This window comes from Amphibalanus amphitrite, unplaced genomic scaffold (assembly GCF_019059575.1).
Source record: "Amphibalanus amphitrite isolate SeventyFive unplaced genomic scaffold, NRLGWU_Aamphi_draft 001659F_arrow, whole genome shotgun sequence".
In the NCBI taxonomy this organism is placed as follows: domain Eukaryota; kingdom Metazoa; phylum Arthropoda; class Thecostraca; order Balanomorpha; family Balanidae; genus Amphibalanus; species Amphibalanus amphitrite.
In genome coordinates this window covers 1-71,496 of record NW_024883152.1, presented here as the reverse complement: position 1 = coordinate 71,496, position 71,496 = coordinate 1, and the positions used below count along the sequence as shown (strand labels likewise).

At 48.1% G+C, this 71,496-nt stretch overlaps 4 protein-coding genes and 2 long non-coding RNA genes across 6 annotated transcripts in view; 1 reads left to right on the top strand and 5 right to left on the bottom strand.

Annotated features, from left to right (window-relative positions):
• The window catches only part of LOC122374456 (tyrosine-protein phosphatase 99A-like), a 27,865-nt gene extending 3,263 nt beyond the window's left edge, over positions 1-24,602 (bottom strand). Inside the window, exons 1-9 of the mRNA XM_043353228.1 lie at positions 24,163-24,602; positions 22,968-23,173; positions 22,371-22,502; positions 21,737-21,906; positions 20,867-20,973; positions 18,910-19,091; positions 7,106-7,277; positions 1,967-2,085; positions 1,299-1,442 (exon numbers count right to left, since the gene is read on the bottom strand). Coding sequence (XP_043209163.1) covers positions 1,299-1,442; positions 1,967-2,085; positions 7,106-7,277; positions 18,910-19,091; positions 20,867-20,973; positions 21,737-21,906; positions 22,371-22,502; positions 22,968-23,168 — 1,227 coding nt within the window. The 5' untranslated portion in view covers positions 23,169-23,173; positions 24,163-24,602. The remainder of the gene's footprint in view (positions 1-1,298; positions 1,443-1,966; positions 2,086-7,105; positions 7,278-18,909; positions 19,092-20,866; positions 20,974-21,736; positions 21,907-22,370; positions 22,503-22,967; positions 23,174-24,162) is intronic.
• Positions 24,603-28,331: 3,729 nt separating this feature from the next.
• Positions 28,332-29,948, top strand: LOC122374459 (trypsin-1-like). Its single transcript, XM_043353231.1, has one exon. It carries the CDS (start codon positions 28,644-28,646, stop codon positions 29,574-29,576), a length of 933 nt encoding a protein of 310 aa, XP_043209166.1. The 5' UTR covers positions 28,332-28,643; the 3' UTR covers positions 29,577-29,948.
• An 8,225-nt stretch (positions 29,949-38,173) lies between these two features.
• Positions 38,174-41,966, bottom strand: LOC122374457. Its single transcript, XM_043353230.1, has 2 exons — positions 41,781-41,966; positions 38,174-39,863 (listed from the first exon to the last, which is right to left on the bottom strand). The coding sequence occupies exons 1-2, from the start codon at positions 41,784-41,786 to the stop codon at positions 38,628-38,630; spliced, it is 1,242 nt and encodes a 413-aa protein (XP_043209165.1). The 5' UTR covers positions 41,787-41,966; the 3' UTR covers positions 38,174-38,627.
• LOC122374458 lies at positions 38,174-42,642 on the bottom strand. The gene is made up of 2 exons (XR_006255225.1): positions 41,960-42,642; positions 38,174-38,624 (listed from the first exon to the last, which is right to left on the bottom strand). It is a non-coding gene; the product is annotated as an uncharacterized LOC122374458 (long non-coding RNA).
• A 5,107-nt stretch (positions 42,643-47,749) lies between these two features.
• On the bottom strand, positions 47,750-48,608 carry LOC122374455. Its single transcript, XR_006255224.1, has 2 exons — positions 48,331-48,608; positions 47,750-48,032 (listed from the first exon to the last, which is right to left on the bottom strand). It is a non-coding gene; the product is annotated as an uncharacterized LOC122374455 (long non-coding RNA).
• Positions 48,609-52,995: 4,387 nt separating this feature from the next.
• On the bottom strand, positions 52,996-70,748 carry LOC122374454 (tyrosine-protein phosphatase 99A-like; the record flags this gene model as incomplete). Its single annotated transcript, XM_043353227.1, has 9 exons — positions 52,996-53,148; positions 53,382-53,498; positions 53,759-53,855; positions 54,227-54,410; positions 57,961-58,152; positions 58,297-58,411; positions 59,920-60,113; positions 60,557-60,741; positions 70,625-70,748. Coding segments are annotated over 9 exons (1,361 nt in total), but the record flags the coding sequence as incomplete, so codon positions are not given.
• Positions 70,749-71,496: the final 748 nt, after the last annotated feature.

Here is a 71,496-nt window from a genome sequence, read left to right as displayed (position 1 = left end):
ACGGAGAATTGACCGCTGGGGGAGCCGGAGTCGGGTTTCTACGGTAATTGTCCCGTCTCACAATAGAGACGTCGGTCAAATGAGCCTGTCCAAACACCGTCACCCCTGGCTATACGCACGGCAATCATCACGGGCTGCTGGTCGATCTTAACCCTCGCCGGCCGAGGGGGGGGGGGGCGGGTGCCGCCCCCCCCCATAGGGTTTTTTCGCGATAGCTCCGAACACGCTGGCGATAGAAAGCTGAAACTTGGCATACCTGACCTTTGATCCAAGCCGCATCTTTTGACACCAACCGCATTTTTTGGTCAGGTCAGGTCACTGACCTATGACGTCATAAGTGAACCTCTGCACGGTCTTCAGATGTCGCAACTTCGCAACGCCCTCACTGCCAGAGGAGATGTCACAGGGAAATGAAACTTGCAGGATCTAGTATCCATTATGAGTCTCACAAATTGTATATCTCGGATTTTTCCTAAAGGTCATACGAGGTCAGGTCATTTTCGTGACCTCACCATTATAAGTCAATGGGGAAAAATGAAAACTGCTATTCTGGCGCCGGGAACGATCTCCAACTATCTCAAGCACACAGAATCGTGATTTGATGCACTCCTTGCAAGGTTAGATGCGTCACTTTTGCAATGTTGACCTTGCGTGACGTCATTTATGACGTCATCAAGGTCATTTTAGTTTTTCGTCAATAACTCTTGATCAAATTGAGCTAGCGAGTCGACAAAGCCACCAATGGACTCAGGAAGGCCTGCCGAATCGAATGATATGCGACATGACCTCTTTCGACCAACTTCGTGACCTTGGGGTGCTGACCTGACCTTGACCTGAGGTCAACACCCCAAGTTGACCTGACCCGGACAAAAAGTATATCATTCGACGCGCCTGGACGAGGCGAACACGATGCTGCCCAAATCGGCGCTCTGCGGCCATTTTTTGCGAAGTTATTCACCAAAAACTGAACCGTACCTTGGGGCACTTGACCTGACCTCAGAGGTCACCGGTTGACCTAGGACCTTAAAATCGGGTACCAATCTCTGCGTCTCGTAACGGCGCACACGCTCGTTTTTTCCGCGACGCGCTAGCTCCACCAGGGGCGAAACGGCGAGGGGGGGGTCGTACCCGCCCCCCCCCCCTCGGCCGGCGCGTATGTAGAAAACCAATAGGTCCGGCGAGGGTTAATGACCCTCGGACGTCCCCGCATTGAGTCGCCCTCACCGGCGCGGCGAGACTCTTAGCTGACAGCTAGCGCCACCCTGACGGTGCATGGAGCGACACCAGCGACACCTCACCACAGTGGACTGCAGCAGAAATGAGCGGATCACCCAGGACGTCTTGTAGGTGGCGCTGCAGTCGGCGCTCTCGGACATGTATCGCACGACGAAGTTGGACCCTCGGATGACCTCCTCTTCAGAAGGCCAGAACACGCCGCAGCCCTGGGGAGACATTTGAGACATGTGAGCGACCACAAACGAAAATGCCAACATAGCAAGGTTTGTACTGTGTAACCTACCAAGGCATTGGGGCTTTTGGTGTTCAATGTGTATAGGTAGAGCACAAACGGGTGATTACCTATCTTTTAAAATCTCCACCCCGTCATTTCCATCCTCAGGATAGTCAATCCTTCTCCTCCGCGCCTCCACCCCCTGGTCCGAGGGCAAATTTATCCCATGCGGATGGCTTCACATCTGGAGCAGACCCGTAGCCGGGCGCGGTGACTGTTAGGGGACTGGGTGCGGGGTGGCCCGTCCAGTGTCCACTGAATGGGCGCAGCCCCGACGACTGACTAGAGTGCTTGCCCAGACCAATGTCTCCCCCTCATTCCTAACATCCTTCCGGCTCTGAAATGGTCTTGTCAGACCGAAAGAGCCTAGCCCAACAACAACAAAAAATGATAATAAATACACAGATAAAATAAATACACATTATTTATATGCACCCTGTGACGCACCACACAGACCTCCGGAGAGAGGCAGGCCACGGTCGTGATTCGGTAGTGCCAGACCATCTGCCAGAAGTCGATCACAGTGCTCGGCAGCGGGTGCTGAGTTAGGATGTATTCCCGCATCACTCGGTATCCTGGAAACACACGGAAACTTTTGTTGGTAACTGAATCAGCCATACCAGCGGCGGGCACTTGGCGGTTGCACTTGTTGACAGTTTCACAGAAAGCGCAAAGTAGTGTCGTCTTGATGCGACAATGCATTGGCATAAGCCTGCGAAAAGATCGTTGGTGAAATATGCTTTTTGTCGCCACCAATGCAATGATATTCCGATTCAGACGCAGCTGGCCAGTATAGGAGACGATTGATTTGTCACGATTTTAATACGCGCAGTGGAAGGGTTGCGAGTACTACGCCCAGTGGAAGGGGGGGGGCGGATGTCGCCCCCCTAAGATCTCAGCTCCCACTGGAGCTAGAAAAACGAAATTTGGAGGGTAGGTGGGGGCCATGAGGAACTCTGTTGTGTGTGAATTTCATGACCCTAGGTCAATATCTTCAAGGTCAAATGAGGTCAAATGTGGTCAAATCTGCCATATGAGCGACTTTTTTGAGTTTACACGCCGCTAACTCAAAAAGTTACCGGCCGATTTTCTTTTTTCTTTCACTATACGAAAGGCCAAGCATTTGCGAGTATGTATGGTGAATTTCTAGTTACTCCAACAATCAATATGGCAGTTAGAAGCCTACTAAGGGTAAGATGTCGCCGGCTGAAGCGGCATCGGCTGACGCGGGAAACGCGGCAATCACAATTTTGTGTTTACACACTCATAACTCAAGTTGTTACCGGCCGATTTTCAAAATTCTTTGACCATATGATTGCCTGTACAATTCTCAGTCTTCTCACCAAATTTGACGCGAATCTAATGTAATCAGCAGTAAGGAGCGCGATGTAAAGACGGAACCGTCCCGCCCCGGCACAGTCTACAATTCAGGCGGCGCGTAACGGCTAGCGCCGGCCGCCGCGCCGCCGCGGCGCCGCGGCGGCAGGATGTTTGACTTTACACCGCCATTACTAGAAAAGTTGTGAACCGATTTTCTTATTTCTTGCACGAGAAGATCCGCAATTTAATTTTGGACAGGTAGCCAAAATTTCACATTAATATTATGTTTGCGGCGCGAGTTATTGGCGAAAAACAGGAGGGGTGGGCGAAATCCGCCCCCCTTCCACTGCGCGTGTTAAGCATTTACCGTGATGATCCAAGTCTTGCTAATCGCCAACCCTATTCACCATTCATAAAATAAGGGAATTTATAAAATACAACGAAAACATTCATGCGCGAAACGAATACAAACAAGGTTTGCATAGGCACTGTTAGCAGATTCTTGGCCAAATGCCTGACCCCGCATTTTTATCTGGTATGTTTAGCGGCAAGAGCTTTATAGCGAGCTGCATGGCCCGCTAACGGTGCTAAAAGCTCAGCTGATCCCTGCTGCTCAGAACACTATGGCCAGCACTTCCAACCGCATGTACAAACGGACGCTGAATTCATGAGGGGATAATGTGAGTGGTTACCATCGCACAATCCCCCTGAGTATTTGTACAACACACTTTGCTGTTAGCACGAGGTTCGTCGATGAATAGTTGAGCAGCGACTAAAAGCAAAATTTTCATAAGCTGCGATCTGTAGGGTTGTTTGAAGGCCCTGGGTGTTGCGAACTTCCGTATAGCACTTCTGCATGGATTCCATGGAACACAAGCGAGCGACGTCCCATGAGTATATCACTATCGACCACCGAGGCTACTTGCGGTTGAAAAACATTCGATGATTAACCCTCGCCCGTAAACGGCGATCTGCCACCTTCGCCCATGCAGGGGAGGGGTTGGTGCGACCCCCCCCTTGGCGTTTGAAAACGGAGCGTCGTAGAGCTTAGCAGAAAAGACCAACGGATTGCTCTCGCCGAGATCTCGCGATTGGTGGTATATTTTTTGGTCCTAGGTCAACATTTGACCTACTTTTGACCGGTCAAAGGTCAAATTTTCGGAAAAATAGACTTTTTTCAACTTTCCGCGGCGATTGCGGCAAAACGGTGGGAGATATCGACTTGAAACCTTCACTATCGTATTCCTTGATCAATTCTCTATCGTTTGGTATGTATTTCGTTTCCCTAGCTCTAAAAATGGCGCGTTGGGAGCGCCGGAAGTCGGCAAGGTCACAGTCGGCGGCAGAAATTCGAAAAATCAAAATTTAAATTTTTGAAATCTGATTGTATTTTTGGATTTGGAAGGTTCATTTGCTCCCTATAGAAGCTAATATTGCTGCATATTCCCATTGAGGTGACAAGAATTAGCAAAATAGTGGTTCGGGCGCTTTTCAAAAATAGTACCGGACGCTGTTCCTCTTGTGACGTCATAGCTCCGTGACCTGACCTGACCCGGTCAAGTTTCTTATACCATATGATAGCCAATACTTGCCCCAACATGCATGGGAAGTTTCATCACGATCCATCAACCGATGTCCGTACCACCGGCAGGAAACCTCGGGCGTTGGCACTCAGTTTGTGAAAATCCGGCCGGAGGCTGTTCCCTTTGTGACGTCATAACTCCGTGACCTGACATGACCCGGTCAAATTTTTTTTATCAAAAGATGCGCAAGGTTTGCCCCATAAGGTACCCAAAATTTGGCGGCGCTGCGCGCCGCCGTTTTTGCACTATTTACGAAAAACCTCAGGGGGGGGTTGCACCAACCCCCCCCCCCCCCTACATGGGCGAGGGTTAATCAAATCGTCGATGATAAAAAATGCACGTAATCTTGCGATTTACTTCGATTGCGTGATCTACCAGTTCTATCTTATCTGAAGACAGATCTGAAGACAGATCTGAAGACAGATAAGATGTTCTATCCTTCCGTAATCCCATTAGGTATTTATCCTTCTCGTAAGCCGAAATGGGAAGGAAAATGTTAAACCATTTTGAGGCTCGAGCAGTACCCCTCGTGGCACTAACCTTGACACTACCATGTTGTGTCTTTGATTACCAAAAGTGTGGCTGATCTAATTTTCTTTGCAAATTTGTGATTCTGTTTTCACTGTGACTCAGACGGGATCAGTGGCGGATCCAAGGGGGGGGGGTCACATGGGTCATGCCCCCCCCCCCCCCTTGAGGCCCGGGGGCCCAAAGACCTGCCAGGGGCACCACCGGCCTATCAGGGGTATCACAGTCCTGACAGGGGCACCACAGGACCGCCAGGGGCACCACAGGCCTAGCAGGGACACCACGGGCCTGGTGCCCCTGGGCCCTGACAGGACTGTAACGCCCCTGACAAGCCTGAAGTGTCCCCGGCAGGCACGTGGTGCCCCTGACAGGCCTGAGGCGCCCCTGCAAGGCCGGTGGTGCCCCTGGCAGGCCTGTGGTGTCCATGGCAGGCCTGTGGTGCCCTTGCTAGGCCTCTGGTGCCCCTGACAGGCTTGTAATGCCCCTGGAAGGACTGTGGTGCCCCATGGGCCCTGACAAGCCTGAGGTGCCCCTGACAGGCCAGTGGTGCCCTTGCTAGCGGCCTGTGGTGCCCCTGGCAGGCCTCTGGTGCCCCTGACAGGCTTGCGGTGCCCTTGGAAGGACTGTGGTGTCCCTGGGCCCTGACAAGCTTAAGGTGCCCCTGACAAGCCCGTGGTGCCCTTGTTAGGCCTGTGGTGCCCCTGGCAGGCCTCTGGTGCCCTTGCTAGGCCGCTGGTGCCCCTGGCAGGCCTCTGGTGCCCTTGCTAAGCCGCTGGTACCACTGCGCCCGGAGAGGACTGGTGCCCCTGAAAAGTCTGAAGTGCCCCTCGGCAGGCCTGTGGTGCCCCTGACAGGCCCAAGGTGCCCCTGCGAGGCCGGTGGTGCCCCTGGCAGACCTCTGGTGCCCCTGGCAGGTCTGTGGTGCCCCTGGCAGGTCTGTGGCGCCCCTGGCAGACCTGTGTTGACTGGTGCCCCTGCTAGGTCGCTGGTGCCCCTCACAGACCTGTGGTGCCCCTGGGCCTTGACAAGCCTGAGATGCCTGGCTATGACAGGCTCGTGGTGCCCCTGATAGACCAGTGGTGCCCTTGCTAGGCCTGTAGTGCCCCTGGCAGGCCTCTGGTGCCACTGCTACCCCTGCGCCCGGAGAGGACTATGGTGCCCCTGAAAAGCCTGAAGTACCTCTCGACAGGCCCGTGGTGCCCCTGGGCCCTGAGTCTGACAGGCCCAAGTTACCCCTGCGAGGTCGGTGGTGCTCCTGGCAGGCCTCTGGTGCCTCTGGCAGGTCTGTGGTGCCCCTGGCAGACCTGTGTTGACTGGTGCCCCTGCTAGGCCGCTGGTGCCCCTCACAGGCCTGCGGTGCCCCTGGAAGGACTGTGGTGCCCCTGCCCCTAGGGGTGCTCATGGGCCCAACAGGCCCGTTGTGCCCCTGACAGGCCTGTCGTGTATACTTGCTAGACCTGTGGTGCCCCTGCTTCATGGCAGGCCTGTGGTGCCCCTGGCGGGCCTGTGGCGCCCCTACAAGGCCGTAGGTGCCCCTGACAGGTTTGTGGTGTCCCTGGAAGGACTTTGGTGCCCCTGACAAGCCTGAAGTGTCAAGGACAGACCCTTTAGACGCCAGGGTCAAGTTCGTCGGACTGACAACGATTTGCTTACCTGATAACGTTCCTGGTAAGTACTCACTACTCAGCGTCCACAACATATATACACATAGCACATTCATATATACTTGCTTACAATTGTTAAATGTGGTTGTGGCTAAGAGTTAAGATACTGACTAAAAATAAAACATAAAAAAAACTGAAAATGGGGGCACCACCAAAATGAAGTGGACGAAATCCGTTGAGTTTTTAATTTTGGGTATAGGTAGGGGCACCACTTCGATTCATGACCCTCCCCTTGGAGTTTTCCTGGATCCGCCCCTGGACGGGATCCATTTCAGTGCTTGGAGAGCAACAAGTTTCCATCGCTCCCAATTCTCGACTCGGGCTCCTGTTGCTTCAAAAAACTACACATACACATAGTTGTGAGTCGACAACTAACAAATACCTACGTGTAGCACGTATATTGACCGTTTCTGAAGACAGAATACCCCATCCAGCGCTGTGTGGCACAAGTCCACGTCTACCAGTCCTATAGGACGACCCCATCTCGCCGACATGCTCACCTGGCAGCCAGGAGGCGTTGATGTAGCTGGCGCCCTCCAGCGCAGCGTCCCCCGGCAGCAGCACCCGTGACGGCTCCATCGGGATGAAGCTGAGACTGCGGTTCTTGGCCTCGTTACACGGCTTGGCGGCAGAGACGACCGTGAAGTGACGCGCGCCCAGCGCTATCACGCTCTGGAGGGAATACAAATAAGGAGTTTAACCCGCGACCGCCTGGGGGGGGGGGGTCGGATCCGACCCTCCCCCTCCGTTTTTCTTGAATAACTCATGAACCACTTTCGCTATCTACTTGAAACTTGGCATACCTTCTCCCCCATCAATTTGACGTCTCCTGTGCAATTTTTAAGAAAAAATTTCCAAAAATTTTTGAGATATATCGATTTTAGTGATGTAACTACATGGCGTGTATAGTCAAAAAGTGGTAAATGTTTAAAAAAAATCGCCAAAAATCAGGGTTTAAAGCAAATTGCAAATTAAGAACATGAAAAGACGCAGCTCAACGAGTTCTTTAAAATGGCTATCTCGGATTTTCCATAAAATGCGTTTTTCACCCCTAAAAATTCAAAAAACTATATTTTTTGGAAAACAGCTAATAAAATCCAAAATTTTGGGAATTTCCAAAAACCCGGAGTATATGTTGTAGAGCTTTATTAGAACATTAGATGCCCCAAATTTCAACTTTCTATCTTGATTTTTGACCCCCAAATTGTAAAAAATAGCTCCAACATGTATAGGGCATGGTGACGTCATAAGCATTTTCGTGAATTAGAGGTACTTCTGAACATTGCATGTGAAAACAAATGGCACCACTAGATTCCTGGGACAAAGCTCGTCTAGAGAAGTGCATTTTTATGTCAAAAATAAAAAGTTGAAAAATTGACCTTTTTTCTTAGCCCTCGTATAGTATAAACGATTTTTTATGCTTTCAATGCACACTTATCACCAGCACAGTGACTTGGTGTCACATATAACCATTACCATCGGATTCGGCGTGAAAAATAAGCCATAAAACATGTGTCGCACGCCCATGTAGCAGAAATTGAAAACCGTGACCTTTCGTGACCTGACCTGACCTTGACCCGTACTTAGTATGACCCCTATACACACATGGTACCTTCACTAGGCCTTTGAGGTCATTTTTGGTGAGTTTCGAGCAGCAGCTATCGATTCCGCTGTCCGTAAGCCTAATCATGCAAAACCCCTGAATTTGACCTTTGACCTGACCTTGACCCGAAAGTTGACCTCAATCTTAAAATCTTAAGAGTGCTTTGGGAAGGTCTCGTAGAGACCTTTCGAACGCCGCCTCGCGGGGCTCGATACGACCATTGGTTCTCGAGATAACAGGGGGGGGTCGGATCCGACCCCCCCCCCCCAGGCTGTCGTGGGTACGGAAATAGCCCAGGCGGTGCCGGGTTAAACACTCAACGAGGCGCGCTGGTGGACCTATAGGAAAGGTGTCTTGGGGAGGTATAGGTCCACGCAGTGTCCGAAATTCCTCTGAAGTGTGCAGAATTTACGTAAGAAAAATTACATATTTCGATAACATTTGTTTGGACAACGGCGTCGTCGGCACCACACTAACCGTCGTAACCGATTACATTGAGAAGTGGGATGATCCTTCCCCTCCAGCAGGTCGCGAGTTAACGCTAGCTGACGAGTTCCGGAACCGCGTGGCTTACTCGGATCAGAGGAGCGGGTGAGCGGTGGCAACATGTCTTTTCCAAACATCGAAAACAACTTCATTAGCATCGTTCCCATGGCATGCGGTACCATGAGGCACCGCATGCCAGACTGCAGTGGCATCTTGGGGCGGCGGTACAGCATAGGTTTGGAGATGTGCGGTACAACATAACTTCAGGCACACATAGTAGTGACATCTAGCGGCAGCGGAATGACATATGCTTGGAGACCTGCGGTACAGCATAACTTCAGGCGCTCACTGTAGTGACATCTAGCGGCAACGGAAAGACATAAGTTTAGAGTTCGGCGGTACAGCATAACTTCAGGGGCTCACTGTAGTGACATCTGGCGGCAGGTGTGTAACCACGTACACATGAAATTCGGTGCAGCGTGACTCGCTGTCCGCTAATGGTGAGACGAGCACTGAGCACTGAGCAGTGTGCTAAAAAAAAACCGAAACTCTACATGATTCCTATTCAGTACTCCAGCTTCCATTCGTGTCACGATGTTGCAGTCTTTACCTGCACTGACTTTTAGACCAGCCGTCCTGGTCACGGTCAAGGGTCGAGTACTCTTGCCCCTTGACTGAAGCTCAAGTTTTTTGACCGCCTTCGCCATTTCTCGTGTAGTTGAAGAAGCTCAGTTTTATAATTTCCACCTTCAGACGACATATTAGTACCTACTAATAATAATATCCCTGGTAGTGGTAATACTAATAATATCCCTGGTAAACAGGCGTATGATAGAGTGTATGTAGGCGCGTATAGTTCCCCCTCCCCTATTATGCAGTGTCCATATCACAATACGGCTGGACAATGGACTGTCGGGTGTCGCTCAGTTGAACGATGAGCTGGCCCAGCGGTGAATGCTGGCTGCCATGTCTTGTAGCGATTCCAGTCAGCTGACTGGACAGCTTATCAGTTTACTGACTGCACCTTCGTTTCAAAATGTCTCGTCGTTGCAATCATATAAATAAGACGCAAAGAGCCATTCCGGTGTCCAACGACTCCGCCGTCCCTCGATTTCAGTGCGATTAGCCTAGGTAAGCTTCAGCCTTCACCACTTGTTTTACGATGCTGAATACCTCATCGACAGGCTAGTCAGATAGGGCGACCTGTCACAGGCTACTGCTGATGCTTGTTGCTGCTGCTGTTCTTGCTACTACGCACAGCACAGCCGATCGTCACAATCAACATTCAACAACATCAACACTAAAGGAGATATTTCACGTATTTCCGAGTTGTGTCGAATATGGGCCATTCGCATAATAAAATACTTTGCTTCGTTATCCTAACTGTATCCTTACATTCCACTTTAACCCGGCAGTTGCTGGGGTATTTCGCCACACACCGTTTGCTGGGGGGGGGGGGGGGCGTTCAGTTCAGTTCAGTTCAGTTCATTGTATTTTTTCCATATGTAAACAAGAACAACGAACAAAACAATAGAGGATTGGCGCAAAAGCAAAAAGCTTAAATCAAAGGCGCCTCTCCAATTAAGTTAAACAAAGAACACATGACCAAACCAAAGTATCAGAAAGCGTCGACCCCGCCCGAAACCCGCCGAGCCAAAAAAGCAGACAGTACCCGGCCCCAGGCGACGGACGACTCCAATCGGGCCAGCTTGCGTCATAGTGTCATGTTTTGTGTTTTGTAATGTAGTGTAGTGTTATGTAAGCAGTGTGTTGCATTAATATCAATGGTACTTAAATGCACTAACTAAACAGTTATGTTGTATTGGTAAACCGATTTGTCTCTACAATAAATGTCTGAAGGTGATGGGTGATTTGTGTGCCTTGATGCTTGTTTAAGTCTTTTGCAAAGAGAAGGGTATCAAGTTTTAATTTTGCTGAGAAATTGTCAAAATTTGGAGTGATGATTCGAACTGCATTTATAAGTTTTACTCTTTGTGTATGGTAAAGTGGGCACCAGAGTATGAAGTGAGTTGTGTTCTCATCGTGATAACCGCAAGCACATACTGGGCTGGGTGTGTTGGGGTGTTGTATATTGAACAGGTGTGCCTTGAGAGTCGTCATGCCCACTCTCAATCGTGTGTGTAGTGTGTTACGCGTTTTGTTGCCGAAAGAAAAGAAAGTGGGTGGCTCTGGTGCCCCAAATCGCTGCCAGACTTGACGAGCAAAAGCGGAGCGGGATGAGGTGTTACGCAATGTGTCTGGGAGAGTATTCCAGAGTCTTATTGTCGAAGGAAAAAAGGCTCTATAGAAAGAAGTGAGATTGGTAGGGGGGAAAGTAAGAGATTGAGCATTGCGAAGTCTAAGTCCCGTGGCGTCTTGTCTGGTTTCTGTCAATATGTCTTTAATGTATGAAGGGAGAGGAGGATGATTGAAGTAAATTCTGTGAAAGAATAGAAGCTTATGAATTAATCGTCTTGTCTCAAGTCGTTCCCATCCTAGTTCGGTAAGTAATGCGGTAGTTGGTGTTCGATAAAGCGTCCCTGTTACAAGTCTGGCACAGCGGTTCTGAAGCGTCTGGAGTCGGATGGCGTCAGTTGATGTCAAATGTCCGTCGTAAACAATATCACAATAGTCGAAATGAGGTGTTATATAGGTAGAGTAAATGTTGTTCAAGACTGGTCTAGGAAGAAGCTTAGCCACGGGATATATCGGTCCTAGGAGAATGTTAATTGTCCGAATGACGTTATTGATGTGTGCGCGAAAGTGAAGGTCCGTCGAGAGTGTCAGTCCGAGATGTTTATGACTTGTCACGGTCGGTATGTCCTGCCCGTCAAATGTGAGTGCTGGAGGACAGCTGTCTCGTCGGTTTGTAAATGTCTGTTGTAGTGTCTTTTTAGCGTTGAAGGTGATGGCCCAGTCAGTCCCATATCGTTTAATCTCGTCCAGGTCGTTCTGCAAGGAGCGTCTATGATCCTGACTGTCGTGGGGATGGGAAGAGTAAAGTGAAGTGTCGTCAGCGTAAAAGAGAGCGTCATTTTTGGTCTTGTTTGATAGATCGTTGAGGTAAATTAAGGCCAGAAGAGGTCCAAGCACCGAGCCCTGGGGGCAACCGGATAGTATTTTTTGGGATGATGATAGACTGTTTCCAACACGAACAACCTGTTCGCGATCTGTAAGGTAAGAGTTAAGCCAGGCTAGCAGAGAACCGGAAATATTGCACTCGATTTTGCATTTTAAAAGGAGTCCATCATGCCAAATTTTATCAAAATATTTCGAGATGTCAAGATAGATAGCTGTAAAGTTTTGACTTTTGTTTAGAGCAGAGTATAGCTGGTGAGTTAGATACAAGAGCTGAATTTGTGTGCTATGGCCCGGACGATATCCACTTTGTTTTTCTGAAAGTAAGTTGTTTCCATTCAAATGAGAATATATCTTGGAAAAAACGATTTTTTCGAGAATTTTAGAGAGATTGGGAAGAAGACTAATAGGACGATAGTTTGTTGGATCTGAGCTAGATCCCTTTTGCTTGAAGATTGGAGTGACACAGGCTTTTTTCCAAAGTGAGGGGAACCTTCCTAGTTGAAGTGATTTGTTAAAGAGTTTGGACAGAGGTTCAGCAAGTAAAAGTGCACACATTTTTAATAATTTGTTAGGAATTTTGTCCGGGCCTGTTGCCTTGTTGATGTCTAAGGAATTTAGAATTTTGAGAACTTCGGGCTCGGTGACTTGGACATCCGTTAGCGGAGGAATAGGGGGAACAGGAATAGGGATTTCAGGCATTTGCAAGTTGTGTGTGTCTAGTCGAGTCTGGGATGCAAAGTGGTCATTTAAGATTGTCGCTTTGTCAAAGTCGTCTGAGATTGGTATGCCGTCTTGATTTATAAGCGGTGGCATGCTACGATGAGTCCTTTTTCCGATAATACTGTTTAAAATTTTGTAATATGATCGTGGGTCCTTTTTATGGTCAAGAAGTTTGTCAATTTGGTTTTGTATGTGTCTATTTTTAAGTCTTTGGTTTGTCTCTGTGGTCTTGTTTCGCTGTCGTCTCCATCGTTCCCAGTCATCGTCCGTGTTACGTCTTTTTGCTATGTTGAAAAGCCTATTCCGCTTGCGTATTTCTCGTTTAAGTTCAATGGTAAGCCATGGTTTGTCGTGAGATTTTATTGTAATTTTCCGACTTGGAATGGCTGCTTTGGCTGCAGTTAATAGAGCGTCAGTCAAGTTATATGCTGCGTCGTCCAAGTCACAGTCCAAAAGTCTGTCCCAGTCAGTGTCCATCAAAAGTCGTGTCAGTTTGTCTGCGTCCATATGTCTGTAGTCCCATAGTTTAATGGAATATGTTACGCTGGAGGGGCGACTTATGTTAAGACAGGCTAATATTGGTAAATGATCAATTTTTGAAAAAGGAGGAAGTGTACCACTGTCAAGGACCATTTCTGGGTTTGATACTATAAGAAGATCGCGTAAATTGGTAACACTGGTGTCTGCATAACGTGTGGGTTGATTAATGAGCTGCTTGAGGTTGAGTGAATAAAGTTCATCCTGTAGGGTAATTTCAAATGGTGTTACGGGGCTATGGTTAAATAAGTCTGAGTTGAGATATGTGTTTCCAGCATTAAAATCTCCCAAAATAACAATATTGTCTGGTGAGTGGACTTGAGCTAGGGTTATGGATTCGTTTAAGTTTTCTAAAAAATTAGTATGCTGTGGTGCGGTCATATTCGGAGGAAGGTATACTGTGCACACTATTACACTAAATTTACCTAATTTTATCAGACACCAAATCCATTCATAGTCGTGATGTTCGAGATGAAAGAGTCGTTTAACCGGAATATTACTGCGAACGTACATAGCCACCCCTCCCCCATTTCTATTCCTATGTTTAGTTAATGGGTCATGAAAGTTGTCAAGGGTGTAAAGAGAAGGGTGTACTGTGTCGTCAAGCTTTGTCTCAGAAAGTCCCAGTATGTCGATCTCGTGAAGAGAGGAAAAGTAGGATAGCTCGTCAAGTCGGCAGCGAGATGTGATGGAATTTATATTTACGTGTGATACGATGATGTGGTCGTTGTGGCTTCCGCTTGAAGATCTAGAATGTGTTGACGTGTCTGGTGTAGACGCCGCCGACCCAACTGAAGCAGCCCGGCACCCGGGACCTGAAGAAAGTGAAATGACGCTCAGCAGATGTCGGTGGCGCGGCGACGGGCGATAAACAGAACATTCACATAACAAAACAATCAAACAACAAGACCAAACAATGCATATAACAAAATAACTCAGATAGACGGTAAAATTAAACGATTTAAACTTACGGAAACTGACAAAAACAAAAACAAAACAAATGGCAAAGCAGAACGTAGCAGAAAGAATACACATGGATAAATACATCTGAACTCTAAAACTACTTGCATTCACTGCTGACACTTAAAAGAGTACCTTACGTCACACGAAGAGTTTAACAAACCCAAGCCGACGCCCCGACCCCCCCCCCATTCCCATCCCCCAGCCGCCACCCCGGAAGCCCGGTCGTAATCCCAGATCCAAACAGCCCCCCCCCCGTCGCATCCAAACCCCAGCTCTCCCTCCCCTCGGAAGCCCCAAGCACAAGGCAATAGTACCCAAACACTTGATCACCTGTACCGCCCACTACACGCCGACCACCAAACCAGCGTCGACGGAGACGAGCGACGACCAGAGACGAGCGAGGACGTCAGTCGCCCGTCTGAGGACCGACGACCGTGGACGTCAGGCGGGCAGACAGCCGGCCGCCGGCACCGCCAACGGCGCAGGCAGCCGGCCACGACGCCGACAACGAGCAGGGACGGCAGCCAGGCAGCCGGCCGCCGGCACCGACGACCATGGCGCAGACAGACGACCGGGGACGCAGACGGACAGCCGCCGCCGTCGGCACCGAACACAGCGCCGGCAGAGACGAGCGGGAACGGCAGGCGGGCAGCCGGCCGCCGGCACCGACCACGGCGTCGACGGAGACGTAGACAGCGGGGCTCAGCAGGCGGGCAGCCGGCCGTCGGCACCGACCACGGCGTCGACGGAGACGTAGACAGCGGGGCTCAGCAGGTGGGCAGCCGGCCGCCGGCACCGACGACCATGGCGCTGGCAGACGACCGGGGATGACAGACGGACAGCCGCCGCCGTCGGCACCGAACACAGCGCCGGCAGAGACGAGCGGGAACAGCAGGCGGGCAGCCGGCCGTCGGCACCGACCACGGCGTCGACGGAGACGTAGACAGCGGGGCTCAGCAGGTGGAGACGTAGACAGCGGGAACGGCAGGCGGGCAGCCGGCCGTCGGCCCGACCACGGCGTCCACGGAGGCGTAGACAGCGGGGCTCAGCAGGCGGGCTGCCGCCGTCGGCACCGAACACAGTGCTGGCAGAGACGAGCGGGAACAGCAGGCGGGCAGCGGGCCGTCGGCACCGACCACGGCGTCGACGGAGACGTAGACAGCGGGGCTCAGCAGGCGGGCAGCCGGCCGTCGGCACCGACCACGGCGTCGACGGAGACGTAGACAGCGGGGCTCAGCAGGTGGGCAGCCGGCCGTCGGCACCGACCACGGCGTCGACGGAGACGTAGACAGCGGGGCTCAGCAGGTGGGCAGCCGGCCGTCGGCCTGACCACGGCGTCGACGGAGACGTAGACAGCGGGGCTCAGCAGGTGGGCAGCCGGCTGTCGGCCCGACCACGGCGTCGACGGAGACGGAGACAGCGGGGCTCAGCAGGTGGAGACGTAGACAGCGGGAATGGCAGGCGGGCCGCCGGCCGTCGGCCCGACCACGGCGTTGACGGAGACGTAGACAGCGGGGCTCAGCAGGTGGGCAGCCGGCCGTCGGCCCGACCACGGCGTCGACGGAGACGTAGACAGCGGGGCTCAGCAGGTGGGCAGCCGACCGCCAGCACCGACCACGGCGTCGACGGAGACGGAGACAGCGGGGCTCAGCAGGTGGGCAGCCGGCCGTCGGCACCGACCACGGCGTCGACGGAGACGTAGACAGCGGGGCTCAGCAGGTGGGCAGCCGGCCGTCGGCACCGACCACGGCGTCGACGGAGACGTAGACAGCGGGGCTCAGCAGGTGGGCAGCCGGCCGTCGGCACCGACCACGGCGTCGACGGAGACGGAGACAGCGGGGCTCAGCAGGTGGAGACGTAGACAGCGGGAACGGCAGGCGGGCAGCCGGCCGTCGGCCCGACCACGGCGTCGACGGAGGCGTAGACAGCGGGGCTCAGCAGGCGGGCTGCCACCGTCGGCACCGAACACAGTGCCGGCAGAGACGAGCGGGAACGGCAGGCGGGCAGCCGGCCGTCGGCACCGAACACAGTGACGGCAGAGACGAGCGGGAACGGCAGGCGGGCAGCCGGCCGTCGGCACCGACCACGGCGTCGACGGAGACGGAGACAGCGGGGCTCAGCAGGTGGGCAGCCGGCCGTCGGCACCGACCACGGCGTCGACGGAGACGTAGACAGCGGGGCTCAGCAGGTGGGCAGCCGGCCGTCGGCACCGACCACGGCGTCGACGGAGACGGAGACAGCGGGGCTCAGCAGGTGGAGACGTAGACAGCGGGAACGGCAGGCGGGCAGCCGGCCGCCGGCCCGACCACGGCGTCGACGGAGGCGTAGACAGCGGGGCTCAGCAGGCGGGCCGCCGCCGTCGGCACCGAACACAGTGCCGGCAGAGACGAGCGGGAACAGCAGGCGGGCAGCCGGCCGTCGGCACCGACCACGGCGTCGACGGAGACGTAGACAGCGGGGCTCAGCAGGTGGGCAGCCGGCCGTCGGCACCGACCACGGCGTCGACGGAGACGTAGACAGCGGGGCTCAGCAGGTGGGCAGCCGGCCGTCGGCACCGACCACCGGCCGTCGGCAGCCGGCCGTCGGCACCGACCACGGCGTCGACGGAGACGGAGACAGCGGGGCTCAGCAGGTGGAGACGTAGACAGCGGGAACGGCAGGCGGGCAACCGGCCGTCGGCCCGACCACGGCGTCGACGGAGGCGTAGATAGCGGGGCTCAGCAGGCGGGCTGCCGCCGTCGGCATCGAACACAGTGCCGGCAGAGACGAGCGGGAACGGCAGGCGGGCAGCCGGCCGTCGGCACCGAACACAGTGACGGCAGAGACGAGCGGGAACGGCAGGCGGGCAGCCGGCCGTCGGCACCAACGACGGCGTCGACGGAGACGGAGACAGCGGGGCTCAGCAGGTGGGCAGCCGGCCGTCGGCCCGACCACGGCGTCGACGGAGACGTAGACAGCGGGGCTCAGCAGGCGGGCCGCCGCCGTCGGCACCGAACACAGCGCCGGCAGAGACGAGCGGGAACGGCAGGCGGGCAGCCGGCCGTCGGCACCGAACACAGTGACGGCAGAGACGAGCGGGAACGGCAGGCGGGCCGCCGGCCGCCGGCACCGACCACGGCGTCGACGGAGACGGAGACATCGGGGCTCAGCAGGTGGGCAGCCGGCCGCCGGCACCGACGACCATGGCGCTGGCAGACGACCGGGGATGACAGACGGACAGCCGCCGCCGTCGGCACCGAACACAGCGCCGGCAGAGACGAGCGGGAACGGCAGGCGGGCAGCCGGCCGTCGGCACCGAACACAGTGACGGCAGAGACGAGCGGGAACAGCAGGCGGGCAGCCGGCCGTCGGCACCGACCACGGCGTCGACGGAGACGTAGACAGCGGGGCTCAGCAGATGGGCAGCCGGCCGTCGGTACCGACCACGGCGTCGACGGAGACGGAGACAGCGGGGCTCAGCAGGTGGAGACGTAGACAGCGGGAACGGCAGGCGGGCAGCCGGCCGTCGGCCCGACCACGGCGTCGACGGAGGCGTTGACAGAGGGGCTTAGCAGGCGGCTGCCGCCGTCGGCACCGAACACAGTGCCGGCAGAGACGAGCGGGAACAGCAGGCGGGCAGCCGGCCGTCGGCACCGACCACGGCGTCGACGGAGACGTAGATAGCGGGGCTCAGCAGGTGGAGACGTAGACAGCGGGAACGGCAGGCGGGCAGCCGGCCGTCGGCACTGACCACGGCGTCGACGGAGACGGAGACAGCGGGGCTCAGCAGGTGGGCAGCCGGCCGTCGGCACCGACCATGGCGTCGACGGAGGCGTAGACAGCGGGGCTCAGCAGGTGGGCAGCCGGCCGCCGGCACGCGTTAAACGCCCCCAGCCGATAACTCGAGAACCAATAGGCGCAGCGAAACGCACGAGGCGGCAAACGAAAGAATGCAACGAGACGCTTCAGATGAGTACTTTAAAGTTGAATTTTGAGGTCACAGGTCGGGTCAAGGTCAGGTCAAACACCTGAAATCGGGCTTTCAGTAGATTGGACTTAAGGACTTCGCAATGGGCGCTTCTCGTCATAAACTCTGTCAAAACGGTGCACAATCCATCATATAAGGCTTCAAGAGTGTAAGCTCCATGTAGGGGTCAGTCAAGCATAGGTCAGGATCAAGGTCAGGTCAACCGGGTAGGCACATATCCCCGAAAATCAAAACTGATATTCGCAGCCTGTGACACATGTTTTATGGGTAATTTGGGGCGTAGAACACGATGGTGACATTCATTTTATCATATGTGTACGTGTTTGGCTCAAAAAGTTCAATTAAAGAAATGCATGTATCATGGTGGTGAAGTAGTCACGAGAAATTGCCAAGATTCAGTTCAAGATTTTGGAACATGCGGAACGATAATCAATAATCGAAGATAGCCATTTGATTGTTCATGGTATTGGCAGTCTAATGGCGTTTACGGCATGTCTGTATGTCTATTCTGTGATTTTATATGATTTTTTGAACATATGCCGTTTTTGGTCGAAAACTCAAAAATCACAACGTCACTAAAACCTCGATATCTCAAAAAATTCTGACTGATTTTTTTTTTAAACTTTCTCACAATAAACTTCAATCAATTCCGTACAGGTACCCAAAATTTGGCGCGCCTGCGGCGCGCCGTTATTATGCTATGGCCCGGCGAAAAAAGTGGGGGCGTTTAACGCCCCCCCCCCCAGCAACTCGCGGGTTAAACAACAAGATGATGAAATATTTATCAAACTTGATGGACAAATAAGACATATGCGCAACAAAGCTATGCGTCGAACTTTATGCGTCCATTTCCAACACATGGCACATTTATCATTCAATAGGTTTACCTCCCCAACCCCTAACCCCCCCCCCCCCCACCAACACCACCACGGCTCCACGTCACCCACCTTATACTGTGTCTCGGCGGTCGGGTAGGGAAAGCTGTGTCTCCCGCCGCCCTGCAGTCTCTCTGTGTAGGTCTGAGCCGAGTCGCGAGGAACCAGCGTCTCCCCGACCGAGACTCGCTCCAAGAGACACTCGTGGAGGAGCGAGTACTCTTCTAGTGTCCCTAAGAGACGAGGACACTGACCTGGGGGGAGGGAGGGGAGAGATGAAGAGAGAGAGAGAGAGAGAGAGGGGGGGGGGGAGAGAGAGAGAGAGAGAGAGAGAGAGAACAGAGAGAGGGAGAGGGAGGGAGAGGGAGAGAGAGAGGGAGAGAGAGAGAGTCAGAGACAACGAGACGCATGCATAGACATAGACAAAAACAGAAAGAGATCACAAATTGCGTTACTTTTTATGATCCAACATTACGAAAAAAATTTGATCTCCAAAGTCGATAACTTGCACCTGCCACATCTGTAGAACAATCGAATGAAGTGCAACCTAGATGTTGTTTTTGTGTTTCATCAACCTTCATTCTACCATGAGCCCGCAGCATAGTAACTGTTACGCTGTTACATGAAACCTTTAAACACCATAAAATCATGCGCTAGCCGTGAGCATCGATCCAATGTTATGCATTTTCTTAAATTCAGTTTCATTTTATGACAATCTGTTCCGGTCAGTACGCCGGAAAGCCGGATTTTCCCTAAACCACGGCCACCATGAACGTAAAGTCCAGCGTGTCCTGGCCTGAGGACATTATGGTAATTGAAGTGGCTCGACCGAACCGCAGACAATGGCCGCCATACGGATTACAACAGCTCAGTGAGACAAACGAGATATTTCCTCTTTGTGCTGCTGTTTGTATTTTTGTTACAAATTACCGAGCCCCGAAGGTGTAGAAATTCGGTGGGCTCAGTCAAATAGAAGGGTATGTTGATAGAGCATCATGATGATAATCTCACCATAAAACAATGCCGACTTGGTGAAACGGCATAATAAATTGATAAAAATTAATAAAGTACAGAAAAGAAAAATCGCCTTGAGCCACAGGTCCTGTCTAGACAAACACCCAGGAAGGAAGTTGGGAGGAAGCCAGCACCGGGCCTGTTGAAACCCAGGGTTGATAACGAGGGGTCCCCTAAATCATCCAGCCGTCCGTGCTGTTATGAGATCTCGAGATTTATCACCTGGCCACAGACTGTTTTTCAGAGGACGCCCGGAAAAAGGCGATGTGAGCCGGGGTTGTGACTCCATTACGGCTCGGTCCAGTGTCATAACGCAGCACGACACCGAAACTGCCGCGATTCGCGGGGAAAAACAACTTCTCTCTGTGTTTGCGGAGATATGGAACATTTGTTGAATATGTAGGGCTCCCATATTTCAGACAAAGCTCGCAGTAAATGAGCAAATCTGTGTCATGTCTTGTGGAAATGATGCAACAATTTATACGTCAAGACCGAAATGTTGCAAGATCAACAGACATTATCCGACATAAGCTCCGCTAAGCATATTTACTTCGTTCAATTATAAAAAGGGATAATTGACGTCAGTAGCGCATGCACTAAACTCTACTGTTTTACAAACGCACTGTCAACTGTTCACACCAAGAAGAACCCATGGTGTAGTTCGTGAAGAGTAGGCACCATGGCAAAATTAATCCCAAATCGAATTTATTGTCTTGATGGAGGACAAAATGGTATCTTAACAACCCTTTAAAGTAACTATAACGTAAAACTAATTCTAACAGTAGGTAAAGTAAGTCCCAGGATCCCACTCACCTCCCAAGAAACCCACAACGCGTTACCGAGCACTTTAAAGGTCAAAATTTTAGAACTCACACACTTAATTGAAGTAAATGAGCACTTGCAATATCAAAATTCAAGCAATTCGATATTTTTCTAGCAAACAGATTCTTTACAGGCGGCCGAATGTCCAATGGACAGGGACGCCTTAAAACCTCATTTTCACTCACTCACTGACCTACGATATGTTGACAGTAGGAGAGAACGGCCAGCTCTTGGTTGCGAGACAGCTGGGTAAGTAGAGTCGCCAGTCCCACGTACAGACCGGTGCCTCGGCCGTCCAACCTGCAACGGACGGACAAATAGGTCATCTGTGCTGATTTTGCACTTCTCATACGTAAATGCAATTTTAGTAAATTGATGACGTAAAAATGTTTCCAAACGGTTAATGTGAGAGAAACGTTCGCCTTGGAATTCGCCGCAAATTTTTTGATGATATATGATGCGTACATGAAGGTTTGAAAATATTGCACATCTAGCCGTAAGTGTCTGCCGACTCCCGCGTCCACAGCCATTGATCGGCGGTCACAGAGGCTCGGTGGTCCATCCGGCTCAGGGTCGACTGTTCAAACACTGGCTCAGTGCAATGGTCTGCGAGCCCAACTCCTCTCGAACAAAGTACTCCGGAATGTTCCGCACTCGATCGGGAGTGCTGTGCCCTCGGTGCCAATGCTCTGAAAGCTTTCGACACCTACCCCCCCCCCTGATCCCACTGACCCGTGCGGCACAGCAAATACTTGACGTCAGTGGACCGAAATCCGGCACGGCATTCTGTTCACCGATCTCTAAACAGAAGACCTTGGTTTTTACATTCGATGCAAACCAAGGAAAGTGAGGTAATCCGTTTGAACTGACTATGTTCAGTGTTCACCTACTGGGTCCAACTGTTAAATCAACTTCATGAGCAAGAAAACGTGGATTTTACTGCAATCGAGCCATAACATGAAATGAGCACCGCAGCTCCGTTCGTAATACACACTTGCTCTACATAATGCAACTGGGGTATGCCTACTTATATGTTCACATATCTGATATCCATATAGTTTACCCTGTGACGACCAGGACCGGTGGAGCTGCCGTAGCAGTAGCTGTAGTGGTAGCAGTGACCTCTGCCGTGACCTGGGTGCGCCGCACTAGCTGCAGTAGCGGCAGGGGATCGTCTGGCAGACCTGACTCGGTACAGTCGGTGAACTGGTACATGATCAGTCGCCTCTCCTTCTGTCGGTACAGAGGGGAGGGGGGGGGGCGTAAGGGAGGCAGAGAGGGACAGAGCATAAGGCAGGTGCCTTCGTTGCTGCTGGGAAGGGGGAGATCATGAGGGAATCAGAAATCCTAGTGAAGGTTAGATGAATGGGGATGACTTATTGGTTATATTAGATGCATTTTGAAATTAAATAGGCATATGAAACGAGACATGTGACAGCTAAGCAATTAGCTTACAAGTCACAGAGACGAAGGGCACCGACTAAAAATTCAGCAGGAAACCAAGTTGTGCAATCTACCATGGAAAGAATCGATGATTGTCTTGGAAATGAATATACCGATGAATATCTACAAATACAAGGCCACAATGTGCTGTAATAATAAAATAAGCCTCCATATCAAGTGCAATGATATCCTCTAAGTCCATTCGACAAAGAAATCTGCCAAGGTTGCCCTCCTTACTCAGCCCAGAGCCATACCTTTCGCTTGGTGATGACCACCTCGGAGACCTCACAGCCCGCCTGCAGGTGGTCGCCGATGCAGCGCAGCTCAAGGTCACCGCAAGGTCGCGCCTGGCCCGCCTCGGGCGGCAGACGTGACGTCACAGACGCCTGAGGGCACGGTCGCACGTGGGGAGCGGCACTTTGATTGGCCCACCGCCATTTACGGACCACTGAACCCAATCAAATACGTCGTCCAGTGCCATGTGCCAGCAGAGATCATAGAAGTTCTGGAAATCCCTCTCGATCTCGATTGTTCGATATTCAAAATACGTACGTCATCATTTCAGGGTTCCTAGATACCTATAGCTATCTGGGACGACAAGTTCAGGAGAAATGTTCAGCATTTCCAGAAATCAATATCATCTATAAGCAAATTCCATTAAATTGCACATGTTAGATGGTATACTAAAATATTTTGTTGGTAAATAGACTGCAATCACACAGACGTTACCTGATTCTCTGATCAAATCAAGCATTGACGAATGAGTAAACACAATCAGGATACAAAGTTTACAACATAAACTTTATACGTAACAATATCAGCAGCGGCACACAACCAGTGCCAACTCCCACCTGATAAGCGCCGATGCTGACTGCAGTGGTGACTCCCTGATCCCAAATCAGCTTCCAGAAGCCCTCAGAGGAGGTCCCGGGGCCGGGGCGCTCTGTCACTATGAACGCCCGCGCCCGGCGGTACCCGTCCACATGGTACGCGGGCAGTACAAGCGCGGTACGAGCGCGGTACAGACGCGATGGGAGGTGAACCCGCATCATACGACCTGAAGATGGGGAGATATGACGAAATCAGATGGGCGAGATATCTGACTGAATAGTGAATAAGACTCATTGGAGAAAATGTGAACTGGAATAGTGACCACGGACGGTAGCAAAACCAGACGCTTTTGTATTTATCAATCAAATATCATTGTTATAGTTTACCGTTACATTTTTTTCTAAGAATAGAAATCTTTTGATTAGATTGCTGGACACGTACATTGAGAATAGAGGTGGCAAAATGTGGACCCGAGGACCCGGTCCAAAGAACCAGTCTGGACCCATATGGGTCCAGACCGGTTCCTGGAAATTTTCTGACGGGTCCAACCGGGTCCTACCATAAACTATACATCTTGCACACTACACATTATTGCAAAATATGAAGTGAATGTTTCTTTGTACAGTAGCTCATGAGTATTCCCAGTGGGAAACAGGCTGTTTTACATGATGCAACTAATGATTCTTACAAGAAGTTTGGATTAATTGACTTTTGGGGAACGGGTCCAACTGGTTCCGGTTCCAACTAAGACCGGGTCCGACTGGTTCCAGAAATGTCCAGCCGGGTCTGGTTCGAGTCTGGTTCCCAAAATTTTCATCTTTTGCCACCTCTAATTGAGAATCATCCCACCATCCGAACTGTCGTATATCACCGCTCGCCGGTCGATAATTGATTCTCCTATCTGAGTATAGTGTTGTTATAACGGTGACAGCAGGTTTTGACAGGATTAGCATCACGCTGATACGAGTGAGCTATATGGGCTGCTGGTGTGTGCACACTGCACAGTGCACACGCCGAGGTGTTCGGCCGTGCATGTGGTGCGATATAGTGGTGATGGGGATTGCGGGACATGCTGTACCCCGAAAAGAAAATGCTGCTGTCGTGGTGGAGCGTTCTCAAAAGTACCTAAATCTGAGCTAATGTATGCGCCACTATTTGCCGGTTGTCTGAACATCGAAGAACAATACAGCGATGAATTAGAATCACATAACTCACCATCGATCTGTTCTACAAGTTTGGTCTGCGTCTCGTCGGTCAGGGTCTGCGCGGTCTGCAGGGTCTGCCAGTCCCTCAGCAGGCCGGCACCACCATCAGCATGCAGTTGGTGAACGTGTTGAGCAAACAGCCGGGCAGGCACCGCCTCGTGCGAGGGTGCCGGCCAGCCGACCGTCCGGCCACGGCTCCCTGACGACTTCAGGTCCGAGTCGATCGAGCAGCGCTTCAGCTGGCGTCTTCTGCGGGCCCCAGATAACAGCTGTGAGCGATGGTGGTCAATGAGGTCTTAGAGCAGATGAGAGTACATCATGAGTGCATCATGGAAAGTTTGGCCCGGTCTGGTCATACATGCAGAGCCATGATATTGTGCTTTGTAGTGATGCGCTCTGCTACTTAGGGAAGTTTGGTGATTATAGCCTAAGATCAGATTTGAGTTTTTTTTTTGTCTTCTAGAGAAACCAGGGCAGCCTGTAACCGTGCAAAAGTAAGTAAGGAAGATGAAATATGCCCCATTCTTGTTGGGATCGAGCAGCTATATACGATGATCGGTGATGAAGATGATGGTGATGAAGTTTCATGTAACGTGCATGTCACATGTAACATGACTACACGTGCAATTGTAAGACAGTGCTCACAACCGATCAAGAGGGAAGAACGCTATATAGGAAACGTAGTTTGTCATAGAAAATCAGGGGCGTCGCCACGGATTTTTGACTGGGGGGGACGGATTGGCTGACTAAAAACCCAAAAGTTAGTTAGTTTACCCTACAATTTCAGGCCTATGCACTACTTGTAACGCATACACAATACACATGTTCTCATGTTCTCGCGTGGAGGCGTTATTAGTCACACTCTTTAGTCTTTTCTACCTGTGCATGAATTGGCTGCGCGAAGCGCCGCGAAAATTGGCAAAAACTCTTGGCAAAACAGTCCCAAAACGCATAAATTTTGCATCTCGCGTAATAAGTTTGATACCAGGACAGTTAGGGTCTGGTCACCAAGTCCAGCAGCCCTGCCTCTAAAAAATCGTGTGGTCCTCTGTAAACCGCTGTCAACCATAGGTACAGCTTTTTTCCAACTTCTGTGCAGTGTAGCTGCAGGACTGCGGGGTCGGAGTCGACTTCGGTCGTAGTCGACGGTTTTGGTCGGATACGGAGTTGGAGTCACCAAAATCGTAACAGACTTGAAGTCAGTCAACGTCATCCCCGAGGATGGGTCGAATAAGAGCTGGAGATTCTGTTGGCTGTGGTGATTGTAGGGGTCATGGTAAGACCAATGTAGGGGCATACTGAGCATTACGTCCTCCTGGGCTCTCTCAGACCAGGACGAGGTCCTCTCACCCTCAAGCATCAAGCGTTCAAAGGCCATGGTGAGACCTTCTGCTGTCGGATGGCCTCGAACGGGAAGAGGGCCGTTTGAGAGTGAGCTGAAGGTCTTGACTATTACGAATATCCTATGTAAAATGTGTGGTCTCTGCAAGCTGTTGTCCTACTGCACTCTGAGACTTTGGGACAGATCTTCAGCCCTTGTTGGATATGGTCGCCCTTACAACTGGAGCTTTGGCTCCCTATCGAGGACCTGGGACGGACAGTCCAGAGCTGCACCTCGTAGGCAATGTTATCTTTTAATGTGCCAAGAAACGTTCAAAGAGACAAAAGCATCACACCACATGTTTTTTTCACTCCGATGCGGGCCGAGGGATGCCGTGGTCGGAGATGGAGTGGGGACTCCGAGCGTTTTTTTTAAAGCCAGAGTCGGAGTTACCAAATCATCTACTCCGCAGCCCTGTAAGCAAGGGTACAGTGTCAGCAATTCGCAGATTCAATTTGTATACGAGTAGGTATCCGCAATTTCATCCCAAAACGACAATACACCAATGTCGTAGGTCACTTTTTAAATCATTCATGGGGATATTTTTTTGCGGGGGACGTCCCCCCCCGGATTCCTCGACTGGAGGGGACGCGTCCACCCGTCCCCCCCCCCCCGGTTTCGACGCCCATGTAGAAAATACATTTCCGTACATAATATTCACATTATGCAAGCATGTAGTAAGTACTTACATGTAGATTATACGCCCTATGCAATTTACATTCTTACAGTACGGCCTGCACTGTTAGGACAACAATGGCTCAGCATAATGGGCACGTTTTTTTATTCAAAGCACCCCACCCCCACCCCTAAGGTTTTTCGCGAATAACTCGCGTAAAAAGCAGCCGATTAGGACAAAACTTCCAGTACCCTCGCATCGATCAATTTTACATCTACCCTGAAAACTTCATGACCCTGACCCATATCACCGTTGACATGTGACCTACTTTCCGAGACCATGTTTGGCCGGAATCTCGATTCGGCGTATGTCGGCTCGCATTAGCCGCGCGTTTGCAAGTTTTTCGTGGTTTCAAACGTTCGAACATGTGATTTGGCGTTGCTCCCATGCAATAGGGTGGATTTCAAGGTCAACTGAAGGTCAGGTCAGGTCATTGATCTTTGGTGACATCGGTTCACTTTTCGAGTTTTACATGTTGCTAGGCTAGTTTTTGGAGCTGAATTGAAATGTAGACAGTATTCGAACATTTATAAAGTAGTTTTGGTGCCTTCGTAACATGTTACGAAGCTCCAAAGGCGGCTGACAGGTAATACGAATACCCGTCACGACCCCTACCTACTGGTTGACCTGACCTGACCTGACATGGTCTAAATGCTTAGATATCAGCTGTGATCAAAACTAACACGATATTCGTGATCAGCACCCCGAAAAAAACCCATAGCAGTCACACTTTACGACTTTCTAACAGGTCCCGATATTCCCGATTTTTGAGTCATTGCCCTGACCTGGAAGGTCAAGCGATGACCTAGGAACTTAAAATTGGGTATCATTGGCTTCCTCTCGTGACGGGCAACACGCTCGTTTTTTTTTTCGCGAAGCTCTAGCTCCATCAGGCGCCAAACGCGAGGGGGGTCGTACTACCCCCCCCCCCCTTGTGTCGTCGAAAACTTCAGAATGGCCTGTGCCGACAATCAATGCGAGTAGCTCCGGAAAGCTAGTTCCGCTCAACGCAATGCATAACGCAATGCATGACGCAATGCATGAAACGTGGACAATAGGCTGGCTTCGATTCAACTCACTTTCAAGTGGACAGCTAAAGCCTGAAACCGACCTCTTTCCGCAGTAAGGAAATCGCATGCGAGAGCCTATTCAAATACATGGAAGCACGCTCGTATCAATCGCACGCACCTCCCGCAAGCGATTGATGCGAGAAGAATAACAATGTATTTGAATAGGCTCTCGCATGCGATTTCCTGAACGCGGAAAGAGTCTGTTTCATCCTTAAATCACACGTGCTTTAGTGTCATGTGCATTGCGCGACTTTGTCGTCTGTTGAAATGACTCCCAGTCTGAATGATGACACCGTTCGCATTGTTTTGCACCTATGTAGATACAATAATAAGCCTAGGTGGTAGGTACAAACTGGTGTAATTAAAGTCGCTAGCCTTTGACGCATGTGGTCAATGACTAATAAGGAAGTGGGCTGGTAATAATGGAACACAATTGTGCCATTGTTTCTTGCTTCGCTTATATTGCATTTTAGTTATCTTATATGCATAATCATATACTTGAAGAGGAGCTATGGAATACCTGATGATTTTAGTTACGCGATGCGGATAGTTAAAAAGAAAAAAAAAATCCGCTTCCTAAGGCTGCTTTCCCTTGCGACGCCAATTCACCCCAACAGGTCAGGATTTCGTCGCATCCTTCCGCGGGCAGTAGCATCGCTCTTAACATGTCCTAGAATGCCCTGGTGACATTGCATTATAGCAAACGTAGCAAACAAAGAACATCCAATTCCGATAAAAGCTACCTTCCGAACGCTAAACCTGCGCTAAACTGCCTTACAGACGTGCTGCGCACGCGGAACGTCTGAATAACATCCATTATCAGACTTACGCAACTGTCAATCGTGCATTTAGACGACGCCAGAAACAGATGTTCAATTTGCTAGCGTTTCATCCCACTCAGAGTTAACCGCATATTCGACATTTATCAGAAGAGCGCAGTCATTCTCAGTAACAAGTGGCCCCGCTGAGTTGTCACTCGGGGAGGCCGAAGACACGTGTGCGTCCCCCTTTAGTCGGGTATAAATGCGGCCACCGTGCCAGCAGCCGGCACCTTCCACCATGTTCCGTCTGGCAGTCGTTACCTGTGTGGTCCTGGCCACTGGCCTGGCCAAGCCGCCTCCCCCGGCCAAGATCGACGGTGATCCCATCCAGCCACTGGATGTCGAGCCGGTGCATTCCAGGAGGGACCCGAGCCTATTCTGTTCCTCGAGAAAGAGACTCGCACCACCCACACTTTGGCGCCTGGACAGTACTCTTTCCAGAGCCCTAACTACCCGAATCAGTACCCCAACAACTTTGACTACAGCTTCACGCTGAAGGGCGACAACAGCCAGGACGTGACCGTCACCTGCGACCCGTTCAGCATGGAGAGCCACTCCTCCTGCGCCTACGACTACCTCTCCATCAACGAGCGTAAGTACTGCGGCTCTAGCGCTCCTATCGCCCTCGCCGCCTCCGAGCTGCGGATCCGCATCCACACCGACTACGCGGTGGCGGCCACCGGCTTCTACTGCGTGGTCACCGTGGCCACCGGCTCCGGCTGCCAATGCGGCGTGCGGCCGACCCGCGTGGTGGGCGGCGCAGACGCCACCGCCGGCCAGTTCCCGTGGCAGGCTGGCCTCGTCACCACCGGCACCACCCGCTCCTGGTGCGGCGGCAGCGTCATCAACAACCGCTACGTGCTGACGGCGGCCCACTGCACCGAGGGCAGCAGCCCAAGCCAGATCCAGGTGATGCTGGGCGACCTGCGCATCGGCACCTCCGACTCCGGTGAGCAGCGCTTCTCGGTCCAGCAGATCATCAACCACCCGCGGTACACGAGCGCCTCGGGCAGCGGCTGGGACTTCTCGCTGCTGAAGCTTGACCGCGAGATCACATTCAGCAACACCATCTCGCCCGTCTGCCTGCCGACCGCCGGCCAGACGTACGCCAACGTCACGGCCATCGCCAGCGGCTACGGCCAGGTTGGCGCTAGCGACCCTCAGGCCACCCACCTTCAGCATGTCCAGCTGCCCGTCTGGAGCCAGAGCCGCTGCCAGGGTGCCTGGAGCAACACGCCGCTCAAGAGCAGCATGCTCTGCGCCGGCGGCTACCCAGAGGGCGGCAGGTCGGTCTGCATGGGCGACAGCGGCGGCCCGCTAGTGACCTTGGTCTCGGGCCGGTTCCGTCTGATCGGCGTCGTCTCGTTCGGCCGGCCGTGCGCCGTGGCCAACTGGCCCGATGTGTTCGGTCGCGTCACCGAGGCGCTGTCCTGGATCGCCAGCAACACGGCTGACGCCAACACCTGCACCCCTTAGATGGTCTCTGATCCCTGGGTACTGGGCCCGCTCACCGCTGTCCCGCACAGTCAGGAGAGGCCACTAAAAATAAATAAATAAAAAATAAAAATAAATAAATAAATAAATAAATAAATGACTTGCTCACTGCAGTGTTTTCGTTATGTTACCTATGGCTCATGAACTTCTCCTTTTGACGCTGAATAATTATATATTTTTCAATTGAATGATGATGAGGGCTTGTCTTGGACTGAGCTTTTTTAAAAGATCACTCCTCTGTATGCCACCAGGCATGTATGTTTGTCAGTATATATGTAATAACATATATTCCTTCTCGATTTATAAATGCAACTGTTGACTTGTAATACATCGCAAATATACGCTTTTCTCCAACTAAGTGCTTGTTTTGATAAATTTCATAAAATGCATTCACATTATATAGGTACGTCTTTTTTGCAAGAACCAAAGCAAGTACATGCTAACCCGCGCCCCGTTGGGCTCTGCCGAGCAACGCGCCCTGTTGGGGGGGGGGGGCATTTTGCCCCCCCCCCTAAGATCTCGAGAACCACGCAACCTAGCGACAAGCGGCAAACGGTGTTGGATAGCCTTATCAGGGAACTACCTTGTGACCCAATTTTATTGACCTAGATCAAACCGATGACATCAGAGGTCAGGTCAAAGGCCCAATTTTCACCGTTTACAGGCATTTCAAGAAATGCGTTGTAAAATCGAGTAAAATGCATTTCATTGAAAATCATCGATGGGGAAACGTTCTTCAAACACATATTTTGCTATTTGAGGTCACTGATACCAGGTCAGGTCACAGAGGTCAGGTCACTGGGGGGTAACAATATGAAAGTGTCGTGTGATACATGTTTTATGGTCCATTTTACATGACAAATGCGATTATGTGGGTCAGGCAGCCTTTGGGGCCAGCTTATATCACGTTTTGGTCAAGGTCAGGTCAAGGTCAGGTCAAATTAGGTAACATTTGAATTCGGTAAAATTCGGTTAAGGCGTCGACCCGCGGTGCGGGCGGTGCCGGGTTCGGGTTCGATTCCCGGTTCCGCCCGTTCCGCGGGCGTCGTCCCCGGCTGTGTCACCAGGTGTGGGGTAGGCTCCCACTTCAGCCGTAGCCTGGGGGGTGGGTAATGAGGGCCGGGAGGAGGAGGAGCCCTCCTGTAATTGGGACTATACGAGCCCGTTGGAGGGAGGCCTGAATAAAAAAAAAATCAAAGTTAATATTTTTGCATAAAATGGGTATTGAATCGATGCAACTCGTCACGGGAAGTTCAATGGTGGTCTTTGTTTTGCCCTATGTGGTCTAGAATCGCTAAAAATTGAGTTAAAAAAATTGACATCATCATTTTTGAACAGTTTTTTTTCGCTATAACTTGGCAAAAAAACGAGATATCGATCTGAAATTTGGTATGTATATAGGAGAGCACAGGGTCTATCACATATATTCCGTTTTTTTTCGAAATTCGGAACAATTTTGGATTTTTATTTTTGTTTTTCTTAAAAAAAATATTTTTTTGATTTTTTGGGGTCAAAATCCCAAAATTTTGAACATCCGAGATAGCAGTTTTCTAGCGCCACTTTTTGTCTACTAGAACATATAAAGAACTTTGAAATTGCTTGATAACTGGAGATTTGGTGAGCGTTTCAAGATTGTATGTTTTTTGCTCATTTTTGCTCGAACATGACCTCAGTTTGACCTCAATAACTCCTGACCTAAGGTGACCTAAGACTTGAAATTTGGTGTGAATGTGTCAAATTGATGCCCGGGAAGGTACTGAAAATTTGGCGGTGCTGCACGCCGCCGTTTTCTTGCTATTCAGGAAAAACCACAGGGGGGGGGGGCAAAATGCCCCCTCCCCCTCCCCCAACGGGGCGAGGGTTAACCCGCGCCCCACTGGGGGGGCTATTCATCGCCACCTCCCGTTTTTATGCAATAACTTCTAAACCGCTTGACGTAACGCCGCCAAACTTTCAGTACCTTCGGCTGCATCAATTTGACACCTTGTGTCAAAATTTGAACTTCGTATCTATCATAGATCGGCCGGAAATAACGTCAGAGTGACGTCATGTTCGGCCGATTTCGACGCAAAACATTGAACCACGGGAATCGCTCTCAAGAGCTCAGTTTTTGAGCTAGATCCAATTTCTTTGCATTAGAGGACTCAGAATGGACTGCGCTATCAAAATATTATCTCGAATTTTCAAAAGTTTGAAAATTTGGAAGACTAAATATATTAAAATTCATAATTTGTATTTTCATTTTTTCAAAAACTTTTTGACTTTTCGAAAAAAAAAAACGGAATATATATCTTAGAACACATGCTTATGACTTACTCAAGCAAGTTTTAGCCAGATATCTTCAAAAATGGCCAAGTTATACGCATTATAGCAAAAATTTCACAACTTAAAATTTTTCAAATCAATTTTTTTATGTACAAATTTGAGATCGTACACCAATATAAATAGCACCATCTTGTACCTGAGCTCAAACTGCATCCGATAGACATGTTTTTTGTTAAAAAATTTCAACTTTGAAATTTGACCTTTTATTGACCTGAAAGTGACCTGACCTCAGCTATATTCAAATGAAAATGGCTTCAAATGACACAGGCGACCCCGAATTCGAAATCTATGACCTAAATGGACCATAAAACATGTTTCACGTGACCGACTTATGACATAAGATTTCCGTGACCTATGATGACCTGACCCTGACCTTAAAAATCAAAGTACAAGTTTCGTACCCTTATGGTATCTAAAGTATCTGTTCCCGAGTGTGTAAACCAAAAATCAGCCTGCTCTGACTTGTAAGACGGTAGCCAGAGCCCAAAAAGTGAACAAGCCAAATATCGATTATTTTCACTTTGACCTGACCTGTGACGTCATCGTTGACCTCGAGGTCCATGAAATTAGGTTTCGCACGACAGTTTTTCCGGGGCTATCAGATGCCGTTTGAATTTTGACGATCTGCCGAGTAATTTCGGAGTTAGGAGGGGGGGTATTCACAGCCCCCCTTAGTGGGGCGTGTTATACACAGACCCAGTGGGGCGCGGGTTAATAACCCTATTCCTGGCGGGCTCCGCCGGGACAAGAAACTGGCGGGGGGGCCGATTCGGCCCCCCTTCAGATCTCAAAAACTACACATGGCAGCGACAAACGGTAAACGGCATCGGATACGCACGGTCAAGATCTACAATTTTTACTAAGGCCATTTTCAGGTCAGGTCAAAGATGACGTCACAGGGGTCGAAAAAGTCAAAATGGCGGCGCTAGATATGGAGAGAGTTTTTCTCGAATAACTTTCGAATTAGTCAAGATAGGAACAAACTAAGGGCATCATCGTGATCCTCTCGTCAATCCGCATCGAATGATATATATATATATATATATATATATATATATATATATATATATATATATATATATATATATATATATATATATATATATATATATATATATATATATATATATATATATATATATATATATATATATATATATATGTTGACCTCGAAAGGTCAAGGTCAAAGGTTGACCTCAGGTCACGTGACCTCGAGGTCATCATGTATATCATTCGATGCCTCTTGACGAGCTGAACACAATGAGACCATCCACGCGTCTGTATCTTGTTCCTGTACGGAGTTATTGGCCAAAAACCTTTGGTGACCTTTGATGACGTCACATGACCTCACAGCTGCCCAACAGCAAAACAGACCTCAAGGTAGTGAAGGTTGATCGTATATGAAGTCATGTATGGTATATGGGGCCATTCCGACCCGTTTAGTGGTAAAAACAGGGAGTTGATTTTTCCCCCATTGACTTCCCAGTCAGCAATTTCGCTCCGATCCCAAGCGGGATATCCCAGATTTTCCCCGGGTGACCGCCCAGGAAATCCCAGTATTTCGCTTGGGAATTGAGACAAATTGTCGGGCTCTGGCCTCCGAGCCGGTCGGTCGGGTCGCCGCGCCCCGGGCGAGGTCAGCGGTTGGCGGCCGGGCAGCGCTCGGATGGCTCAGTGAGTGCGGCCCAGTGAGCGCCCGGGCGGCGTGAACGCGCTCAGAACAGTGCAGTGCGAGCGAGTGACGCTAAAAGTTATTACGCCGAGTGCGTAAAAGCGCGAAACAGACGAGCGAGTGAATTATGGTGATAACAGACACTGAAAGTGGCGGTGAGGACGCGGTCTTCACCGACGCGACCTCTCAGTCTGAGACGAGTGCCGGCACCGCCGGCCGGAGAAAACGCCAGTTCTCCGTGCCGGAGATGGTTGCCCGAGCTGAAGGTAGGAAGTCAAAGCGTCCGGCGGTAAGCAGACAGTCCAAGTCACCGAGAGAGACTGCACCTTCCGCTAAAGCGGCAGAAGCTGCCGACACCTTGGCTTCCGTGGAGCTCAGCGACGCGGCCATGTCTCGGTTCCAACGCATGCTCGACGGAGGTATCGCGACCGTCATCGCGGCTTTCGAGGCCAAGTTTGAGAGCATGCAGCGGAAGATCGAAGTCCTGGAAGGAGAGGTTATGGATAAGGACGTCGAGATCCGCAGTCTGCAGGAGCAGCTGGAACGCCAAGGGCAGGCCCTGGATGAGCTGCAAGAGCGGACGGAGGGAATCGACCTCAACCGTCGTCTCTCCATGCTGATCCTGGCGTGCGACGACTTCATCTCCAGAACCACCGACGAAGACGTTGAAGAGAAGGTCACCCAAGTCTTGAACCAGAGGTTCCCGTGGCTGAAAATGACGACGGCGGACATCCAGGCGGCTCACAGACTACAGGCAAATAACAAGGTGGTCGTTCGCTTTGTGAAACGTCGCATGCGAGACGCAGTCTACGACGGTCGCTTTGAACTGTTCAACGGATCAAGGCGGGAGTCGCGGGGGACATCAGAACTCTACATCACGGAAAGCCTGACGCCCAAGAACCGTGAAATATACAACCAGCTGCTGGAGGCTAGGAAACCTGCGAATGGAGGAAAAGTGGCGTCCGTCTTCAGCCGTCGCGGCATCGTCTATTGTCGGCTGGTGAAGGGAGGTCCCAACATCAGAGTGGCAGATCTCCAACAGGTGCGGCGCATCCTAAGCGGGGAGCGTGGGGACCGCGGTGATCGCGACCCGCGCCCTAGTGCGATCCCTGCTCCGCCGCGGGGCGGAGCCCACCCTCCGCCGTCGGCGAGCGCGCCTCAGCTGACGGCGGTTGCCGCCGCGGACACCGGTCGCAAAGACGTGCCTCCCGCGCCCGCGTCGGCGCCGGCCCCGGAGAAGCAAGCGGCCGTTCCTGCGCCGCCGCCGTGCCGGGACCCCTCCGGCGCTGGCCCCCCGGCCGGGGCGGGGACGGCGGCGGGGGATGGAGCGGTGCCGAAATCGGGAGCTGGGACGGGGACTGGAGCGGTAGCCAGGACGGAAACCGACACAAGAAAGGTACTGTCATAGCTCACTCCCACCTACTTTGACAACATTTTGTTTAGTCGAGATAGTCAATTTGTTTTCAAAAGCGTTTCTTGTCTACTATGTGCAAATAGGCGTGCCCAATGGCGTGCCAGTTCCTAGTAATTAAGACGTAGGAAGGCGATCGGAGCTCACGGTCACCACTTTAAGGCTAAGCAGCAAGGGAATTGGGCGTTGATCATAGTGATGTAGAGCGATGGCTGAGCGACCTCGACTTGGTCTGTCGGAGTCAGCGACGGCGGCCGTGTTTCCGGTGCGCTGTCCGGCGGCGGCCGGCGGCCGACGACGGCTGCGGCCGTGTCTGACGCGGCGTTGCGGCCCGGCTGCCGGCGGTCGCAGTGGTGGCGACTCCCGGTACCTTGCACCTTGCGCACGTCAGTTAAGTTCAGTAGTGTTCTAGGTTAAGTAAGACTACATATTCGCCATGTTACTGCCTGGAGCGATGAATATATGCTCATCTAATGAGTAGCGCTCTAGAATGACTTCTTACGATATCAGTAGGAGATTGGCTGAGCGGCTTATTAGTTGCCTTACGTGTTTCTGGTCTTTCTGGTCGTCTTTGTTATGACACTCCGGCTAGTTAGTTATTAGTTATTAGGCGATAAGTTGTCTGATAGCCGCCCGGGCTCTCTTTTAGCCCACTGTTTCTGGCAACGTGCCAGGCGAGGGGAGTGTCGGGTCTGGAAGGAGCGGATTAGTAGTCGTACCCAATCGTTGCTGTGAATCTATGTCGCGTCTACCTGTCACAGTACACACGCACACACACATACGCAAACACCCACACCCATACACTCACATATTCGCTGGTAGCTCTGGGGATGCAGCGGGGACATGCAAAAAATCAATTGGGCAACCAACAGACAATGGATAATCTAAATGTTTTGTCTATGAATTGCAGAGGCTTAAGCCAACAAAGCAAAAGACGCGATGTCTTGCACTACATTCGTAAATCCAATTTTAACGTAGTTTTCCTCCAAGATACGCATATGACATCCCGCACATTGCCGTACTTTAATAGTTTGTGGAGAGGAACTTGTTACCACTCGTGTGTTTCTTCACGTAGTCGAGGAACATGCATATTAATCGATAAAAATACACAGCACACTTTAATAAAAAATATTAGCTCAGAGTGTGGAAATTATGTGATTGTTATATGTGAAATATCAACGGAAATATTTGTTTTCATCAATATATACGGCCCCAACAGAGATAACCCAATATTTTTTGAGGAGGTATTTGCGCATCTAGAAAATATTGAGGTCGATCATATTATTCTTGCCGGAGACTTAAATTTCGTGGTAGACCCAAAAATAGACTGTCTCAATTACAAAAGAGAAAACAATGTAAACGCAAGAAAAACGTTTATGCAGCTCGCAAATAAATTTAATATAATAGATATATGGAGAAGATTGAATCCCAGTGAGCGCGAATATACGTGGGAACGCAGAAACCCATTCCAGTGTGGCCGACTTGACATATTCTTTGTCACCGATCACTCGGCAAATATCATCACGAATGCAACAATTATACCAGGTTATCGAACCGACCATAATGCTATAACTCTAACAATTAAAATAAAACAAGACTTGAGAGGGAATGGAATGTGGATGCTGAACACATCGCATCTACTCAACGAGGAATTTATAAAACGCATAAAAACTTGCATAGTAGACACTTTAAAGCAATACGCAGTGCCAACATATCACTCAGACGTTTACACCGACCACTTTGAATACTCAACTATTCAGCTGACAATAAGCGAATGTCTTTTTTACGAAACACTCCTTATGATGGTACGAGGAGAAAGTATCAAATTTTCCAAGCAACAAGCCAGACAAAAGAGAACAGTTGAAAATAATTTGAAACAAGAAGTAATCAGAGCGCAAAAACGTTATAGTGAATCCAGACTGAAGGAGGATTTAGATTCTCTTGAGTTGGCGAAATATAAATTAGAAGAAATGAGACAGCCAATGATAGAAGGACTCATTATTCGGTCCCGCGTTTCATGGTACGAACAAGGTGAGAAAAATTCTAAATATTTCCTCTCGCTAGAAAAGAGGAACGGGAAATCTAAGCATATTCAATATATAAAAGAAGGAGATCGCATTATTACTCAGACAAAAAACATTATATCAGAATTCACAGGGAATCTAGAGGCTAAATATAGCAGCAGAAAAGACGAAACAGTTGAGGAATCAGTCGTGAAGAAGAACATTACTAAGACAGTGTCTCAAAGCGATAGCTTAAGATTAGAATCGCAACTTACAATGGAAGAGTTAACTAACGCGTTACGTTCTATGAAAAGAGGGAAAACACCGGGATCAAATGGCTTTCCCGTTGAATTTTTTAGAACTTTCTGGGCAGAACTAGGGCCATTTTTACACAGAGCTTTTATCGCATCACTCACACAAGGCCAAAAATTAAATTCTCACAGAGAAGGGATAATAAAAATGATTCCCAAACAAGGTAAATCACCACATTCATTGAAAGGGTGGAGGCCGATAACATTGTTAAATGTCGACTATAAAATAGTTTCATCCGCCGTAGCTATTCGTTTCAAGAGTATAATAGACAAAATAATTAGCTCCTCCCAAACTGCTTATATATCTGGAAGATATATTGGAGAAAATACTCGCTTACTTTTTGATACAATAGAGTCAGTAAAAGAAAAGAATATGGACGCAATGATTCTAGCTGCAGACTTCGAAGCGGCTTTCGAGTCAGTATCGTGGACATATTTAAGATCAGTCCTCCGATGTCTAAAACTCGGCCCCTATTTCTTAAAAATGATTAACTGTCTGTATCTTAATCCTGAAAACTATTCCCGAATTATGATCAACGGACACTTAGGCTCAGCGATAACGTTACAGCGTGGAATCAGACAAGGCGACCCGTCTTCAGGATATTTGTTTAATATTGCAGTCGAAGTTTTAGCAGGGTTAATAAATAAATCTAAATCAATTAAAGGAGTTAATGTATCCCCAAATAAACAAATCCGAATTTCACAATATGCCGATGATACGATCTTGTTACTTGACGGAACAAGCACCTCGATATCAGGCGCCTTAGAGATATTGATGAAATTCGCTAAACTATCAGGACTGTTATTGCCATACAGGATCTAAATGGCGTTGCGTTCGATACGAATCAAACACCAAACACATTTCAACTCTTAATTTATACTGGCGATCATCTCACAAATTATACATAGAATTCATCTGAAGCGATTCTCGATCGCTTGAATCGGCGTCACTTCGTTCGAATTTCTTTCGCTTCCTTCGATCGTTTTCGCTTCGTTTTCGTAATCGTTCGATCGCTTTCGCACTTCAATTTCATAGTTTCGTGTTCAATTGTTTCGAAGTTTGCCTACGCCATTTTCGTTTGTTTCCTCTTTCTTGTTTTTCTTTCTTTCTTTATCTTTTTTGAATTTTTGTTGATTTTAAGATGCATCTCACGCATTTTAATGAAACTAAGTAACCTCTTGCAGCCAGATTTTTTCTTGTGTTTCGGGGGATCCCTCACTCCAAAATAAGCAATAAATCGATGCTGTTGCCGCAACAACACCCTCCCCTTGAAACCTCTGTCCCTGAGGTTTCAACCTTGTCATATACTGTCAGTTCAGTTTCACAATCTTCGTCACTGGGCGCTGCAGCGTTGTGCCCCGGACTTGCAGTTCCACAGAGCGAACCAATCCATCAGCGCTGTGTTTCACCCTAAGTACTCGACCCAATGGCCATTGACCTCGTGGGACACTTTCGTCAACCACTACCACAATATCGCCCACACCTAAATTTGGATTAGCTCTACTTAAATGGTGTGGCCTAGCCTGGAGCAATGGCAAATATTCGGCCCGCCAGCGTTTCCAAAACATATCCGCGTAATAAGCTGCCTGCTTCCATCTCTTACGACTGTTGCTGTCTGTTTTGTCAAAAAGATTGACGGGAACGAGGTCGTACCCTGCACCAGCGAGTAGCAGGAGGTTTGGAGAAAGTGGCTCAGTGTCAAGGTGATCAGTGGAAACTGGTGTCAGTGGTCTGCTGTTTATAATTGCCTCAACTTTGCACATGAAAGTCACCAAAGTCTCGTTTTTCATTGATGTGCTGGTTGTCATGCCTTCTAAAGGTCTTCCCAAAGACGAATGATATCTTCGCTTGCAAAACAAACACGTGCTCAAACCCCTTCGTACCGTGGCATTTCTTTCCAAGAACCACATTACATCTTGCACATCAGCCAAAACGTGTTGCCGTCCAGCGTGTCCCAGCCTTTTGTGCACGTCTTGCATGAGCATGAGCATCTCTGTGTTCTTCTCATGGGACAACATTATGATGCGATGTTTCGCGTTATAAGCAAGGTCAGCATTCTGTAATCGTTCTCCAACGCAAGATACAATTGTACAAAATAAAATCACTAAAATCACAAAATAAAGAATGTTCGGTAATTTGACATGATCGTCCGTTAAGTGCAGAGGGACGTTGTACTGACCACCTTTGTACGCAACAGAACTTTCCACCTTCCTCATCCACAAACGATCTGCGGCGGACAACTCTCTTTTCGTGCAATGCAAATGTTCCGCGTATTTATGGTTGTTTGATGACTTGCTCATTTCTTCCAGAGATTCACCTTCAGTGACAGTTGTCTTGCAAACCGTTGTAACGTCAGGTGGGCCTGCCGTCTGATTCAAACCACATATTACCCATCCGAATCTGGTCAGCGTCGCATACGGGCTACCATTGACACTTGGGATAACCCTTAATGGCTCCATTGCCAAAAACGCATTAGCACCCAACAGCAAACCAACTTCTGAAATTTCTGGTTGGGGTAAAACGATATCCTGCAAATGATCCCACTCCTCCAAATCTTCTGCTTTGGGAAACTGGCCTGCTTCAACTGGTAAGTTTGGTAGTGTATATAGTACTGGTAATGACAGATGATTTTCGCCCTCCAAATCCGTAATAGACAGGCCAGCCACTACTTGAGTCGGTACGGAAACGGCCCGATCCACTGTCGTCAGTGTCAGCTGGCGACCGGGCAAATGTCCTAAATTAAGCTTGTGCATAAGTGACGTGGATATGAATGAGTGCGTCGACCCGCTATCGAGAAAGGCGAACGTTGTGCAGTGGCCTGATGCACTCTTAGCCTTTACAGCCACAATGGGTAAAATGGCTCCACACTTCTGACTTCCCGTTGAAATGCGACACGAAGTGACCTTAGCCCCATCAGCTTCGCCTTGTGTTCCCGGCTGTTCTTGAGGCGGCACGCCTCGCAGATTCCCTGGACCATCGTGTTCGTGTAAAGCAGTTGGATGACTTCGATTGCACGTGCGACATCTTGCCGGTCTCCGGCACAAATTTTGCCTGTGACCTCTGCGAAGACACCCAAAGCAAAGCGAGTTTCTCATCACAAATGACTTCTTTTCTTCTGTAGACATTTCCTTCAGCTTAGCACACTCGGGGAGGTAATGCGAGTTGTCCCCGCAAAACAAACATGTCGAATAATCATGTGCTTGTGTCGCTGACACTAGTGACTCTTGATTTTGTACCATAGAAAATGATCCATTAATTTGCTTCTTACCGTTTCCTCGACTGCCATCGTACATGTGCTGCCCAAAAGATGCGTTTGTAGCGACTCTCGCCTCTTTCATGACAAATTCGACTAGGTCTTCAAAAACTGCGGAGCGCCCATGAATTTCTTCGAGATCATCAACACGCCTGCGCCATCTATTTAGAAGTGAGCTGGGGAGTTTTTCTGTAATATTCCGTAACGTTCGCGGATCACTAATTAAATGGCATGCATTTCCCAATGCATTTTTACAGCTCATCAGAAGAAGCGCAAATTTGTCCAAATCTTCACCATTTTCAAATTCCATCCGTTCTTCGTCATTAATTTTATCCATGAACGCCGCTGCAATAGTGCTCGGTTGACCATAACGTTTGCGTAGAATTTGCATTGCCTGCTCATAGCCATCCTCAATATACATACAACTGGCAACGATAGTGTGCGGTTTGCTTCCACTGACCAAATTTTGTTCTAGATAATGCAACTTTTCGCTGTCGTCTTCTAGCTTAGACGCAATCTTCATCTCAAAACTGCGAATAAATTGTGCAAACTGAGTAATGTCACCGCCAAATTTCTTAATTTCTATAGGAGGAAGACGCATCAATGCTGCCGTTCTTTCTCTTTCTGCCTTCAGCTCAGAATGCACATCATCTCGAGAACTTTTTAGATGCCGTTCGTTCAGCGGTAAATGGAGGCTAGGCTGTGAGCCGAGGGTCTTATCTGTCTGCGTTATGTGTGACTGTTGAATTGGGCACTGTGTATGTGTATGTGGTTGGCTCGCTGGTGCTGGGCTTACGCCGCCATTTTGACTCGTATAAGCCTGAAACGCCTGCTCCCTTGCAGCTAACTCATTTATGGTTGACTGAAGTTCTAATAATTCCTGCCCGTGACGAAGTTCGGCTATTTTACTCTCGATATATTGTTTATCTCTCAAAGATCGCATTTTTTCAACAAGTGCAGCCCTATCAGCTGCTTCTTCTGCGCGCCTAAGTTCAGAATTGGCTGAATTACAACTAGAGGACCGATTTGACACAGTAGATCTAATCTGGGATGCACTATCATCTGGCTGAATTGCAACATGCTCTGATTGAGACGCAGAAGTGCGTATCTCTAAGGCGTCGCATAATCGTTTTAGAAGTGTTTCCTTATTGCCTTTACAACTTATGCCCCGAGACCTTAAGATTGTTTTAAGTTCTGCAACCTTCAGCCCCTCCATAATACCTACTACCGAAATTTTCACAATTAATTTAGGTAGACTTAATAATTAACACCTCTGGACAACCCACGGGACGAAGCACAGGATGAAACACAGTCTGATCGGATATGGACGCCTGTAGCCGTAATGTCAATTCACAATGGTTTCTTCTTGTGCTCGTTTCAAGACCTTACCTCCTGTGCAGACCATAGGTAGCCAGACAAATCATTGCATTCTTGATACATGTGAACTTAATATGCTTAGTAAAATCAACAAGATGCCGCTTGTGGCTCGGTAAAACAAAGTGTAGCAAATCAAGCAATCGTGTTTGATCACAATATCATTCTCTTCTGAATCTTGGGAGTTTGTCACTTGCAATCTTGCTGTGAATATCTTTAGTTCACGTAAATGGGCACTTCGAAACTGTTATTGCCATACAGGATCTAAATGGCGTTGCGTTCGATACGAATCAAACACCAAACACATTTCAACTCTTAATTTATACTGGCGATCATCTCACAAATTATACATAGAATTCATCTGAAGCGATTCTCGATCGCTTGAATCGGCGTCACTTCGTTCGAATTTCTTTCGCTTCCTTCGATCGTTTTCGCTTCGTTTTCGTAATCGTTCGATCGCTTTCGCACTTCAATTTCATAGTTTCGTGTTCAATTGTTTCGAAGTTTGCCTACGCCATTTTCGTTTGTTTCCTCTTTCTTGTTTTTCTTTCTTTCTTTATCTTTTTGAATTTTTGTTGATTTTAAGATGCATCTCACGCATTTTAATGAAACTAAGTAACCTCTTGCAGCCAGATTTTTTCTTGTGTTTCGGGGGATCCCTCACTCCAAAATAAGCAATAAATCGATGCTGTTGCCGCAACAACAAGGACTAAAAGTAAATCTAGACAAAACGTCATGTCTACCAATAGGAACATTAACAACAGACCAACTATCTTCCAGGTGCCATATAAAGGTAGTGAAGGAACTCAAAATTCTTGGGATTTATTTTAGCAACAATACTGACAATATTACGCAGCGAAACTTGGAGGAAAAAGTTCATAATATTAACAGAGATATCGAACAATGGAAAAGAAGAAATCTCACCCCAATAGGGAAAATATGCATAATTAAAGCCTTACTAATATCCAAGCTAGTACACATATTTATGGCACTGCCAAATCCCCCTGCCCAACAGATAAAAGAGATTGAAACCCTTCTTTACAACTTCATATGGTGTAACAAGGGGGATAAAATAAAACGCACCAAACTCATCCAAAGGTATGAACGCGATGGACTGAAGATGGTAGATGTTAAGGCATTCATCGATAGCATGAAACTAGCATGGCTGAAGCGGTTAATGATATCTAAAGCTGAATGGACACATGTGGCGTACACACAGATACCCGATGCGACAAGATTGCTCACTTACGGGAAAGAAAAACTGTCTGTGGAAAAATCCAAGATAACTAACACTTTCTACAAAGATATCATAAACGCCCTTATGAGACTGGCTACAGTTTATAAACCAACCGCAGAAGAAATTTTATCGGAAACAATCTGGTTCTCGGATCATACTAAATTTTCCAAAACCATCATCACTGCATGGGAAAGGAAAGGACTTCGTTTTATTTGCGATTTGTTTGACAAAACAACCGAAAAATTGTATTCTAGAGAAGAAATAGAAAATAGTTATCAAATTAAAATGTCCTTTCTCTGCTACGAGGGTTTAGTACGTAGCCTCCCAAATTGTTTGCGGTCCGGTGAAAAAATAACAATTGATAATCCAAACATACCTTTTAAAATAAAATTGGTGATGAATGAACAAAAATTTTCGAAGTATGCATACAACATATTTGTTCAATCCCTTACCCAAAAACACATATCAGCCGACCGGAGGATTAAAGAAAAGTGGGTACGAGATACCGGTAGTCACATCATAGGAACGACAAAAAATGTATTACTTGCCACCATGTCCACTTATTTTATGTATTTTCATTATAGAATAGTTACACGCTTATTTCCAACAAACAAATCGCTACATCTAATGAAAATAGAGCCGTCGAGCGAATGTTCCTTCTGTCGAGAACCGATCGAAACACTAGTTCACCTCTTATGGTTCTGCCCAAAAGTTAAAATATTTATCAAAGAAGTTTTATCACACATAAAGCAAAGATATAACAAAGCTATATACGTTAACATAACAAACTGGTTCTTTCTTAACGATATGCAAAGCATAGATATCATTGTCATAACAGTTTGTAAATACGTCGTACACAGGGCCCGATTGAATAAAAGCACCCCTTCTCTCAATTTCATGCTAAATACGCTGAAGATGGAAGCGCAAAAAGAATACAATCGATATAAGTCAAAGGACAAACTGAACGAATTTCAGACAAAGTGGGGAACACTCGCACAAATTCTGCAAAGCAACTAATTGAGAAAACAAGGTCGCCGCGGCATCCCCGGAGCTTCCGGCCCACGCACCCACGCACACACACGCACGCACCTATACACACACACACAAATGCAAACACACACCCACACCCACACCCACCCACACACACACACACACCTATACACACAACACAAACATCACACACAAACACATACTCTCACATGCCCGCTTTCTCTAAGAAACGCCTCTGTTGCATAGCGTGTCCCGCCCGCCCCTAACCCAACCCGGCTAACCGGAGGCCGGCCCTATTAAGGGTCGGCCGGCCGGCCGGGCGCGCGGCTCGCCACCCTATCAGGGTGACGGGTCGCGGGCCCGGCCGGCGGCCTGGGGCATCGCCCCAGCGAGAACGAGTACATGTGGGATTCGCGGGGCGATGCGGGGCGGGGCGATTTTTGTGAACGTTTGGTGCGCTCGCATTGTGACATGCCCAATATGTGCAAGCATCCATATACATGAGTGACATGTGATTCACGATGTACGTGTACCTATACATCATATGTGCGTATATGAACGAAATAAATTAAAAAAAAAAAAAAAAAAAAGTTAATATTTTTGCATAAAATGGGTATTGAATCGATGCAACTCGTCACGGGAAGTTCAATGGTGGTCTTTGTTTTGCCCTATGTGGTCTAGAATCGCTAAAAATTGAGTTAAAAAAATTGACATCATCATTTTTGAACAGTTTTTTTCGCTATAACTTGGCAAAAAAACGAGATATCGATCTGAAATTTGGTATGTATATAGGAGAGCACAGGGTCTATCACATATATTCCGTTTTTTTTCGAAATTCGGAACAATTTTGGATTTTTATTTTTGTTTTTCTTAAAAAAAATATTTTTTTGATTTTTTGGGGTCAAAATCCCAAAATTTTGAACATCCGAGATAGCAGTTTTCTAGCGCCACTTTTTGTCTACTAGAACATATAAAGAACTTTGAAATTGCTTGATAACTGGAGATTTGGTGAGCGTTTCAAGATTGTATGTTTTTTGCTCATTTTTGCTCGAACATGACCTCAGTTTGACCTCAATAACTCCTGACCTAAGGTGACCTAAGACTTGAAATTTGGTGTGAATGTGTCAAATTGATGCCCGGGAAGGTACTGAAAATTTGGCGGTGCTGCACGCCGCCGTTTTCTTGCTATTCAGGAAAAACCACAGGGGGGGGGGGCAAAATGCCCCCTCCCCCTCCCCCAACGGGGCGAGGGTTAACCCGCGCCCCACTGGGGGGGCTATTCATCGCCACCTCCCGTTTTTATGCAATAACTTCTAAACCGCTTGACGTAACGCCGCCAAACTTTCAGTACCTTCGGCTGCATCAATTTGACACCTTGTGTCAAAATTTGAACTTCGTATCTATCATAGATCGGCCGGAAATAACGTCAGAGTGACGTCATGTTCGGCCGATTTCGACGCAAAACATTGAACCACGGGAATCGCTCTCAAGAGCTCAGTTTTTGAGCTAGATCCAATTTCTTTGCATTAGAGGACTCAGAATGGACTGCGCTATCAAAATATTATCTCGAATTTTCAAAAGTTTGAAAATTTGGAAGACTAAATATATTAAAATTCATAATTTGTATTTTCATTTTTTCAAAAACTTTTTGACTTTTCGAAAAAAAAAAAACGGAATATATATCTTAGAACACATGCTTATGACTTACTCAAGCAAGTTTTAGCCAGATATCTTCAAAAATGGCCAAGTTATACGCATTATAGCAAAAATTTCACAACTTAAAATTTTTCAAATCAATTTTTTTATGTACAAATTTGAGATCGTACACCAATATAAATAGCACCATCTTGTACCTGAGCTCAAACTGCATCCGATAGACATGTTTTTTGTTAAAAAATTTCAACTTTGAAATTTGACCTTTTATTGACCTGAAAGTGACCTGACCTCAGCTATATTCAAATGAAAATGGCTTCAAATGACACAGGCGACCCCGAATTCGAAATCTATGACCTAAATGGACCATAAAACATGTTTCACGTGACCGACTTATGACATAAGATTTCCGTGACCTATGATGACCTGACCCTGACCTTAAAAATCAAAGTACAAGTTTCGTACCCTTATGGTATCTAAAGTATCTGTTCCCGAGTGTGTAAACCAAAAATCAGCCTGCTCTGACTTGTAAGACGGTAGCCAGAGCCCAAAAAGTGAACAAGCCAAATATCGATTATTTTCACTTTGACCTGACCTGTGACGTCATCGTTGACCTCGAGGTCCATGAAATTAGGTTTCGCACGACAGTTTTTCCGGGGCTATCAGATGCCGTTTGAATTTTGACGATCTGCCGAGTAATTTCGGAGTTAGGAGGGGGGGTATTCACAGCCCCCCTTAGTGGGGCGTGTTATACACAGACCCAGTGGGGCGCGGGTTAATAACCCTATTCCTGGCGGGCTCCGCCGGGACAAGAAACTGGCGGGGGGGCCGATTCGGCCCCCCTTCAGATCTCAAAAACTACACATGGCAGCGACAAACGGTAAACGGCATCGGATACGCACGGTCAAGATCTACAATTTTTACTAAGGCCATTTTCAGGTCAGGTCAAAGATGACGTCACAGGGGTCGAAAAAGTCAAAATGGCGGCGCTAGATATGGAGAGAGTTTTTCTCGAATAACTTTCGAATTAGTCAAGATAGGAACAAACTAAGGGCATCATCGTGATCCTCTCGTCAATCCGCATCGAATGATATATATATATATATATATATATATATATATATATATATATATATATATATATATATATATATATATATATATATATATATATATATATATATGTTGACCTCGAAAGGTCAAGGTCAAAGGTTGACCTCAGGTCACGTGACCTCGAGGTCATCATGTATATCATTCGATGCCTCTTGACGAGCTGAACACAATGAGACCATCCACGCGTCTGTATCTTGTTCCTGTACGGAGTTATTGGCCAAAAACCTTTGGTGACCTTTGATGACGTCACATGACCTCACAGCTGCCCAACAGCAAAACAGACCTCAAGGTAGTGAAGGTTGATCGTATATGAAGTCATGTATGGTATATGGGGCCATTCCGACCCGTTTAGTGGTAAAAACAGGGAGTTGATTTTTCCCCCATTGACTTCCCAGTCAGCAATTTCGCTCCGATCCCAAGCGGGATATCCCAGATTTTCCCCGGGTGACCGCCCAGGAAATCCCAGTATTTCGCTTGGGAATTGAGACAAATTGTACGGGATCTCCCAATCGTTTCCAGAACGATCCCCTAGCGTCCCCCTTAAGCGATCGGCTGCAACATCCCGGGCGATCCCCAAGCCTCCAATGGTGCTTCAGCACAGCGAATGGCACGATCCCGACCGGGGTATCCCAGGATTTTCCCAAGCGAACAGTGGGATACCCCCCCCCCCCCGCCTTCGTTAAAGCGCAGTGAAAATCATACCAAGACCCGAATACTCCCTCATCCGCACAAAAAGAACGTTTCCAACCGCAGTTCCCCGTCCTGAATGCGAGTACCCGACCGCCTCTCCAGACCATAAATAAAACACAAAATTCAAACGACTCGTATATTTATTGCTCATCGCTAGCTGCATACAGTAACTTCGCTAATAAACTGCGTAACACAACAAACCAACCACTCTCTAGGTACAGTGCACAGCTGGCCTACCTCTAAGCTCTCTGAAGTTCATTAGGCCTGTCAGTCGCATCTTCCATCGCCCACGTCTTACGGGCTGGTTCGGGCCGCTTTTCCGATATCTGGCACTAGAGAGGCATGGTATGGAGACTCAGCGGTCCACCTCTGCCCTTGGTGTTCTCCATGCGAAGTGAAACAGCTCTGTAAGAAAAAAATCATTTAATTGTCAAATTCAGCGTACAGGCCTGGTTCCTGGCTTGCTAATATACATAAGTATAGGTTGTCGACGAAAGGTTAACAATATCAATCAATAAATAAAATGCTGGGCCTCATCGTTCATTAAGAATTTGTAAGCCATGGACACCATTTTACCATAACATTCCCATCCCGACATCAACTCCGGAGTCCACTCTCAAGAAACCGCATAAATGGCGACCATACCGCAGCACGCAACAACGCAGCTTGCTGTGCGACTGACCCATGAGTTTTCATAACTCACCCTTGCTTCACCAAGGCAGACACTTTTTCAGAAACGCTCCTTAAAAAAGCAGCAAATCGAAGAAATCGCCGGTAATAAGCCGACACTAACGGTCACACCAGCGCGGCGCACTGCGCAGTGCGCACCCCCAGTCGCACAAACAGGAAGGACGCCCGTTGTCGGACACGTAGTGCTGTGAAGTGCGTAAAATAATATTGTGAACATGTCAAAATTCAACTGAAAAGTTACTTTATAACTCGTTTAAACAAGCCTTGTATTCACTTTGAACAGTCTTCAAAATAGTTATTTTTATTTTATTTTTTTTTTGTTCTAATATGGCATAAATCACATCTCGTCCATTCTCATCTCTATTGCCAAATTATCCTACAAGGGGAAGTCTAGGGAAACCCCAGAATATCCCCCAGCCCCTTCTTCGCTGGAAAAGCTAATTGGGGAAGCATCGGGATCACTTGCGTTCCCCAACTGGGTAGGGGAAACCGCCGACATTCCCAATCCTTCCCCAATATTCCCCAATCCATCCCCAAGCGAATTGCTGGCTGGGTTATAATGGGGAGGTCGCGAAACTGACCTGACCTTAGGTCACCGATATCAAAATTCCGAGATATACAAATTGCACATACTGGTACCCTAACTAAAGCCTGAAGAGAAGAAATTGATCGGTCAAAAACTCTAGCTCTGGCGTGATTGCAAACTTTTCTGAGGTAGGGTCACCAAACCGCCTCTGGTGACCTGACCTGAGGTCAGATCAACTCAAAATTTTCAGACATGTTGCGTAGAAGCCTTTTAGGAAAAGTCAGAAAATTTGAGCTTCCTAGCTAAACGCGTTTGGGAGAAATAACCAAAAAACCTCAGGGGGGGGGGGCTCCTGAGGCCCCCCCCCCCGCCAGGAATAGGGTTAAGTGAATCACTGTAATTGCGATCGGAATTCGATCTCCCATTTCATTATTAACCCGTGCCCCACTGGGGTCTGCGTATAACACGCCCTACTGGGGGGGGGGGGGGGCTATTCATAGCGCCCCCTCCTAACTCTGAAACTGCTTGGCCGATCGTCAAAATTCAAACGGCGTCTGATAGCCCCGGAAAAACTGTCGAGCGAAACCTAATTTCATTGACCTCGAGGTCACCGATGACGTCACAGGTCAGGTCAAAGTAAAAATTATTAGCATTTTGGCTTGTTCACGTTTTGGGCTCTGGCCGCCGTCTTACAAGTCAGATCAGGCTCATTTTTGGTTCACACACTCGTGAACAGATGCTCTAGATACGCTGAGGGTACTAAACTTGTACTTTGATTTTCAGGTCAAGGTCAGGTCATCACAGGTCACGAAAATATTATATCATGCGTCGGTCACGTGACACATGTTTTATGACCCATTTACGCCAAAGATTTCGAATTTGATGTCGTCTGTGTCATTCGAGGTCATTTTAAGTCAAATTTAGCTTAGATCAGGTCACTTTCAGGTCAAAAAAGGTCAAATTTTGAAGTAATAATTTTTCAACAGAAAAGGTGTCTATTGGATGCAGTTTGAGCTCAGGAACACGATGGTGCTATTTATATTGGCGTACGATGTCAAATACGTGGTGAAAATTGATTTGAAAAATTAATACTTACGAATTTTTTTTTTGCAATAATGCGTATAACTTGACCATTTTTGAGGATATTTAGCTAAAACTTGCTAGAGTTAGTCAAAATAACGCGTTCTATCACATATATTCCGGTTTTTTCGTAAGGTCAATTTTTTTTTGAAAAAAATGTAAAAATGTAAATTTTGAATTTTATTATATAACATTTTCGAAATGTTCAAAATTTCGAAAATCCGTGATGGCAGTTTGATAGCACAGTCTATTCTGAGTCCTCTCATGCAAAGAAATTGGATCTAGCTTAAAAACTGAGCCCTTGGGAGCGATTGCCGTGGTTCAATGTTTTGCGTCGAAATCGGCCGAACATGACGTCACTCTGACGTCATTTCCGGCCGACCTATGGTAGCTATGAAGTTCAAATTGTGACACAAGGTGTCACATTGATGCAGCCAAAGGTACTGAAAGTTTGGCGTTGATACGTCAAGCGGTTTGGAAGATATTGCAGAAAAACGGGAGGGGGGCTATTCCCCCCCCCCCCAGTGGGGCGCGGGTTAACCCGGCAGGCGGTGGGCCTACCAGCCACCTTCCGCGCAGTGGGGGGGGGGGCATTTTTTTGCCCCCCCCCCCCCGTATCTCCGAAACTACTGGACGAATCCGGAAGCTTCAAACGGCGTTCGATAGCCCTGTCAAATTTATCGGGGGAGACCAAATTTCATTGACTTCGGGGTCACCGATAACGTCACAGGTCAGGTCAAAGATAAAATGTTTCACCGTTCACGGGGCTTCTAGGGAAAGCGCTATAACACCGAGTAAAACGCATTTTGTCGAAAATCAGCGATGAGGCGTCAGTTGTCTAGTACATATGTTGCTATTAGAGGTCACCGGTCATACCAGGTCAGGTCACAGGTCAGGTCACCAAAGGTCACCAAGGGTCACCACATGAGCCCAACTTTACTAAGGTTATGCGATGCATGGTTTATGGCCATTTTTTCATTTCCAACTCAATGGTGTTGGTTATAAGACCATCAGGTACGGTTTAGGTCACTTTCTGGTGGAGGTCAGGTCAAGGTCAGGTCAAAAAAGGTCAAATTTCAAAGTTGATATTTTTGCATAAAATGGGTATCGATTCGATGCAGCTCGTCACGGGGAGTCTAATGGTGGTCTTTGTTTTGCGCTACGAGGTCTAGAATTGCTAAAAATTGAGTTTGAAAATTTGACGTCATCAATTTTGAACAGTTTTTTTCGCTATAACTTGGCCAAAAAAAGAGGTATCGATCTCAAATTTGGTATGTAGATAGAAGGCGGTAGGGACTATCACATATATTCCGGTTATTTCGAAATTCAAAAAAACTTTTTGGATTTTTTGGCTATTATATTCAAAAAATCTATTTTTTATTTTTGGGGGTCAAAATCAGAAAAACTCGAAAAACCGAAATAGCAGTTTTGTAGCCCTCTTGATTCCACACCTTGTATGTCTGAATCATTTTTCTGTATCTCTAAAGCTGTAGGCCTGACAGCTCTTCCCGCGAAACCTTTTTTTGGGTCGAAAATGGCAAAAATGACGTCACTCTGACGTCATTAGCGGCCAACCTATCATAGCCTTTGGAAAAATGTTTGGTCACCATGTGCGCTAGCTGCTCCCGAGAGGGTACTGAAAGTTTGGTGACGATCGGCGCAGCGGTTCTCGAGATATATTGAAAAAACTAAAGGGGGGGGGGGCAAAAAATGTCCCCCCACCGCCTGGAAGGTTAATGTAAACAAAGTCATCTTTTCATTCTGCTGAAGGGTCAGCCCTAGCTTGCGGCTATCTACATACACATTTTTATGTCTATTTACATTTAAATACGAGCACACATTGCTAAACACTGAAACTTTTATAATTCCTCCACGTACTATACATATGAACTTGCCGCATTGCCCAGGCACTCAGAGAAGAGACAATGAAAGTGAGAGACAGGGAGAGGAAAAGAGATATAGAGAGAGGTGGGAAAGAGAGAGAGAGAGAGAGAGAGAGAGAGAGAGAGAGAGAGAGAGAGAGAGAGAGAGAAAGAGAAAGAGTGAGAGAGAGAGAGAGAGAGAGAGAGAGAGAGAGAGAGAGAGAGAGAGAGAGAGAGAGAGAGAGAGAGAGAGAGAGAGAGAGAGAGAGAGAGAGAGAGAGAGAGAGAGAGAGAAGTGTGATAGCGTGTCTTATCCCTCGCCCCGGTAACCCAAACAAGCTAGACATATTGCACAAGTAGGTACCACTCTGTCTGGTTTTACACAGATCCAGCTGTGAAGCCACCGCACTGGTGACGTGCAATTGAAAGCAACCTCAAATTGAGTAGAAAGCTGGCTGTTTCAGACACTCTAAATCAATCGGAGCTCCAGCGCGGACAAATGTCCACCGATTGCCTCAGGACAGATGGATGGCGTCGGTAAGGTGACTTGATCTGGAAATTTGTCACGCAGGCAGCCAGCAGTCGCGCACGTCGCGATGATTTTGCCAGACTCGTGATCGGTTCTCGCAGTCTTGAAACCAGTCGAACAGCAAAATCGACCGAGTCACCGATATTGAACACCATGGTAGCGTGAGACGGGCGGCGTGATTGATCTTACAAACTCTCCAGTCAGTCGACGGAGGCTCACAAGTATGTGCCCATCCACACGTATGACCTGCAGTGACAGAGCCCCGAATGAGGCTAACGGGAGGAGGACGTGAGTACCACTAAGATATTGACCTGCGGGCTGCGACCACCCCTGCCATGGCCATTCCCTAGACCCCCTCCATTTCTGCTTGGACCATTACCAGATGCCCTTGTCGCCTCTGCAGGGGTAATTCGCCCCAAATGCCCACCTCCAAGTACGACGATGAGGGTGGTAACGCATTTATGTACCTCACCTCCAAAGTAAGGTGATGACGATGGTGACACACCTACCTCCAGAGTACAGCGATGTCTAGTCCTCCCTCCACACACCCCACTTTCCAAAGAACGGAAACTCCAAAGAGTTCAGTGAAGAGACGATGATGACACGCATACCTCCAAATAACACTGATGATGATGGTACACCACCCATCTCCACAATACGATGACGATGACGATGACACACCTACCTCCACAGTACGGCGATGACGACGGTGACTGCCAGCAGTAGACTGCCGACAAGTACGCCGGTCAGCTGGGCGCCAGCCAGCGCCGTGCTGGGCTGGTGACGCCACGTGCTGAACAGCTGAATCTGCTGACAGTTCCGCTCCATACGCACCTGCCAGCAGCCGTCATATGACGTCACAGGACAGTGAGGTAAGACATGATAGTGAGGAAAAGATATGATACTAAAGACGACATGTGACGGTGATGATTCAGAGCAAAATGTGGCAGTAAAGATAAGACAGCATAGCAAGGCTATACTGTGTTATCAATAACTCAGTATTGCATTCATACACGTTTTTAAAACTGCTGCCTGTGCCTCTAGGCCGTAACCGACGGATTTCTTACCTTTGCCGAGGCAGACTGCTGGCCTTTGTATATTTTCTTCGGAACTAGCACTGAGAAGGTGGCCCCTTGAATGCGCAGCTCGTAGATTTCATTCGTAGTTAGGTTTGTGAGAATTATCTGGAAACATGTGGCGGTGTGCCGTCAAGACCGGGTGTTGATTATAATATATGTTATGATCAGCGTTAGGCATCCAATGAAAATCGGTTGGCCACGTTCAATTTCACCACAGCATGATAAAGACTTTACAAATTAATTTTAGACTTATTGAAAAAATCACTTACGTCATAGTAGCCAGGTTATAACCGCATAAGCTTGAGCACACGCCACACAGCACCTAGTTTTTCGGTTTATCTGTTTTGCGTTTATGGAGCGCTTACCGATAAGTTGAGTCCGTCTGCTTTCAGTGGAACGTGGCGCTCCACAAAGTCCCAGCTCTGGTTGCTCCGGTACAGCAAAAAGTACATATCCACAGAGCTGGAAATGGGCGAGGCCGATATCAGCTGGTTTGGCTTTTAGAAAGTTAGCGATGCATTGCAAATAAAGCTGAAGGATCCTCTCCCCAACAAAACCACCTATCTCAACGAGTTTATAAAAAGGAAAAGTGAATCACACCAATACATCTGCTACACATCCTAGACCGACAACAGCGCACCAATCGGCATTCATTTTTGCAAATATCAAAATCCAGAAAGGACCCCTAGCTGCTGCCATTCTCATTAATGACCATAGTCCAAATCCTCAATAATGTAAGCATGTTGCCTACTTGTAAGTTCAATCAGCTCCAGCTAGAGTCCTATCCCGCAAGTCCGCCAAAATCCTCCCCCAGCCCTCAGCACCGTCCTTACCGGTAGATGAGTTTTGGTCGCCGCCAGTGCAGCACCAGTGACGTATCGCTAGGACAGCTGATGTTAGTGATGACGGGCGCCCCTGGGCCACTGACGTCAGTTCGTGACGTCACTGGGAACGAGCGGTCCCCCTCTCCGGCGACCGTGCGTGCCTTCAGCCATACGGTGTACTCCTGGTCTGGATCTACCGATGCATAAAGACAGATATACAGACATATACAGACGGTTACAGATACAGACACATACAGACACGGCTCAGTCATCGGTGTATTCTTGGTCTGGATCTACCGGCACATAAAGAAAGACACAAAAATCCCCAAATACCGTGTACTTGGTCCGTAACAAGGGACAACGGATACGATACTGCTACAGTCTTCCATGTCATACATCTTGACATAAATTGTTTCGCAGTACAAAGGTCGCTGAAACATGACAAAGTATATTTTTACCTGGCTCATGCTGTTAAAATCATGACAAATGTCTCTCGAAAAAGATTACCTCCAATCATTGGGGTTGTCTTGGGTCCAGGGTCCATATAAGTCAGCTTGTTCAAACCGTGCCAATTTATACGTGATCCAGGGAGTCTTCACTCGAAATATCGATCAAATCAGGACGGAACTCATGTATGTGACAGGAACCAAATGGCATCACTCGTCTGACCCGAACGAGTGATTGAATTTCAAGGATTGTCTTTCTATAGCTACAAAGCTCGCTTTCTGATTGGATAAATCTGTATAACATGGCTCCAGTGCAGTTACATTGCATATTTATCTGGGATGCTGTTATAAGCTTGGCTTTGATCATTGAGTACGGCCTTTTGTTACATGGTAGAAGCCCAATGCAAATTTTTGCACTTTGCATATAAGGCGTTTCTGATGTAGGTACTTTAGTCCTGATTTTGAATGTTCGATAGAGCTTGCCCGTGGTGAGTGCGATCATTTATCATTTGCTTCATTCTCACGAGCATGTTGCTGTAATGGTTATTCATTCGCCTGGCGGACCTGTGGAATAATGGCCTTGCTTACATCAGTACTCAAATGTCCGATAAAGTCGATCATAAATATGCAAAGCAATACGATACAACCACCTAAGTACTAAGTAGTATAACCAATTGACAAAAAGCTTTCGTAATGGGCTGTTTTAATGCGCTCAACTACTTTGATATATTAGGAAAACATGTTTAGATGAGGTAGGTGAATTTTCAGAATTTGTTATTTTAATTATTTGCTTTATTCTTTGTAGCTCACGAGGACATCAGGTGATTAATCAGCTTCTTATTTCCAACTCCAATCTTGCTCCTCTCTATCGTCTGCCATTTCGAATTTCGCACCATCGTCATTTGTTGTTTCACTACCTTCACACTCCAATACCAGTAGGCGGAACTATGGTCATGAGTACCCAAATATAGGAACGTTCCCATTTTGGGGAACGGAGTTCCCAAATATGGGAACGGGCGTTCCCATTTATGAGAACGGAAGGCAATTTTTCGGCCGTTCGCCCACTAAAACTCAAAAGTGCATCACGTCTCAAAAAAGTGCACGCTGATTGAAGTATCTACTAAATCTCCATAAAGTTATCTTTAATCTGACCGTGGAACAAGGAAATTGACCGTGGAATGATATTTTTAATGATTTTTTAAAAATGACAAAATGTTGAAAATATGGGTTATACGACATTTAACATGCAATTTTAAGGAAAATGAAGCATTTTTTAGTTTGAGGTTAAGTATAATAGCTTTCGCCTGGTTATGAACTTTCATACTATCGACACCAGATGCTGACAAATGCAAGCGAAGACGCGGACGGTCCGGAGGTAATATTGACTTTTGGTGTCGGGGCGGACGACCGCGTGGAACGTGAGTGAATTTACCGAGCTACTGTTGTAAACTCAGTTTAAGCGGTTGAAAATTATCCAGCTGTATTTTATCAACCCTGAAAGACATATTTTATTTGGATGCTAGCTGTTAAGCATTGCTTTTAAGGAGCGTCATGAGCGTGGTTTTTGCCTTCGGTATTTCTAAGCACGATCGTTTTGGGGGAATTTCTTTTATGCAGGTCGCCCTGTGTGGCTTATTTATAATTTTTATGCTGATTTTGATCATTTCTCGTGCCCATCCTACCAGGCTTTTTGCCACTTACACTCATTAAGAAAGGAAAAAAGTAGATTTATATTGGGACTAGGTGTTTTGAGAGTGAAACATTTCAGCGTTCCCATTTTTGGATACTTACTTGTGCTCATCAACTATCAGTGTTAAACAGACAGGTGTTTTACATGCCTCCACCCTCGGCGCGGACAGTGTATATAGGTATGGAAGACCTTGTTGAACATCGCTGAGCGTTGTGAATTACGTAATCCTGCAGAGGGGGGCGTGCCCGTTGCGAGATCGACGGGAATAAAAGCGCAGAAGACCGGGCGAAACATGCGACGGTCTTGCCGGAAAGGTCATCTGATGATTGTTGCGTTAACAATAATTTGCGGCGTTGGACGTGATGCTTGTTAATGAAAAGAGCCCCTGAAAGCCGTCGGTGAAATCGTTCCCAATTTTGGGTACGCCGTTCCCATAATAAGGAACGCTTGCAGCGCCAGTGTACGAGAGCGTTCCCAAATTTGGGCTCGCGGCCCGGATGATGGACTGCTTTAGAAATAGGGGAACGATTTGAAACTACGATGGGCCTTACAATATCAAACTCTTTCCCAACAATATTGAGATAAATATCAGGCGGTTCACGATCGTTTTATATTTTTTGGACGTCATTTAACGGTTCTTTTTCTTGTTTTAAATAATGCCTACATGGCGTTCCCATATTTGGGTTTATCGTTCCCAAAGATGGGAACGAAAATGCGTTCCCGAAAATGGGTACGCTTGACCATAGTTCCGCCTACTGATACTGGTTTGTGGTGAACCATCCATCTAGTGCAGTCCCTGTCCCCTCACCCCAGCACCTCCCCCTCTCCCCCCCCCCCACAGCACGCCGACAGCGGTCAGTCTGCAGAGGCTCGCACAGCTCAGACAAGGTGTGAGGGGATCAACGGGGCTATTCTGAACACGAAGCTGGCCCACCGAACCCGACAAAGTCAGGATCGATTACACGACGCGAAGTTCCCAATCAGCAATTTACACCGAGTAAGTTCGGGGCGAAAGTTGGCACCGCGCCAGATTAGCCTCGTCTGACCCGCACGATGCCCGCACCTGGGGGGGGGGAGGGGGTGTTGGAGGGCAGAGGTCATAACTCGGGCCATATAACACCAAGACGGCTATTCTGCGCGATTGTATATACGAGCATCTCTGTGTCTAACAGAAGGCCTTGGCACACGGCAGCAGCGTGCATCCTTGAACGACCATGGGTCCAGGAAGAGAGGCGTCTGCGACTCCGCGTGTCTAATAGTGAGCGTAGGGTCACAGGAATAGGCTGTATCACCCAGCCTGTGCTATGCGGTACAGCCTACCATTTCAGGCAATGGATCGCCTAATTAGCCTAAGGTCGCCCGATTGACTCCAGCGCACGTATGAGACTAATGAAGGCTGTACATGATTTCACATATGCTGCAGGCTTTCTTTATACCACACATCCTCGCGTATTTTGCCGTATTTGCCCCGTGTCTGACCGAAAATACGGCCGAAACCGGAGCTAATTCGGATGGCGCACCGTCCTGCCGGGCTCAGCCACCTGCCTCTCCCGGCACGTATAATCCGCCGGCTTCTGCGGGGATCTTACCGAGCGTGGTGATCTTACCGAGCGTGGTCAGGGTGTAAGAGGTGACGTCTCCGGCGGACACGGTAACACTGCGCACGGCAGCCTGCTGGGAAGTCCAGTACACGGTGTAGCCCAGCAGCAGGCCGTTAGGCTGCCGGGGAGGTGTCCAGCCGAGCACCATACTACGGTCAGTCACCTCCAGAAACGTCACGTTGTCCGGCCGAGACGGAACTGGAAGCCGCGGTGGAATGATCAGATGTGCATGCGGATTTAGCGAATGCAGAATGGATTTTATTTTTACGCATTGAGTTTGCACCTGCAGAAGTTTTTGCTTTCGATGACGGCTTGAAGGACAATTATTATTTTATTTCTTACCTCCTTGAGAAGTTACGGCAGAAATGGTGTCAGGTGGACTCAGATACTCGGGGTTCTTCACTTGAAGTGTTATTTCGTACCTGGTAAATGGCTGCAGGCCATCGATAAAATATTTCTGAAAGTGGACATTCACTCGTTAGTTTTCAAAAGATTTCATACAATATTATAAATCGAGTCGTGAAAGCACAAAGGAAGCTGAAAAGCCATAGCGTGTTGAGCACGTTGACTTAAGGCACGTTATGTGATTACCTACATGTTCTCAAACTATGCAATACTATGCAATATGTTATGCAATGTAAAAAACACACATTGCGGGCGTCAACACTAAACCGCACATAAGCCTAGCCTTGTGATGAAATGGACGCCCAAGAGGTGTCAAGTCCTTCCAGAATATTTTCTTGGATGCTTGATATTTTTAGCAATACTCCTTGTGCAACAATGACAAATAATAACTGAAATGATCGACGTGCATGCGATGTCTGTGCACCACATTAGCTAGCCTTTCACTAACAACCTCTCCGGAATAGCGAAGCATATAGCCTTTCCATTGCACTTCACTTTGGGTCACGCCGGCACCACTACTCCGCCGCGTTTGCGTCCCATGAGCGGGCCATTGTCGACTGAAAGATGCCTGTCAGGGTACTCTGGCTCAGGGATTGTGGCAGCTTCCGCTCCAAGTTGGCCCGTATTTACCGCTCGGCCGCCGCGCACGGCCGTTCACAATATCCGAGCGGCAGGCTGGCTGCACTTTACTGCCCAATCTATCAGCGGCATCTGAACGGCCGAGCGACGGCCGCGACGGTCGCGCTTCATGCCGGCAGTCGCTGCCGGCGGCCTCCATTGCAGCGACTACATCGTTTGGAAACTTGCACGATCAAATCTAGTTCCCCGCCCGATCCCGACTTAATGGCAAACTTCCGCGATAAAGCAGCCGAAAGAGACCCAATATCGACTGGAAGGCAAGACAAAACAGCTCAACTTCACACCCGTCGGACGGATCCGCTCGGCTGTAACTTTGCTGACCGAGGGAGATTTTGATGTGCTTGATCCGGTTGCGCTGGGGCCCACTATAAAATGTTCTTAGAGGCGTACTGCTTTTATAGACATTCGAATACATACTGGACTGAAAAATAACTTCTTTGAAGTGAATGAAAGCCAAGATGAACTCTGATTTCCGCCAGCATCCAACCTGGCGGGACAATGTGTGATTATTTTGCGGGGCTGGCGAGCGACAAACAAATGGATAACGGTCTTGGCATTTCATTTTGTAGCGTATTATGTCAGTAAGGGACTCATGTGAGGACTCATGCCAGCTCATGACAGAGTCAATGGGAACAAGCCAGACCACTCGACTATCAGGTAAATATTAACGTGGACAACTAAGCTAATAAAGTAATAAAAAATTGTTGTTCAGTGAAACTATATTGACACAATTATTGACCATTAGCAAGAATATAATAATAAGCTAAAAAATTACCTAACGTAATAAATGCATTGTTTGGCTCGTGACTAGCCTGAAGGTAGATGTCTGCCTTGATGTCTGCCTGCCATAAGGGAGAAATGACAGACACACTGAGAGATATGTGTGTTGGTGTTCACCTTGGGTGAAAATTTGTGACCTACCCTAAGCCAGATGTCGTGCAGGTCCACCTCTGTCACTGTGCCCGGCGTCCGGCTAGGTTCCACCGGTCGGTACGTCAATCGGTACCCAGTGAACTCTCCGTGCAGGGTATAATTGGCCGGCGGCTCCCAGCCCACCTCTATAGACGTGGACGACCGGTTCCGGGCGAACGTCAGGTTCGGGGCTATGCCGGGACCTGAGAGGGCATGGAACTGTCAGCAAACAACTGGAGGATATGTTGTAAAAGATGTAATCATCCCTTCATTCAAGACTAGCGTATTACAGTATCAGAAGCCCATCCGTGCAGCTTTCTCACGTCAGTATTTTCTCTCTCTCTCTCTCTCTCTCTCTCTCTCTCTCTCTCTCTCTCTCTCTCTCTCTCTCTCTCTCTCTCTCTCTCTCTCTCTCTCTCTCTCTCTCTCTCTCTCTCTCTCTCTCTCTCTCTCTCTCTCTCTCTCTCTCTCTCTCTCTCTCTCTCTCTCTCTCTCTCTCTCTCTCTCTCTCTCTCTCTCTCTCTCTCTCTCTCTCTCTCTCTCTCTCTCTCTCTCTCTCTCTCTCTCTCTCTCTCTCTCTCTCTCCCTCTCTCTCTCTCTCTCTCTCTCTCTCTCTCTCTCTCTCTCTCTCTCTCTCTCGACTCACGCTCCCGCTGCGTGTTGACCGGGTAGGAGATGGTGCTCGGCCGGCTGTGGCCCAACGCGTTGATGGCTACCACCCTGAACGTGTAGACCGTGAAGGGAGTCAGGCCCGAGATGGTGATGTTGGTGTGATTGCTGACTGTCCGCTGGCCGGCCTCCACGCTCGGCCACAGACCACTCTTGCCGTATCTGAAATAGGGCGATAGGCTTGACGTAACCGTTACTTGTTAGGTCTTCGATGTTTCTCCTTGTTACGTGCTTATACTCGTGTTGTTAAAAGTTTATACCATTCATTTATAGTGTTCTTGCTGAGTGATTTAGAGGAGCATATGGCTAGTCAAATAAATGCTTTCAAGTTTTTAGAGTCCCCTGAAAATAAGGACACAAAACGTGTCAATAGCAATGGGGTTGGGAACTCGATTTTTTAAGAATGCATGAAAATGATCAAACTATTTTCACAGAATTCATGGTGCATACCATTGCCTCATAAAATCAATAAGCTGAGAGAAATGGGGGAAGAAAGATAGGAAACTTGTTTTGAAAAGTTCTTGAAAAAAGATGCTCTTGATGCTGTTACGTCACATGTCACCTTCTGCGGTTGACAAATAATGGCGCATCTGGCGCACCACAGATTACATGTTATATCAATGGGTGAAAGATGTTGTTTGCTTCACTCTGCCATTCGCGCTGTTTTTAACTTTAAATTATGCAGGGCTGTCTCATCCCTATCTCCGTAACGTGTCGTGTGCGACCAATGACGTCACGGCATTGCCGCGTTCTGATTGGGCGGCAGCTCCGAATCGCCCGAATGGTGGTCCCCGCTCGACAAGCGCACGTGCGCCGACTAGGCATTTGTAGTGGCATTGACCAGGCATTGACAGCAGAAAAAGTGAGCTAATGCAGAGCTCTGAATGTACTTGAATAGAGTCTAAGCCGTCAGTAATACGTAAAAACGTCAGATAGGTTTCTTGTTCGTCTTGATTCGAGCTTTTATGTGATATAATTTTTACCTTAGTGTCGAGTCTGGCAGCTATGTGGGAGAGCCCTAAAGTTGGGTCATTTTCCATAGGATTGCATTACAGCCGTCCGACCCTTCGTACCTGTGACGTCACGGAAATCGCTGCTTCGGCCTAATGAGCATATCTTCTATATAGGGCCTTGTAAATTATGCTAAAACATTTACGGATGAAATGTTCAGTGTCAAAAATTGATGTGTCTGCCGTGTACTATATTCCCACTTAACATGAGCGCGTGATAAACATTTTATGTACCTCGAATTTTCAAATGATAAAGATGATGAATCGGAGGATGCTGAAAAGCGAAAGCTCATTCCAATATTTGGACTACTTTACGATTAAAATGTTTACATTCCTGTCATCTTATTGATCATTTACTTGTTCTTTTTTATGAAAATAACTTAAGGCGTTGAGAACCGAGGTAATTTCTATCTACCGTGCCTTAACTTACCAGCAACAGCAATCTATCTACGCCCTACGGTGGCAAGGGAGACTGTGAAAGAAGCGTAAGATGGATTCTAAACAATTCTTTTGTGATATACTGAAGGGCAAAGTGCAGAGAAGAGCGTACAAGTCCTGTTTTGTGCCAGGCTGTTGCAGTAGCACTTATGAAACTCCGAAAACGATCTTCGTTCATGTCCCGAACAACATTACCCTGAGGAGATGATCGTCTGCAATAGCAGGAAGAGCTGATGCAAGTACTTTGAAATCCACTATCAAGTCGGTGCTATTGTTGTAATGATCACTGTGAGGTGAGATATTTTGTGCAAGGGCTGAGTGTAATGCCCATGAAATGACCTCCATTCGCCCCCTGGGCCTGACCGGTCAGGGTTATAAAATTTGAGTGGATGGCGGTCCGTTTGGGGTTCAGATGTCAATTGTATTTTGTTACTGTCAAACAATACATGTTATGCTGGCAGCGAATGTGTGTAACGTCGTTTTTTCGAAACAGAAGTTAGAACTGTAACGGCAGAGTGCTTGCTGGTCTCATCGTAAGTATTGTAAGTGTTGTAAGCAAAAGCATTGTCAATATTGTAAGTATTGTGAGCATTGATGTATGGTAGACATCACCTCACATGATCTCGGCTCAGATAACCCTCTCCGGTGTCCCTGTCAGTAAATGGCACCTGGATCATTACAGATAAGATAATTTGTCATAATTCTTAAAGAATTGGGTGGTTTTGACTCGTTTACTCGAGGTGCAGGTCGCATTTCAATACTTTTCCATAGGCTTGCAATGTAAAGGTCACGACTCTGACCTAACCTCAGGTCACAGATCAAAATTCTGAGATATACAAACGACACATACTGCAGGTACTGTTTTGAAGACTTGATGAGAGGAAATAACTTCGTGAAAAACTCAAGCTCTGACGTGTTTGCAAACTTTTCTGAGGTGGGTTCAACAAACCCGCTCTGGTTACCTGACCTGACCTGACCCGGCATTTTTTTTTTTCTGAGATGTGCGCAATGAGCATGTAGGAAAAGTCACCAAATATGAGCTGAATGTCTCGCGGCGTTTGGCAATTGTACAAGAAAATCCTGAAAGGTCTCCCCGTCCGAAATAGGGTTAATGTGTATATGAAGAGTTGCAGATGCCAAACATACCCAGATCTAAGACTGCAGTTCCCAGCGCCGCTGCAACGTTTTTAAAACAAACATACATAGGACATACAAACATGTTTATTTGCATCTGTTTTGGATAATAGCAACTCATGGCGCCATCACGCGCGATAACTGTTAGGATTTGAGATATATTTTTATTTAGGCCATTAGTTTGGCTGTAATGTTTATTAATATTAGTTGGGCGGAGTTTGGTAGTTTTTTTATTTAACTTGTGGTATGTTGTGCTGATTGCGGGTTGTTCAAACCTTTCAAATGTAAGGACCTTATTGAACTCAACCCTACCCCTACACTACCCTACATACGACTGGACGCTTTCCAAGCCCACAAGCATCACGACGCCGAGATGGAATGTAGCCGAGAAATCACCTTCGCCATCTGCTCTAGAGCTAATCGTGTGGGGCGGCGTGTGGGGCGCCGCTTAGCCTATGGGGGTGCACTTCTAGAAGATGGGGGACGGGGGTGCACCTGCACCCCTTTCATATGGAAAGTTACTTCCCTGATTACAGCTCCCCGTATTGCACCTAATCAGGGAACGGCCAGCAAACGAAGGAACTATTTCTGGATGACAGGCGAATAACCGCTCACGCAAGGAGCGGAGCTCCGCCCCGTCCAAAGTGGCCAACAAAGCAGAGACAGAGGCAGCATCACATCTTCCATCAAAGAACTGGTTTCTGGCTTGGAAGATGAGCTCCATCTTTGCATCCGAGTCGGTGCTGTCAGGAATCAGCTGGTCTAATGGAGTGAGAGTAGTGAGACGACTAGCTTGTATCAGAGCTGCCTGGTCTTCGTAGCATTTGCACCGATTCTTCTCGATCGGACTCTGAATTCTGTCCCTCCTGCGTATTACTTGAGGCATTGCTATGTAGCTAAGTCTTTGGCAGAGTTTCATTATCCATGCTTTACAAACAGTGCCATAACAACACAGTTAACCCGCGCACCGACGGGGGGGCGGATATCCGCCCCCCCCCTGAGGTTTTTCGCCAATAGCGGGAAAACCGCGGCGCGTAGCGCCGCGAAATTTGGTATGACTATTCCCTTATCAATTTTACACATGGTGTGCAAGTTTGAACCTCCTATCTTTCAAGGTCAGGTCACCAGGTCACTTTGAATGACCCAACCTCAAGTCACTTTTTTGCAACTTTGTCACCGTGCCAGAGCTACAGTAGATGTCGGAGGCCTTTGAAAGTCGCAGGATGTTATTAGGTCATTAGTAGCTACAATTTGTATATCTCGGAATTTTGATATCGGTGACCTAAGGTCAGGTCAATTTCGCGACCTCCCCATTATAAGTCAATGGGGGAAAAATCAACTCCCTGTTTTTACCACTAAAACGGGTCGGAATGGCCCCATATACCATACATGACTTCATATAGGATCAACCTTCACTACCTTGAGGTCTGTTTTGCTGTTGGGCAGCTGTGAGGTCATGTGACGTCATCAAAGGTCACCAAAGGTTTTTGGCCAATAACTCCGTACAGGAACAAGATACAGACGCGTGGATGGTCTCATTGTGTTCAGCTCGTCAAGACGCATCGAATGATATACATGATGACCTCGAGGTCACGTGACCTGAGGTCAACCTTTGACCTTGACCTTTCGAGGTCAACATATATATCATTCGATGCGGATTGACGAGAGGATCACGATGATGCCCTTAGTTTGTTCCTATCTTGACTAATTCGAAAGTTATTCGAGAAAAACTCTCTCCATATTTAGCGCCGCCATTTTGACTTTTTCGACCCCTGTGACGTCATCTTTGACCTGACCTGAAAATGACCTTTGTAAAAATTGTAGATCTTGACCGTGCGTATCCGATGCCGTTTACGGCTTGTCGCTATCTTGCTTCGTTCTCGAGATCTCGGGGGGGGGGCGGTCATCCGCCCCCCCCGTCGGTACTAAGTTGGCGCAGACCCCCGTCGGTGCGCGGGTTAATTAATCACCAAGCTTCTTTGCAAGTTCCAATACAGTTGAATCGCACGCGATTTGAGTGCAAAAATCAAGAAAAGTGCCAACTTGTTCCCGTAAAATATTTTGAATATTGACCTAAAAAAATTAGTAATTTCCAGATAAAATAACAGCGAAATCAGTTTTCGCTTGCCAATAAAACTCACAGATATTGAAGCTCCATTATTAAAGGAACATTTTAGTATATGCCATTCTTGATAAAACTTCTTAGCCACGCAATACCAGCGCAAAATAAAGAGACACTGAAAACACGACCAATCACTCCGATTTACCATAGGAAAATACATAGAAAATGTACATATGTCTCAACTGCGCCAAATATACAGACAGTTATATACCTACATGTGACGTCATGATTAGCCCGACCAATCAGAAGCAAGTCGTTTTCAGCCACAAATAATTAATTTCTGAACTAACTAGGCATTTTTTTAACAAAGTGATTTTAAATTAAATCATTAAAAATTCTGAGCTTTTTTATTTTACCAAAACATACAGAGCATGCAGATAGGTCCCAACCCTATTCCAATGGTCATCAAATGACCATACATACATAGGATCTATGAATAAGTGCTGTGGCCTGTGAGTATGCAACGACCCGCCACGAATCACCCGAGTTACTACGAATGTTCGGTGCCGCATATCCAACAGTTAAGCACATACATCATCTTCTGCAGTAGTAGCGTATCATTAGGCGGCATGCAATATTGCGGGCTGTAATCATCTGTTGTTGTTTATCCCTCGCCGGACCTATTGGTTTTCTACATACGTGCCGGCCGAGGGGGGGGGCGGGTACGACCCCCCCCTCGCCGTTTCGCCCCTGGTGGAGCTAGCGCGTCGCGGAAAAAACGAGCGTGTGCGCCGTTACGAGACGCAGAGATTGGTACCCGATTTTAAGGTCCTAGGTCAACCGGTGACCTCTGAGGTCAGGTCAAGTGCCCCCCGATACGGTTCAGTTTTTGGTGAATAACTTCGCAAAAAACGGCCGCAGAGCCGCGATTTTGGCAGCATCGTGTTCGCCTCGCTCAGGCGCGTCGAATGATATACTTTTTGTTCGGGTCAGGTCAACTTAGGGTGTTGACCTCAGGTCAAGGTCAGGTCAGCACCCCCAGGTCACGAAGTTGGTCGAAGGAGGTCATGTCGCATATCATTCGATTCGGCAGGTCTTCCTGAGTCCATTGGTGGCTTTCTCGACTCGCTAGCTTAATTTGATCGGGAGTTATTGACGAAAAACTAATATGACCTTGATGACGTCATAAATGACGTCACGCAAGGTCAACATTGCAAAAGTGACGCATCTAACCTTGCAAAGAGTGCATCGAATCACGATTCTGTGTGCTTGAGATAGTTGGAGATCGTTCCCGGCGCCAGAATAGCAGTTTTCATTTTTCCCCATTGACTTCTAATGGTGAGGTCACGAAAATGACCTGACCTCATATGACCTTTAGGAAAAATCCGAGATATACAAGTTGTGAGACTCATAATGGATACTAGATCCTGCAAGTTTCATTTCCCTGTGACATCTCCTCTGGCAGTGAGGGCGTTGCGAAATTGCGACATCTGAAGACCGTGCAGAGGTTGACTTATGACGTCATAGGTCAGTGACCTGACCTGACCCAAAAATGCGGTTGGTGTCAAAAGATGCGGCTTGGATCAAAGGTCAGATATGCCAAGTTTCAGCTCTCTATCGCCAGCGTGTTCGGAGCTATCGCGAAAAAACCCTATGGGGGGCGGCACCCGCCCCCCCCCCCCTCTCGGCCGGCGAGGGTTATACGAACTTTGCTTTCATCATTTCTAAGCATCCCTTCCATCCACTTCAATAATCAATATCCATATTCCATCACCAAACTCGTGCCGAGGCGGGTCCACCGATCCCTCGACCCACAATCTAGTTTGACCTTGCGGCCCACTGGTCGGAACCACCATCCGAAATCCGACCTCCTTGGATTTCACATCAGTCGTCGCAGGGGCTCGTCGGGATCGTCGCTTGAATTGCTGCGTCGGCACGTGCGTTCCATGCAGATGGCGACTCACGGGCGAGCAATCAGCCGGAATGCTCCGTGCAGATGTGACGCCAGGGGCTGTCTGTGCGCCATTGTAAGCTAGTTAGCAGGAGGAGCTGCTGAAAGCGACAGTGACGGCCAGGAGCTAGACGGTGCTTACCAGGGGCGGCGGGCGCTTCAATTGGGAAATGAGAGGGCTTCTGGACGACTCGTGACGCTTGGAGTTACTTTGATGATGGGCAGAATATGTCAGGCTAAACAGGAAATGAGATGATATTTAGTTATGTATAAGATCTATCAGACAAAATATTTTTTTACTCCAGTGGTCAATTCAAAATCAAGTCAAAGCATTCACAACGTAAATACATACCTAACATAAAACTGGCACACAGAACGAAATAAAACCCATTGGTATCCATTGGCATTGGCAATAAATATTAATCCACCAAGCGCCCTTCAAAATAACTATTTCCGTCCAGCTGGCCGTGCAGAAGCTGTTCCAATCGAGGTCTCGTCCGGCGGAGATGGCATCCAGCTCCAGTCGTTCATTAGACCGCGCCTGTAAGTGTCATGCTCAGCATTTGCCGCCGGCTCGTTACTCTTGATTGGCCTCATCAGGCTGGGGATCAGTGTGGGATCTGAGAGGGAGGGGTAAGAGGAGAAGCAGCCAGCGGTCGCGTGCGGACGTTCGGGGACTTGTCGAGCGCAGGACAGGATATGAGCGGTTGCTTCGCTATGCTGAAGATGGACGATGCTCATTTCCACGCGGAAGCGGTCGGTGAGTGATTGTGTTTTGCTTGATTTACACGGTTGGAAACGAGTTTGGCGATCACTCGGTCGTTGGGAATGGTACGGTCCAATGACCACAAGTCAAATCGAGCATAATGTCATGGGTATGAGTGTGTGTTCAGTTCAGAATGAGTCAAATTCACAGACCTCGCAGTCGCATGTTCTAGGGGTTTGTCAACCCACTAACACTGGACGTTAACCCGCGCCCTGGTGGGGTCTGTTTATAACGCGACCTGGTGGGGGGGGGGCTATTTTTTGCCCCCCCCCCCCCTCGTATCTCCGAAACTACTGGACGGATCCGCAAAATTCAAACGGCGTTCGAAAGGCCTGTCAAATTTGTCGAAGGAAACCAAATTTCATTGACCTCGGGGTCACCGATGACGTCACAGGTCAGGTCAAAGATGAAATGTTTCACCGTTCACGGGTCATCTAGGGAATGCGCTATAACACCGAGGAAAACGCATTTTGTCGAGAATCAGCGATAGGGCGTCAGTTGCCCAGTAGATATGTTGCTATTAGAGGTCACTGACAATACCAGGTCACGTCACAGGTCAGGTCACCAAGGGTCACAGGTCAGGTCACATGAGCCCAACTTTACTAAGGTTGTGTGATGCATGTTTTATGGCCAATTTGTCATTTCCAACTCAATGGTGTTGGTTATAAGACTATCAGGTACGGCTTAGGTCACTTTCTGGTGAAGTTCAGGTCAAGGTCAGGTCAAGGTCAGGCTAAAAAAGGTCAAATTTTAAAGTTGATAGTTTTGCATAAAATGGGTATTGATTCGATGCAGCTCGTCACGGGGAGTCTAATGGTGGTCTTTGTTTTGCGCTACGGCGTCTAGAATTGCTAAAAATTGAGTTTGAAAATTTGACGTCATCAATTTTGAACAGTTTTTTTCGCTATAACTTCGCCAAAAAAAAGAGGTATCAATCTCAAATTTGGTATGTGGATGGAAGGCGGTAAGGACTATCACATATATTCCGGTTTTTGCGAAATTCAAAAAAAACTTTTTGGATTTTTCGATCATTATATCAAAAAAAAATATTTTTTGATTTTTGGGGGTCAAAATCCAAAAATTTCAAAAATCCGAGATAACAGTTTTGTAGCCCTGTCAATTCTACAGCTTTTATGTTCTTATCATTTTTCTGTATTTGCAAAGCTATAGGCCTGACAGCTCTTCCCGCGAAACCCTTTTTTGGGTCGAAAACGGCAGAACATGACGTCACTCTGACGTCATTTCCGGCCAACCTATCACAGCCTTTGGAAAAATTTTTGGTCACCATGTGTAAAATTGATGTCCGGGAGGGTACTGAGAGTTTGGTGACGATCAGCGCAGCGGTTCTGGAGATATATCGAAAAGTCTGGAGGGGGGCAAAAAATAGCCCCCCCCCACCAGGTCGCGGGTTAAACTTATTTGATGACATTCCATGTTCAGTTCACATTGATCTCGTCTGACCACGACATCGTGCTCTAACTGAAGTGGTACGCTACTAAATTGATATCGGTTTTAATTTTCAAGAACTGAGATCTTACGAAATATTAGGGCGCACGATAACATGTCAACCCAACCATGACCTCTACATAGATTCTGGAAGTCATTATGCATATGCATGATCATGTTGAACAGATAGTCGTATCGTCGAATAGAGGAAGGAATGATGATTTATTTTCCATGTGCTCTTTTCTTCATAGCATTCAGTTTTTTTTTATTAACCGGAAGAATCCACTAACAAAAGAAAACTGACTACTGGCTGAATATTCCTGCGCATAGGAGTGTAACAGGCTTGCTACACAAAAATGTAACATATGTAAGGACACATCTGGTAGTTCGTTCGCAAAAGAACATGAACAATAAATTCTTGCCAACATCAACAACTCATGGGATAGAGATCACTGTTCAGTGTTCAACAACCGTCGCATAAGTTTGGTGTTCAAAGACTGTGGAAAGCAGCTTGTTCTCCGCAGCACCATAAACACTTTGCACAAATCATAGCGGACATGGCCAAAGTGCCGCTCCATTGAACACTCCGGGAGTTTACAGCCATTGGCGGCGACGACGACGGCACTAAATTCTAATACACTTGATGCAGTGTATAATGAAGTAAGCACCCAACAGAGCACAACACTATACCACCAGTGCACATGAATTCATGTGTAGTATTTCCTTGTCACCGCAATTGATAGTTTCTTTGTCATATCAATCAGCTCAATTAGCCATGACCGTCGGTTATTATTGCAGCTTTAGCATACTTCTTACGGGTATGTATCTGATCAAACTGACGGTTATATGTACTGCATGTCATTTGGATCTTGAACCGTCAGGACGAGGCATGACCGGTCCAAGTCCAGCAAGACCGACCAGTGATAATACCGGCTGATTTCGCCGACAGTTCTGGAGAACGGACTAGATCTAAGTTCTCTTGACTTTCTGTGCCCCCGGAATGCCATTTACTCGGTCTGACCCGGGCCCTGTTCGGTCGCTGTTTTCATATCAGCGTGCTGTCGGTTTTCCCCATATAAGAAAGCTATTGCTGGCGCGGCTTGGCCTCTCATTGGTCTAAAGAATAGACCACTTGCATTCGACCAATGAGGAGCCAAGAAGTAGCAGCATGATCGCAGCCTGCCTGCTGATAAATAAACGGGGTGCGAACAGAGCTCTGATGTTCAGCGCCCACCTACCTGGTCTGGACCACGTAGTACTCGATCGGCGCATTATTGGTGTACTTGCTGGGAGCCCAGCTGAGGTTGACCAGCCGGGACTCGTGACGCAGCACCATGGGCCGCCCCGGGGGACTCGGCACGTCTGAAACACAGTAGAAGTGTTTTCAGGGGGAGCGGGCACGTCTGAAACATGGCAGAACCGAATTCTAAGGGACTCGGCACGTCTAAAACAAAGAAAAATTGCTTTTGGAGGGACTGGGAATGTTTGATACACAGCAAAGCAAAAACTTGCTTCAGGCGGAGGGGGGACTCGGCACGGCACGGACTAGGTGTTGAGCTCGGCAAACTCAACACCTAATCCCGGCCTGTATGTAAGAGCCATATGCAAGAAGTCTGTATGAAGCTATGGACGTTAAATCGACTACGTAGGTGACGCTGCCTAGCAACTCATCCTCCTAGTCCACACGCAGTTTCTGTGAGTTGTTACATCGCTCATCATGGTCAACGATTGACTGGTGATTGACGCGCCGATCTCCCAATGGCCGCCCTTTGTCACAGAGAGGGCGGCCTACCAGAGCAACTCTGATGGTCAATAAAACCCTGATTGTTTGTCAAATGACTGTCGAGGAGACCGAGGCATCGAGTCGCTTCCAGCAAGGAGCCCACTCGGACCCTAACTTGGTCGAAATGGACCGACCATGAAGGGCAGACGTATGTGAATGGGTTATAACCGATCTTGGGGCTCTGTTAGCAGTTAACTGTTCTGGCATCGACTCGTAACATAGCCGGACGCAGAGACCTCGGATACAAGCTGGTCTAAACGTTCAATTATGGCAGTATTCAGATCGTGAATATGAATAAGAGCCGGACGCTGGAGTATGACATATCTG

Excerpts from the sequence above, each read along its gene's own strand:
- LOC122374459 (XM_043353231.1), top strand. The coding sequence starts at position 28,644 with ATGGAGAGCCACTCCTCCTGCGCCTACGACTACCTCTCCATCAACGAG.